Source organism: Osmia lignaria, chromosome 14 (genome assembly GCF_051020975.1).
Source record: "Osmia lignaria lignaria isolate PbOS001 chromosome 14, iyOsmLign1, whole genome shotgun sequence".
Classification (NCBI taxonomy): domain Eukaryota; kingdom Metazoa; phylum Arthropoda; class Insecta; order Hymenoptera; family Megachilidae; genus Osmia; species Osmia lignaria.
The window spans coordinates 7775093-7834943 of NC_135045.1; the positions used below are offsets into that span (position 1 = coordinate 7775093).

General features: G+C 42.2%; 1 protein-coding gene and 2 long non-coding RNA genes across 4 annotated transcripts; 1 reads left to right on the plus strand and 2 right to left on the minus strand.

The window, feature by feature from the left end:
- Positions 1–216: 216 nt before the first annotated feature.
- On the plus strand, positions 217–5365 carry LOC143306048 (uncharacterized). Its single transcript, XR_013063382.1, has 3 exons — positions 217–456; positions 1125–4479; positions 4939–5365. It is a non-coding gene; the product is annotated as an uncharacterized LOC143306048 (long non-coding RNA).
- A 15336-nt stretch (positions 5366–20701) lies between these two features.
- On the minus strand, positions 20702–29894 carry Dfd (homeotic protein deformed). The gene is made up of 2 exons (XM_034327127.2): positions 27971–29894; positions 20702–23575 (listed from the first exon to the last, which is right to left on the minus strand). The coding sequence occupies exons 1-2, from the start codon at positions 28908–28910 to the stop codon at positions 22893–22895; spliced, it is 1623 nt and encodes a 540-aa protein (XP_034183018.1). The 5' UTR covers positions 28911–29894; the 3' UTR covers positions 20702–22892.
- A 15204-nt stretch (positions 29895–45098) lies between these two features.
- LOC117605603 (uncharacterized) lies at positions 45099–57900 on the minus strand. 2 transcript variants are annotated; one of them, XR_013063387.1, is made up of 9 exons: positions 57139–57900; positions 53227–53690; positions 52925–53018; positions 52760–52799; positions 52648–52696; positions 51355–51504; positions 50905–51115; positions 50141–50211; positions 45099–46511 (listed from the first exon to the last, which is right to left on the minus strand). It is a non-coding gene; the product is annotated as an uncharacterized LOC117605603 (long non-coding RNA). The 2 variants fall into 2 exon arrangements; XR_004581751.2 differs by lacking the exon at positions 45099–46511 and adding an exon at positions 46528–48977 and having other exon boundaries at positions 57139–57899.
- Positions 57901–59851: the final 1951 nt, after the last annotated feature.

A 59851-nucleotide genomic window follows, 5' to 3' on the forward strand; every position in this document is an offset into this window, starting at 1 on the left:
CTTAAGGGAAGGGAAGCCACGGTTGACTCTTTTATGGCTTGGCTGAGCCAAGATTCGAAAGGCCATCGAGTTACGAATGCGAATCGATGTATGGAAAAAGGAAATCGACCGACGATCGAGATTATTATTCAAGACCCGATGCCCGGACGTTCCTTCCTCCAGAAGCATTCCACGATACGATGCGCAGGTGATGCCAGTCGAAGACAGCGCCTCTTCGAAGCCGCGCGTGTTCCTCAAACGTCGGAGAAAATGTACAAAGATCGGCGGAAATCGTGCGATTCGCATATTCGTCTAAGCGATCGTCTATCAAATTCCAAGAGGAAATTTCAAGATCGTCGACTGAAAGCGTCATCGATGTCCAGGAAAATTTTGTATAATACATTTTCTTGAAGAAGATGGTGAGGAGATGAAGAAGATGGTGAGGAGATGAAGAGATGGGAAGATACTTAATGAAAGGTAAATTTTGTTTGCTTTTAATGATATTGGTTAGTGGATGTGTAAATTAATTAGAAATCGAAGGAGAATAATTGCTTTCCTCTTACACGTGTATTGGAAAATAAACAAAGAAAAGTTTAATTATTTTGTTGTAATAATATAATAAGGATATTTTAAGTTTTATTTTTTAACCAGGTTGTAAATTCTTTTCCAACTTATATTCCAACATTTTCATTTAACGAAACATCGCCGCTTGCTCATCAGCTCCGTCGAAATTACGTTCCATGCTGATGACTTTCTGTGAATTAATCAATAAATATGCAGCCGGCGTGTTAACACCACGGACATGGGTTGCTCGTAAAATACATGGATGTCTGAAAATACAGGCACGCATCCATTGTAGTTTCTTCGTGTATGCGTGTGTTCGTTCCACGAATTTTTTATCGGTCATAAACTGATCATAATTTCAGCGGAGCCGCATTAATGTATAATACATCAACCGTGCAGTCGCTTCCTTCGGTCGTTCGCGGAAATATGGCGGTGGAAAATTTCATAGTAACTTCTTTTTACTGTATTTTGGGCTAGATTGTTTGTAGCTGAATGGAAAGTTAATAATAATAAGAAAAATTTTATCAGAGTTCTAAAATAAAAAAAAATTCCAGCGAATGCAATGCATTCTAATTTTTCAGATTGGAAGATTTGCCTTGGAAATTTACGGAAACGTTCGTAAGAAGACAGAGACAAAGGCTACATCGTCGTCACGGTGTCTCGGAAGTGACGACACGTGGGCAAACTCGGTGAAGACGTATTGCACGTGAGTAGAGGACGACAGGCAGAATGTCGGTTGAGTGGCGTATGATACGAGGATGATGTTACGTCGGTGTGAACGACGCGTCGGCGATTTATTGAGTTAAGTTGTCTCGCGTCTTATCATCCTTCCTGTTTCCGGCTGGTTGCTTCTCCTTCATTTTCTCAACCGGGGAAAATTTTCAATAATTAACACCGTTAGTTGAATTTTCATTTCACGATACTTCATTTCAAGAACTGATTTTTTACATTATAAAATTTACATTCAAATTAGGAACACCATTTCGAAGTTTTTCTCTTTGCTAGAACTTTTAGCTTTCATACATAATCTAGATTTGTGTTTAGGAGACACGTTTGGACCGCAAAGGGTCCGGATGTGAAGCTGTGCTACCTGGAAAGTTAACTCCTCGCTGGACCATTTATTTTCAAGCACACGTGCTCATTCAGACTGTTTAATTTTACTAAATAACGTGTTTCAGCTTTCCGAGTTAAACAGATGAGTTTCAAAATGACGAAGTAATTAGTTAAATGACGAGTCCTATTAGAATCATCGTATTTAACCATCTGATCTACTTTAATCGAATCTCAAATTCCTCCTTGTTTCAGTTCGTCTTTTTTTTTTAACAGAATACCACTCGACTACGTGACCGTTTCCATTTCTCCCATGTTTCTTTATTTTTCCCAGTCCAGGCAAGCGGTTTCAACAAAGATACAGCCGGTTTCACCGCCACCCTCTCATCACTCTCTCTCTCTCTATCCCCGTAGCCACGTTTTCTCTCCATTCTTCCTTTCCCTCCGCGTTGGTGTCAGGCTCTCCTCCGCGGCTTCAGGAGCGGAGAGACGATCAATACGTCGCTCGAGAACGGAGAAGGAACGAAGGGCTACGTCATTGGGAGACTTTACTGGCCGAACAAGGATAGAATAGGAGGTTCAGGGGGGTTGGTGGTAGAAGGGTGTACGGGTGGCGACACGAGCCACAGAGGGGTGGCTGAGGGAAAACGAAGCTTTTCCAGGCGATTCCTCGAGGAGAGTCTGGCCCCGTGCAGATATGCCCGGCTATAAGCGCGAAAAGATGATCAGACGAAGGGTGGCTCCTGCCTCTTACCCTCTCCTCTAACCAGACGACAGGCATTCCACCCCGAGACTGCACGATTCTTGCCGAGCTGACACAATGTCAGGGCTGTAACCGCGGACGATAATGTCCCAACCGAGAGTATTTTTGATTCTTGACGAAGATGAAATTCCCCGTCGTCGTTATTGATTGCTTCATTCGGCATTCTCTTTAACCTTCGGAACTTCTTTGGTACGATAATTCGCGACATTTTCAAGTTGACTTCATGGATTTATTGTTACTCCTTACTACATGTAAAGAAGGTTAATGTTTGGATTAGGGTATGGCTATTGAAGACGGGACAGGGTTGTAGATAAAGTTTGTTTGACAGACAAGTGGTCAGAGTAAAGGATGTCGCGAACGTCATTGAAATGATGAATTCGTTCCGGGCTCGGACAAATTTCATTCCTTCTCGTACGCAAGATACTCGTGCATGGATCGTTATAATATTCGTTGATAATTTAATAATGAACGATTCGATGATGAATTACTTGTTGTTGCAATTACCCTATCGTTTTTGTACCATTTGATTTGATACGCTAATAAACTGTGACAGGTGATAAGTGGTAAATTAACGAACTCTCAATTATTCGAATATCCATATAAATAAAGTTTTATTGTACTTTCATATACAGACAGTATTATCTTTCAACAGCATCCGTTGAAGCTACAATTCATTCAACACACGTCCAAAGAAGAAATGGGCTCGCACGAGGACGCGTGCGTTAAACGCAGGCGGAATAATGCGATATCAATACTCATTTCGCAGGCTCATCTCGGTGGCCCGTGCGCGGCTAGATACGATCCTGTGTGGTGGCATCTCCGTCTAGGGAGTGGGGGTAGGGTGCGCGCGGTCCAATCATCGCAGAATCCGGGGGATGCCCCTGGCTTCGGCCGGGTAGCCGTGGGAGAGACGCCCCACGACTCGACGATTCGCTCGCGCTTCTCGCCGAATGCCTTCTCTGCTCGAGGCCAAAAAGGACAGTCTGCCGGTGGGTTTCGTTTCGAAGGGCGTTGGCCCGTGTTTTCCATGCTTCCGTGTCTTCTGTCTCCTCGGTTCACGGTGATAATTCGAAGCGACTGGACGCGAGTCGCGCGCGAATCGCGCTGCTAGTGGCTCCGTGTGGTGAAGCAGTGAGGGGACCCTGTCCAGCAGCGTGAAACCACGTCTCCACGCCTCGAGAAACATATACGCGCATGCATGCATTACACGTACGCGATCATACACGAGGAAGCATGTGCACGCGTGTCTTCAACGCTCGTTACATCGTGCTTGTGAGTTTATGCATGATTTTCTGTCGCTGATCACAGTGATCCTTCATTTTCTTAAGTAACTACACGTTGATAGCGGTATTTCAGTTGCCTCTCGTTGAAATCGCTTCGGAGAACACCCTATGCACGTGCATGCACTCGTGCACAGATATATACACGCTTAGAATTGTGCTGCTTCATCTGGTTTCACTTTTCTAATCATATTCTCAGCATGTCGATACTTTGACCCCGATTCCGCGGACGTATCGCGCGCGCGCGCGCGCACGCACGCCATCATCGCCAGTGGAATTTCGTGAAATCGAGTAGTTTCCGTTTAGAGCTGTGCACTTTCTTAACGGCTTATCCGGTTGCGTTTGCATGCAGTCAATTTGCCCCGCCTGTTGCTCGCACTACCAATGGACGGCGAGTGGCTAACCCAGAAGTCGAGGACTTTTTACGGAATTTGTCAATTATCCATCTCACCTAAGTCCTACTTTCACATTCATCACTTTAGGAAAAGTCCTTACTGCTTTTCTACAGTTAGCCAACGATCACGCCAGACTACATGTAATTTGCTTTTCAGTTTTCCTTGATTAACATCTTTTTCTTGTTTTTAGTTTACAAGGACTGTTCAGCACCTAGATATCTGTGTTGAACAATATATCTTGTCATTTAATTGCTTTTTTCTGTATTCATTTAGCTCTGTGCACTCTGCTCGGTGTCGTAAGTTTGGTACTACTGAAGTTGATTGAAGAGGATACACGACCAATGGCCCTCTATCACAGTACACGCCAATCATCGACGTTTTTGCGAACGTACGACACGATTCAATTAGCAATGGATCCATTTTCATTGGGCGAAGACTTAGGATCCATGTGCGTAAATCACAGAAATGTAATCGTATCGTGCACGGTACATCGTATTAATTCACAACTTCCTTTAAACGTATTCCGGATGTGCATGCGAGGTCACGTCCGGTTTTAGTGGTGGTTTTCCGGCGTCACGTACAGTTCACCGGCCTGAACGAAATCTCTAATCCTCGCTGGCTTTATATGGTCACATGCTCGTTATTCATACGTGTCACTGCTCGCTCGATCACTTTGCAATCGCCATACAGTAATTAATTAACGATTAATACCGTTTCTATCGCCTCTATCGGTTCCATTGCTCATGCAACATTTATATTCGGAAATAATCTCTCCCATGATATCGAGTGACGTTTAATGATCGAATGAGTTGCACGATTGAAACAGCATGATTGATTTGGATAAATTGTAACCTTATCTAAATTATTGGTTCGAACGAGATTGAAAATGTTTGCTTCTGTGTTGCAGATATCGTTCTCGAGGAAACAGACTCCAACGAAGGGTTGCATTAGATAGGCACACTCGTGATCTACCCTGTAGATCCGGGCTTTTGTAGCATTGTAAATATCAGAAGCTCGTCTCTACAGGTATCTTACGGATGACATGCCACGCGACTCTAGATTGCAATGCATGTCGGTGCACTCGTTGCAATTATTATGGTGTACCCAGGCTTTTCAAACAATCCCACAGGATATCGTTATTTTAATTTTAGATCCAAGTCATTGGTCACAGTGTATCTACAAGCAATAAATAAAATATTCGAACAGCGAATCCAGCGATGGTTTTCTGGTGTATCAGACTTATAAATTGTAATAGGATGGTTGTAATGTCCATAGGCTTCTAGTTGTTATTTATTAAACATTATATTTTAGATGAAAATATACTACAGTCAATATCTATTTATCTTGTATAGTATGATATAATAAAAACCTAAATGTATGTTATATTTTATAATATAGATACCTGTAACAAAGTATATTAGACCTGTCTCATTTATTCTACTCTCATAAAATGTGTAAGTAAAAGTAAGTAAAAGTCAAGGATGCAGATATAGATGGAAATTCATCTATTTTTAGCGAGTGGTATGCTAATTTTTCTATTATTCCTCATAATATAAGTCTTTTAAGGTCGTGTAAACAAATGGCGTTTAGTTCTGTCCTTTTTTAACCCTATCGGAGAATCTGCGAACTGTTTCGTCATCTTTCTCCATTGGTATAGAGGAAACCTGTAAATCGCTACATTAGGAATACAGATCCCGATATTATCGATCTCGTTCCACCAAAAATTTATAATGGAAAACTGTAAAAACACAATTTTCTTAATTTTATAATGGTAACAACTTATACAGATCTAAATTTTGTTACGTTTTGCAACATGCAATTAAATATTGCAAATATTTTTCGGTACTAAGGAGACACCGATAGATGGCATCGCAGTTTACAAATAGCACCGCCCTTAGAGGATAAACATCAGAATTGGAAAAACAGTGTTTAAAGTTTTCCAGTTCTGAATCTTACTGCTCTACTCCATCTAAATAAATCAATGCCCCTATTATCGTTAGACGCATCATTAGATCATTCAATAAAATCATCAGTACCTTCACAATCATGTCATATTGGTTCACTCTAGACTCTAGAGTCTAGAGTGAAGCTCTAGGTTCCTCAGGAGCTACGATTCTCAACCTTTAAAGCGTTTCATTTAAAAACGCCTGCGATCATTTACGGCACCCAAATTAGCCGACCTACTTTCCATCGTTTCACCATTATCCTTGTAACAGCAGCTTATCGCGATTCCGAGTACCCGTGTCTCATTTCCAAAGCACACCTCCTCCTGGTAGGGTGACGGCAAACGCGTTCACGGTCGTCCTGGAAAAAAAAAAGAATACGAAACACGTTCGAGAAAAGCGACACGATAAGCGGATCCAAGCGTATGAAAGCCAGGGCGCGTTTGATGGTGCGATAGCATGGTGGTACCCGGGGCGACGAGGTATTATATTATTGATCGTCCCTCCTCGAGCTCTGTCCCCATCAGCTGTCGTGATCCCTGGCGTTCTCCTGGTACTACCGAGTTGCACGTTAACCTTTGTACTGACGAAGGAAAAAACGTTTACAAAGTTGTACGTATATCTACCATGAAGCATAGCCTTGCAGGATTAGGTTCTTAATAGTGTTCAATTCAAATGAGCTATTTAACAAGCGTATCATTATTCTGCACTTAAAGTATGTAATTAACTTTTTAATTTTGTGGAATACTAGGACTTGTGAGAAAGTAGGTATCATGGATGATCCCTCTGGAGGTGAATGTAGGAAACACTGTCATGTTAGAAAGTTAGTATCAAACATCAAATTGTAACTTATCTTTTCTTCTACGTATGTCAAGTTAAAATGATAGAGTATTTATTTATGATCAAAGGTTCAGTCAAATTCTTTCGTCCCACGCATTCTTATCAAATTCTTCACGACGGTGTTCCTAGTACAAGATGGGCGGAAGGTAGGTAATAACGTCAGGCATTAATCGAGTGATAATGACCGACAGATGAAGAAATATCGTTCTCCAATGACGCGTCACTGGTTCAAGACGAATCCTCGCCATTATGACGTGTCAGCATCCGGGCTAATCCATGATAACCATTTGTTTGAAATCCAGCAGCTCCTCGGAGCGAAAGGGGTGGAAGGAGACAGAGGGAAAGAGAAGAGCCGCACAAATCTTCCTTTCGTGGACAAGTTGAAGAGTCTCTTCAAGTACCACCTCCAGCCCCTCGTTCCGCTCCTTTGCTCGTCTTCCTCCGCTTGGTCTGCCAGCCTGTGAACGTAATATCCTGCCTCACCCGTAGCCTCTGGATGCCTCGAACCTTCTAACACGAATCTCTTCGTGTCTCCTTCCCTCGAGTCAGCCTCCAAGAGGAGCAGAGTTCCGTCCCGCTGTTCTCCCTTTGCTACTCTCTCTCTCTCTCTTCCTAGCTGCTCTTCACGGTGTCACTAATACCGCGAGGATTAATGTTACGCGGCGGGGCTTATGGCCACTATTAATTTCATCGAGAGAACAATATCTTATGTGCCGAGGTATCGGGTACACGACCGGCTCTGTACCTGGCACACTTCCTGACGATCTAATGCGCGGTTAGCCGGAAAAGAGATCTTATCTTCGTGTCGGGAACTTTGAAACGCGGCTCCATAGCGTGCTTTCAAGAGGCGAGTTCGAATCTTTCTTCGTCTACTTTCGTGGCGCGCCCCTTCGAAGAAGACTTTGTCATCGTTAATTGTATCGAAAACTTGACTTCGGTATTTCTGAAGTGGATGCTCGACGCTGGCGTTGTTTCTGCATCACAAAAGGATCGCGCTGCATTGTTTGCGTTCATTATGGTGGTTCCGGAAAGTTTCAGAGGAGCTGCAGCGCTGCGGGCACGCAAAGTTTCCTGGGAAAGGTAAGTAAGAATTTCAAGTATTCTTTGTTTCGAAAGGGGGGAAAACAATTCTGGTAAAGGAAATAACTTGTTCCTTTTGATATTTCGAGAGCATCATAGTTCCTGGTAAGTGTAATACAAAGGTTATTACGTTGAACGATAACATCCGAGAATAGTTGACGGGTTTGACTGACGAGCTCTCAGACGTCGCTGCAGGAGCACGCCATTTGCGGAGGCTCGGCTGATATTTATCTGCAAGTAATTAGAAGTTGGCTTCGAATCACGCACACCGTTTTCGCTACTCTTCCACGCCAACTTTCGCCCCGTTATGCTGTCGATAATAATTGTACGTTTCCCGTCCATTGTCCTTCTTGCACCTTTCTCTTCGGCAATCTCTGACCCTTATTTCCTGAAATTCAAAGTTCCAATTTATCTTCAGATTAATTTTAACTAATTTAACAGAGAAATACTAAAACTTTAGATGGAGAATCTTGAGGATAAAATTAAAGTTTAGAATATTTTCGTCATTCTTCTCAAAGATGTCCATCGCAGATGGGTGTTGGTCGATGGAAAACTCTAGCAGACACGAATCTCGTTAATAGAGTGCGACACGACTTCTTCCATTAACTTTCTAGTCCCGTCACGGCAATTTGCATAGTACCTGCACGTGCGAATAAATCCTTTCGTGCCTGGAACACGACGTTGTTTCGCAGTGACTTATTTATGATCATCCCGCTGCCGGGTACTGGCTAAAGGGTTAACATCGAAACAATACCACGGTCGACGTTGTTTTGATGCGGTCAGAACCGAGAAGGATCGGTGAAAGGATCCAGAAACCCCTTCTGACGTGTGCCAATTTCCCGTAGGGAAATGTCGATGGGAAATCCTCGTCTTGTCTCTAGACCGGTGGCACTTTCTCTTTGGAAACAAATTGACGATCAACGAAACGACTTTCTTGTTCGACGAGTGACATCGTAACGTCGAGAAATTTTCTCTTTCTTTTTATCTTATGCATATTAATTTTGGTAGATTGTTTTTTTCGTTTAAGTAATATAAATGATGTACCAGCTTGGTGGTTTTATGTTATTGATAAATTATAACCGAATAAAGATTGATATCAACAACTTGGAAATCATATTACTTTATTTCAACCCAAATAAAAAATTACAATCACAAAAGTGTCCCCCTATCAATCCATATCCTCCAATGGTGACCATTCTGGCCACCATCGAAACAAGGCTTCTCATATAGAAACAGCCGTTTCCGATTAGCACTATCATCGCCGTGAGGCTGCTCGAGGTTCGGGTTTTTAGTAGGAACGATAACGGTAACCGTGGCCGTTGGTTGGAACAAGCCGTGTAGGTAGCGTGGCTTGGGTGTTCATGATCCGAAGCGCGGCAGCATCCTGGTCCTCCCTTTAGTAGTCTCATACCACTAGCGTATACCCTTACTATGGTACCCCTGGCGGCGCGGTGCTAGCCGTGACACGAGAATGTGATTAATGATCGCAACGAAGAGCTATGCACCGTACACCGCTCTCTCTCTCTTCCTCCCTTTCCCGAGGGCAGCTAGTTCGCCTTCCCGCTACGAGCGTAGTCGATGGATCCTCTCTTCCATGGACGGCCACCACGTTTTCTCTTCTCTTCTACTATCGTTCTCTCTTTCGGCAACCCCTGCTGCTGTTGCTGACGTAGCCGCTGCCGCCGTCGCTGTCGCTGCAACCAGGATGCTCTTCTCTGCAATCTGACCGTCTGCCAGCTTTCTTTCGCATTGCGATCATTACATAGGCACGCTGATAGTTTTGAGAATCATAGTTAATATAAAGAGATTTGCACTTTGTCTTTTTTTTAATTTAGAAGAATTTAAAATGGGAACGTTTAAACTTTGTTCGCGCGCCACATACATTTATTGAAGCTTTCGACAGATGGCGTTGCAAGATGTAACGTGATACTTTCTTCATTTTTGAGGATTTTCTAATCCCGCAGCATTGTGTATCTATTCATATACTTTCCACTTTTTTCATGTACTTTCATTTTTATTTTATTTGGACATGAAGTAGGTTAAATTTCCTTTTGGAAGCCAATAAGCTACCTTTCATAGGAGAGCAAGGTACGAGAAGATTTTTGGAGAAGATGCTGTTCAAAAGTTAATTTCCTTTCTGTCAGTTTGGGTGACGGTGGTTGGAGCTTCGTTGAGGAATTTTATAGAGTGCTTTTTATCATTCTTCGTTGATTTTCCTCCTTTTCTTTCCGTTTATAGTACGGAATCGACGATAGAGTTTTGTCTGTCGCGTTAAATGAACCTGTCCGCGGCAGGAGTCGCTGGAAATTAAGAAGTCGCAGGAGCAGAGGAAGAAATCAGTCACTGCCTGTTCCAAGTACGATGACTTTGACTCCATCCACTCTTGCTTGCCCCTTATCTAAATCACTTATCGATATCTTCGCGATCCCACTTTCCTTCAATATCCGATCCACGTCGATCTTAATAATCGTAGGTTTTTTATTCGAATCGAAGGGGCTTCTAGCCTGTCCCATCAAAATTCCCACCACGTTTATTTTTCAACTTAACGTATCTGCGCTTCCGACATAATATTATATTTCATTTTTCAATAAAATTAAACACTTTTCTTTGAATTTTCTGGCAAAAAGCTTCAAGGAGAATTAAGTTCCACCATAGGCGAACTCACATCCATTGATGTCAATTTTAAAAACCTTTGTTCCTAAAACCCAGACGAGACTATTATTGACACTGGCGTCGTTTTGGCGTCGCTCTAACTTTACCAAAATAATTCATCGAGCGATGGTTCGACAGGATGGCCAGGGTCCAAACATCGAAGACGAACCGAAACAGACAGACTCAGCGAGTACTCCCCGCGGAAATCAAAGAGGGGTCGGTAGCGTTTCGCTGAAATTTCCGGCGTATTGTTGGCGTTCGGCGTTCGTGAATGATCCGTAGCCACCATCAACCCCTTCTGTGATGGAGGAGAGACGAGAAGAGAGCTAGTAGCTGATGTGATATGGGGACGGTGACGCGTCCCTGGCGACGCCACGACGCTGACAGAGTTACGCCACCCTCTTAGCTCCCTCCCTCCATTGACTCTATTTCCGCGTTTTCTCTGACACGCCCAGGATTAAAAGCTTCGTCTGTTTCTGCGAACTTGCGATTTACCCTGGATTACTCGACGTCGCGTGATAGTCGCCTCGAGTGCAACCGATCACGGACCATGATGAAGAGACTACTATGTATTGTGAGAAAGTACAGAGAATGGGAAGAGTTATACTAATAAAAATTAAAACATTGAGCCATAAACAGTATATTTGTCTTCTTTCGTTAGGAATTACTTAGTAGTTGATCCTCAAAAGTGTTTCGTTAAAAATGAACATTGTTTTTTTGGATTATTCATGCACACCCGTTTTCTTGGCGATTCTTGTCGTCCATGTTGGCAATACCAGTACCGCCGGCAGCGATGGCTGGCGGGCTGTTCTTAGACCAAGGGGATGAAATACTTGATGATATTAAACATGAATAATGTAACGGCTTGGGGGCGAGGAATAGCGGCTGCGATAAGGCTTTCTAAAATACAACATACGCAAAATCACAACGTAACAGCTGTCGGACGTGTACCACGCGAATCTGAATAAAAAAAATATGGAAACTGGTCACATACAGGGCACGTACGTAAAGATATTTTAGCATTTTAATGTATCTTCTACATTTTTGATTTCTGATAATTTATGACTGATATTTAATTTACCATCCCTTTCATTTACTATTATATCTCTCACTATGGACCTTGGTTCATTATTTCCAGTTATTTATTATTTTATCTCTCTCCGTGGGCCTCAAAAGGATCACTCTTCCTATTATTTATTATCCTATTTCACTTTATAAGCAATGGCCCACTTTTCCCAGGTTTTTGATATTTCATCTTTTTGCAAGCCACGCAGGACCCACTTTTGTACCCCTGAATCACTTGTAGGTTTACATTGCATTCCTTGCATCCCTTGTATTCATTTGCATCCCTTCTATTTCTTTTACTAGAGGCATCCCTTGCATCTGCTGCATTCCTTGGATCCGTTTTAAATAAATTCCGCATGAAAAAGCGCCCTCTGGCGGGAAAAATTTGTACTAAAGAACGAATAAATTTTGCGCCACCTGGCGGCCAAAATTTGAACTAAATTTTGCAGTAATTTTTTAGTTCAAATTTTTCCCGCTAGAGGGCGCTCTTTTTCGCGCAAAATTTAGTTCAAATTTTGGCCGCAAGGGGGTGCAAAATTTATTTGTTCTTTAGTATAAATTTTTGTCGCTAGGGGGCGCAAAATTTATTCGTCCTTTAGTACAAATTTTTCCCGCTAGGGGGCGCTATTTTTCGTGCCGAATTTAGTTCAAATTTTGGCCGCTAGGGGGCGCAAAATTTATTCGTTCTCAAGTACACATTTCACCCGCTAGAGGGCGCTTTTTTCATGCAAAAATTAATTTAGATGGATGCAACGGATGCAAAGGATGCGAGGAATGCAAAGGATGCCAGGGATACAGGGAGTGCAAGGGGTGCAATGGACACAAAGTATGTAAGGGATACAATGAATGGAAGGGATGCATGTTTAATTATTATTGTTATTATTTATTTAAATGCCATGTATTATAGTTTAATATTTTTATAAGTTTTATGCGCAAAAGGACTGCATATTTTTGTTAATCAATTGTCTTTTATACGATATTGAGAAGTAATTACTGTATTTTAATTATAAATAAAGTTTGATTTTCATGCATATTATGGTTTCAATTTATTAATAATCAAACAGTTATTGAATGGTATACAAATATATAACTGAGAAACGAAGTTCATTAGATCGGGTAAGTTGCTTTTTTCAAATGATTTATTTAGTAAAGCGTATAAAATGAATACAAGTTTGTCAAACAATGATTTTAATAATTTACAGGTCTTGTGCTGATTTTGACTTATTTCTAAAAGAACAGAATCAAAGGGAATGAAAATGATGTCTTGTCAGTTGTCAGTGCGATGTGTGGTAGAAGACTGGCAGAAAGGACTGATGAAGCAGGAACGATTGTCATACCAAATGTGCTCTGTGCACGTAGACCTGGGGTGTCTGGGACCCCAAAATTATGATCCTTCGAAAACAAAAGCATGTTCAGTCTTTTTGAATCTGCAGACACTTTTGGAGCGAAGTTTATTGACAGGAATAACGATGGCCGAGTAAATTGGTCGAAACAAGAGGGCACTGGAAGCGGGGAAAAAAATCAGTGCCGGATGACTCGACAGTTTCTGAGCGAGCCGGAATGACTAAGTGTGAATTCAATTAAGGGTTTGTTTTAAGCATCTATCAGGGCTTGTTTACAGGTTGGCTCATTATTTACGTAACGAGATGAAATTGACAATTTCGCGTTGGCTAATTACTGTTTTTGCCTGTGACAACTGAATCGATTCTAATTGAACTCGACAACTTTATTTATCATAATTTACAATAATTATAAAATATCAAATTTCTAGTTTTAATGATACCTTTGTCGGAGCGTCGAATGTCTTAAAGGAACTGACTGTTTCAGCGACTTGTCCATTTCTTCCCAAGTGTGCTGCGGGCCGAATTAATGGTACCATTTCTACAGAAAGTCTGGACGAACGAATTGGATTTCCCATGCGAGGATCACGTTTCTCACGAGCCCTTTTGACCGGGCTCGAGGACCGACCCTTCGATACAATTAAAAGAAGGGTCCGCCCTGAACTATTTGGTCCAGCCTACAGCAACATCCTGCCGCACTCCCTGGCTAGGATTGGATGGAGAAAGGTCCTTTGACATTGGTCCATGGCCAGGAACGAATTCCAGGACCATATTCTAGAGCCATTATTAACACCCTGCTGTTTTCCGGAGACCGCTTCGTTTTTTTGTTTTTTTTTCATGGCTATACAATGTAAAAGAATAGTTTCTTCTTTGAAAAAATAAAGTTAACACGTTTGATGCTATGGAACATTGAAGATTTAATTATTACCTTGTACCATTATTTGATGGAATATTTATGATATGGTTCGAGGAAATTGTCGGGTATCATTTTGCTATTGAATGAGAACGTGTGAAAATTTCGTAACACGATTGAGACATTTTTTAACGCTCGCTTCAAAACTGTGGAGAATCGTAGCTCGTGTCCACGACGCGAACGCTTTGTGCACGAGAAGGGCTGTCACAATGAGACGAGAGGATGGCAGGATGGAAAAAAAGAGAGCAGCTGTGAAGAGAGGCTTGAAATGGCGATTCTATGCGCGTCACAAGTTCCTCGGCTATGATCCATCCTGTCTGTTCGTTCGATTTTTCTGTTATTGCCGATGGATTATGTTTTTGTCGAGTGCGATCAAAGGGTGGCTTTAATTCGATCGTTTAAAAATCGTCATGGCTCGTTAGTGATCTATAATCGAGCCAAGTGTTGTGGATGAAGTTCGATTAAAGCGATGTTGCTTAATTCATTACACCGTACAATGCAATAATAGGTACTAAAGAAAGGAGGGAAATTAATGTTTTCAGCATTCGCACAAAAACGAAACAGTTCTTAGGCGAGAAGATTAGTATTGATTCCCTCTGTTCATTCGGGAAACGGTCCAACAGAATTACAGGATTAATTACGCGCGGAGGGTGTTGATACCCAATTCGGTGACCGTTGAAGGGGGATACTCGTTGTGGACTAAGGGTGTTACACCGTTGGTCACTTCTCGTCGTCTTCCCGAAGGCCGTTGATAAGACGTGTCATCAAACGGCATACAAAACCGTTTATCTTCCATTGGACACCGCGTAACAGCTTGAAACGATAAATTCAATCGCGTTTCGTTCTGGTTGGTTTTATTTTCACACCATGATCCCCGAAAAATCAACATTTCCTCACCGATGCAAGATAAAAGCGTAGTGGCTCCTCGTGGCGTGGCGTGAAACATGAAAGTCACGTTGTGTCGGTCGTAAACACTGGCTGGTGTAAAATGAAAATAATAAACGAGAGCAGACATGGTGTCGATTAATTGGCTTCCTGACTTCGGCGCAAGGTTCACCGAAGGGTGTCCAGTTTAACATTTGTAATTTCAATTTTAAATTCCAAATTTCCATCTGTTAGCAAGGGTGATCCTCTACCTTTCAGTCATTCCAAGGCGATAAACCCTTATGAATTATTAAACATATCAAAAATTAATTTTTTGACACGTAACTTCGGTTAAACTCAGAATTTTCTTATTTAGATCATATAAAATTAAAGACTTTCTTAGAAAATAGAATTTCTAAGCTCCCCATGGATAAAATTGACCCTGCGTGCCGAAAACGAGTTTCTACGCAAGGAATCCTGATCCCTACTCACTGCCAAGTAGAAGACTCATTGCTATTCCGCGAGTAACTCATGCGGGGCATTATGGGTAGTCGCAGTCGGGGCTCTACTAAATTGAAAACAAGATCCGTCACGTTTTCAGGCAAGCAAAAAGAATTTTAATGAATTATAAGGAGCAGGTATGAAGGAGGATTGACAGGCGATCCTGGTGAAATTAAAGGAGCTGCCCACTGACCAGGCTGCCCGCCATTGTGTGGTTGTTTCTTTTTTTCTCTTTTATTCTGCCAGGGCACCGCTGCGACGAAAAGGGGTGCTTTTCGATTTTTCACGATAAATTGGTTTTCCTTTGTTGCTCGATAGGAAACAATCTTTCTTTAATACAAGAACGTCGTGTTTTCGATATTCATTCGTTATGATCCATCCATCCACTTTGCTTTATTCTTCCCTCATTTTTCATACATCCTGTTCAGCTTAGTGTCTTACGTTGGTTTTTAATTAAATCGTTTTAACGTAAGTTGCAAAATGTTCTACCTACACTGTGTCATTAAAACGGATGTAACAAATTTACTTTGTTCTTAGTGAAAGGATCAGAAACAGAGATATAAAGTTCCAAAACGTTGAGTGTGAAGGAAACCCCTGGACCACAGACGTAACTCTATGAAAGTGGGTATATTCGCGTCGAAAGGGTCGTGCAGTAGGAGAAAAAGGAATTTAATGAATTATAAAGGCTCTAGACGAAGAATGGAGAGGAAAGGGGGTGGAATGAGGTAGAGGAAGGGGATTGGCAGTCGATCCAGCCGGAATTAAAACGGCTGCCCGTCGTCGGCACCGTGGTGCCGATCCGTCCTGGGGGTTTTCTTGCGCCCCAGCTTCGGTTCAACGTATAGAGGAGGGTCCAGGAAAGAGTTCGGAAAGGCAGAAGAAAAAGGAGCTTCGAGACTCGACGTAGGAAGAGAAGGCGAAGTAGAGAAGGAGGGGGAGGGGGAGGAGGTCGAGGCGATGGTACTAGGGGACTTGATGAGAACGGCTGGTGGGGGAGGGTTTCCGAAACAGCTCGCCGCTATCTCGACTGATCCGATCAAGATTAATGAACGTGCGGCTTGCGAGTGGAAGCCTTTGCGCCGCCCAGGCTGCTCATCTTTCTCTGTTCCTCAGCCACCGACTATGTGGCGCTATTACTCTCGCACCAATTCTTTTTCTTAGCCCGCTCTTGGTCCGCTGATCCACGCAGGGGCAGCGTCTAGCGACAGGTACCGTCGACGAGTTCTCGTAATAGCGCGGTTCGCGGTGGCTGATGGTGCCCCTCTGACTTCTTCGCCAGCTTACCGCTGAATATGGGTTTATACCTCTCTATAAGTGGTTCCAGCTTGGCTCCGCATGTTGATAATTAGAGAGGAAGGTACTTTCTTAAATTTGACGAGACCTACCCATTTGAGAAGGGAGGAACTTGGGAAGGAGGAAGGTCTGGTATTGCTATTCATTTTGATCATCTTTACGGAATGCTAAGGAGGTGGCAAGGATGACGACTTACCACCTGGAAATTGTAGAAATCTTATCGCGAAGCGTCGCTGTTAAAACAAAGGCTTTCAGGAAGACCCTTTCTTAAGGAGGTAGTTTTAAACGGGTTCGATGTGGTTGCACAGTAGCGATCGGGGACACGCGCTGTTGATGCAGCGAGCGAGCGAGCCGGAAAGTTAACACGGGCGGTCGCGTCGATCCTCGGAATTAATTAAAACCATCGGAGCGAGGGGGACGTGTATTTTTATCTGCCCCGCCGGTTTTGGTGACACATCTATCTCGAGAAGTAGCTGGACGCGTAAAAAAGAGAGAAGTTCCGCTACTGCTGTCGGTGCTACTGCTACTCCCTTATCTACCCTGCCAATCCCAATACGTCCACTTGCAACTTTCCTCCTATTGACTACTTGCGCGTCCGTCCCAGCGCGATCCACGGACCGAGGCTACCTCTTCGTCGATCAGAAACACTTCGAACAAATAGTCCCTCGGATATCATTACGATGCTCGTTATGTTACTTATTTGCATTACGAATCTGACACGAATGATCGAGGACATGGTGATTTTTCTGATCGTACAGACCTGCGTCGTATGCCTCTCCTTCTTTCGTTCCCAACTGACTCTTCATCATTAACTTTCCACAACGTTCGTTATGAAATCTGTTTTAACTTATCTTTGGATTTTCAAATTCAGTTTCATAGTTGATTTTCTAATTACCAAAACTTACTCCTAATAAGACAATCATTATATTCCTGTTTGAAACCATCTCTAACACCATCATTTTTCTCATTTTTCCTTCGTGACATCGAGCAGAACTCGTGTTTGCCGGGCTATTAGCATCGCGAACGGATCGAACACGCTGACGAGGTGTCCGCGATGTCTGCGGGCTTGAATCTAATTTCACCGGCTCCCCCGTCGACGACACGGGGCTCCTGTTATCTTTAGTTACAGCCTAATGTGTATTTGAGACGCGAAACTGCCTCTGGGGGATGTCAGTCAGTCGGAGCGTAGCGAGCGTAAAGTGACGCGATGAGCGAGCACAGGCAGGGTGAAGAGGGATGGCGCGAGAGGGAACGAGATGCTTTGTAATTACGGGGCCTGATAAATGGAGTCGTGACTCGTTAATCCCTTCCAATTACACATAATGGGGGGATCGCACGAATATCCACGCTTCTTCACGTCATTTTTGCTATTCTCCAATTCCGGCCGAGTCGCGATCGGTTCACGGATGTTGGACAGGTGTTTCCTGGAGGCAGCTGCTTTTTTACACTATAAAAGAATCGAAATTTCACGCTGAATTTCGGGGAACGTTGTAATTTGTCCTTTAAAATCACTCATTACGTACTAAAATTAACCTACTCCAATTTCCTTAATAGCATCATGTTTTGAAAATGAAAATGTTATCCAAAGTGACCATCTTAACTAGACAGAAATATTTCTCGAACGCAAAATACTTTCCGGAATACGTTTATCAGATCTACCTGAGGATTCGTGACCCTATTTTCGTGCGACGGCGTTCCACCTACACACCACGTTCCACATTCGTTGCACCAAGACAAATGATCGGTACGCGGGCCCGGTCATTTCGCTCGCATCCGCTTGGCAATCGCGCCCAATCTACAAGCTGTACACTGGACGGTGTACAGTGGGTGGTCAGTGAATTGCTCGTATAGCAAACTTCGGCGACAAACAACGTTGAAATTCGCGCCTCTTCCTTCCCTCCCCGTTTGCTTCTTTGCCCAAGATTTAACAGCTTTCTGACCACACACTTCGCGTTGCACAACGAACCGCGATCTTACTGATAAATGATTCCGAGGGAAACTGTCAGCGTTGCACTACTTAAGGCGATTGCAGTTTCAGGTTCGCGAACGGATGTACTTGCATCGTTCGAGTGTCAATCGATTATCCTTATCGCGAACTGGTATCGTTGAAAAATGTTGCGGCATTATTTTCGTTAAAGAAAATTATTTCACCACTTGAAGGCGACGTAAGGTTCAGCAATAACGCGATAAGCCGTTTCATATTTAGTTCTATTAAGATTGTTTTGCTTCGGGGTGGCCAGCCGCCCAGCCTATTTACCTTAATTCATGTCTAACACAATCTATATCCGAGAGTGGCTTGTAAGGGTATTCAGCACCGGAAGACAACGTAGGCCGGTTGGTGCCGTCCATGGATAGCGGAACAGTGTATAGATCTTGCAATTAGCTGCTCTTGTGCTGTTCCTTCCTTCTTGTCCGTCGAGGACCTCGATGTTAATTGTGTCATTTCGCAATAAAATCCTACTATACCACATTTTTCCTAATAAAATCATAATTTCGAACTAATAGAATCTCTTGAATTTATGAAAATATAATTATCTGTGAAACAGCGCCTTGGGGTGATTGTCTGATCAGACGTAAGTAGAATAAGATGAACTTCATCGATTTTATACGGCGCTTCATTTTCTAAACTTCAGACTACTATTTTAGGTAGAAGATTCTTCCCTTAAATTTTCCAAAAATTGAAGCAACCCTAACCTTCATCCTTAGTCAAAGAGAACCCTCATTGCACTTTAGTATATCAATTCTAATTTAAAAGACTAGTACAGTAGCTGCTCGATAATTTTCTGCCACATAATTCCTTCTCTACTCAATACGTTAAAATATCGCGTACCGCGTGGATAACAACGTTCGTTTCAGAAAATACGAACCGAAAGCACAAGAGGAACCAGGCATGTCTGACTTTCGATCCTAGCTGGTAGCAGATTATCTCGGGCTGTTGGCCGGACTGCTGGTTGCATGGGCGGAGGCAGTGTCGTGCAGACGGCCCCTCATTCGCTTTCCGGGTGCCACCCTTCTTTTCGAGGCTGCTGCGGCATATCCCCAGGCTAGGCTGCGGCAATCACGCACGTGCTCGCGCATGCGCCAGTACGGCAACACTACACGCATGGGCGCGTACACACGAATAATATAGGGGGATCTGTGAGGGCCGCGTAGGCGGCGAATGAATGCCAGCTGCCGGGCAACCCTTCTCGCATTAATACTGCAATACTGCATTCGCTCTATGCTTGTAAACTATATGGCAACTATGATATTGTTACACACCGTGGATGAGGGGAGGAGTCGATGACGAATCGATATCCATGAGGTCGTTCGGGGATCAAGTTCAGTTGATACCAGGTGGGGTAGTTTCGATGTATTCCCTAATTGGGTTCAAAGTTTTTGGGATAATTGTACTTTGAAAATTAACATACTGATTGCCATGATGGTTATCAATGACCACTAACTCGCACTTGCAAGAATTAAAATATATTTCGAGTATAACTTCCATTTTGTAATTACTTCATAAATTTAGATGGAAAATTTATTTTTTTTCCTTTTTCATTTTTAACTGCATTAAGTTATTAGGAACTAATATGACGACAAATGTTCCGTGTCTGCTATGTTTATCGGTATGATTCATAGGCAACGTTATCTTACTTTATTCCTTTCGTACATTTTCCAGCAATAGGTGTATTCCGTTTCGAAGGGAAATGATTTATTATGCGGACTGCATAACCGGTAAATATATGCACACAACTTTACAGAGGTAATATGGATGAGATACTGTCAACGCCGTCAACTAACAAGTTTACCTCGACTCCGCTGGTTATCGTTTGTTTCCTGCGCGAATGATGTATCGCGCGAAAAAACCGATAAAAATGCGCTAGATAATGAATCCATAATAAGTGAAATATTCATTTTTCATTTCTACCGCGATAACAAAGAGGATAAGAAATAAGTAGAAAATATACGACTCGAAAAAGCCATACTGTTTGTTTGTAAATGACTGGTTAAATTACGAGATGGAAAGTTATATTACGTTAAATGATCCGTGCTGTTTAACTAATGAAAATTGGTTAATTAAGAGAAGGAATTCTATTTTTACAAATATTATCGAGAATATTTTTAAGAAAAGGGGATATTGCTTGTTCAGGAAACACGGCGTTATTGTAAATTACGAAACATTTATTTATTGATTTATTTACTTCACGATTGTATTTGATCGATCTCTACGATCAATATAAACATAAGCATCGTAGTGTGCCCAAATACGTTCTTATCGTACATGTTATATACATTATCGATAAAGAATATCAAGGAATATAATGTCACACTTAATAGAATGTTCTCGTAACTCGTGCACTTTCTTACTTAAATCCACTAATTACACTAGATCGCAATTTTTCACCTCCACTTTTGTCTCCATCTATTTCGTAATTGAACGTCTCGCTTAAGGTTTCTTACATACCTCTACAATCCTATATTTAATCTGATAAAACATTGTTTTGGTATATCGTCACAGCGACTCTGTGCATTTAATCGTTTGATTGGCTACTCGTCTTTATAGTACAACTTCCGGTATCCAGGCGTACTACCCTTTACATCTAACTCGTTATTGGTCGTTCGTTTATACTTTCTCGAGAAAAATAGACAACATCTCGCAGTATTATTTACAACGTACACGTGACACCAGCGAACGCGATGCATTTCTACACCCCTTTTTCTCAATCGAAATCAAACTTTTGCAAAATTTTTGAGAAACTTAAAAGGACCTCCTTGCGCCATGTCTGACCAAAGTAGGAAGCTTCCACTTCGTCTGAGACAATGAATCTACAATCCTAAATCGAAAATTCCGAATTTTTAAACGAATTCTGCGAATTTTCTATTACTTTGAAAACACGATTGAATATTTATCGAAGCTACTGCAAAACGTTCGCCATTATGGTTTCCCCCATTGTCCTTTTCCCTGCGTTTCCTCGCAAAATTGTTCGCGACGGAACGCAAACATCACTGTACATTTCTTTTACAACGAATATTTTCTATTACGAAGGAACAACGAATCGAATAACTCGCTGTTGCTTACGAGAATTTCGGGAACGCCTACCGATGAACTGGTTCGCGATAGTCTTTATCGAATACTTAACGACTCTAAGACCGCACACTTACGTGATAACATACGAAATACGACGCACTTTAATCACATAGCAAATAAGACTTTCTTTACACGACTATATACATACGCGCGTATACAGCTATATATACAGTTTAACGTGTCGTGAAATATTTCTTTGTTTCACGACTCCGTTTCGGACTGGGAAACGTTTCGATTACAGGTGCTGATTACTTATCGGATCACAGCTTTCGACGAACGAAAGGTCGTGGTTACACTTGGAACACTAAAATTTCAGGGACTGTTCTACTTTCGACTGTTCTGAAGCCTGATCGCGTGTAAATAAAATATTTCAGTTATTTCGTCGTTAAAATAATGATCGGTTATGATTGGCGAACACTATGGAAATAGGTAGGCAAGATTTGAAAAAGTTTGAGGCAAGAAATTTTAGATTGCAACGTACCAGTCAGCAGTGTTTCATGGAACAACAGTTCTTCTCTCACTATCAGCGCTGTTCACATAGTAACGAGCAGTAATTCACTCCTTTCCACACTATTCCATATGTTTTTCCATCTACAGCAATTACTGGCCAAGTCTTCCAGCTCTAAACAGGCTTATTCTCACTTGATGACGCTATAGAATCATCCTCCACTCTTCACCTCAAGTAGGTCCTCGTTGCTTCAACGACTCGGATGCTACCAAGAAAGTATCAGCAACACGAGAAACAGGTAACCAGTACTGTCAGACATCATTTGTTTCACCAGGTCATCGCGATGACTCGACTGTACTTGAAAGAAGAATCAGAGGATGGCGTGAAACTTCATCCTCGTCCTATCCTTTATTCACTCAGGTCACCATTACGGTGAGGACTATTACAATCAAGTTCCAGAGATGATGTTCCTTGAAGTATGAATCGGTTGTAAAGTTTCAGCGCCAGTAACATAACCATCCAGTAGCACGTAACGGAGAAGATAGAATTGCTACTTCCGGCTAGCACGCTTTTGGACCGACGTACCATTCATCAAGTAATGGTTCAATCCCATTGGATCTAAAGCTGACGCATCGTGCCAGAGTCCTCCCCGTTTAAGTCTCTATTTCCATACGTTTCGTATAGCCTCGAAATTCGATATCACGAAACAGCATCGACTCTGTTCGTCAATAGGCAACAACGTTCAGGTCAGCGGAAGCGAAACTCGCGTCCCTGCAGCCCCCCGTTACGTATCCTTGATCAGCTCGTGAATTCCACGGTCGACTGATAGAGTGAGGTTGCCAGGACGGATGTTACAGTGCCGTCAGGCCGTAATCAGACTTTATCGGTGGTGGCGGAATGGGTGCGGAGACCTGTGACAGTCCAGTGGGACTGGTCGCAGGGGCGAGAGGACTGATACTTCCGGAGCCTATGTGTCCCAACGGCCCTCCCGTCGGACCGTCCATTATGCCGCTCACATGGTGATGACTCAGCTGCGCCTGAAGATGGGCCAAGGGATGCGGGTGACCTTGGAAACTCGGGTGGACCACGTTCGTATGCGGAAGAGCCGAGTTCACCACGTGCACGTCGGCCATGTCCAAACCTACGCTCGAATCGAGGCTGCTCTCGATGCCGCTCGACGGCGAATTGTTGTTGTTCTTCCTCTGGCTGTTGTTATTGCCGGTGGTCAGCTTGCTTCTGGTCCCTTGTGCCTTCGATGGTTTCGCCGCGGGTGCCGCCTGTCCATTCGCGTTCTTCCGACGCACGTTCTTCGTGTTGGGCAGCTTGTTGTCCTTCTTCCACTTCATCCGACGGTTCTGGAACCAGATCTTTATCTGCCGCTCGGACAACACCAGGGTATGGGCGATCTCGATCCGTCGCCGTCTCGTCAGGTACCTATTGTAATGGAACTCCTTCTCCAGTTCGAGGATCTGATGCCTCGTGTATGCGGTCCTCTGTCGCTTCGGCTCCATCCCCGGCTGGTAGGAGCCGTTCGCTGCAACAACCAAACAGAAATCGGTGTGCGTTAGTCGAACGGATGAAACGTGGATCGGGATCGAGTCGGTTCTACTGTGCAGCAGAACGTGATTGACCGTGTTAACGATCGCAACCGGGGACGCCATTGGCGACCGTGGCGCCGTCTTTCATGGCGTCGCACCGCGCGCTTACTCAATTACGCTGGATCGTCGCGTTTAGAGACACAATGACATTTTCATTGCGTAAAGGAATGTGAATAACCTCGGCTCATTTGACACTGAGAAGTGTATGATATAAAGATTGTCTTGGGAGTGAACCTAACAAATTTCTGAGGACATCTTCACTCTGGGTTCCGATGGAAAGTTTCACTATCCAGCCTTCATTTGATTAATCAGACCAGAATAATGAAATCTTACTGCACTATTAATAGAATCATCTTCATACTGTATTATGAAATGTATGAATACTTCTAGCTTTTAATAAAGATCTTTTCTGTAACACCAGAATACCGTGTAATTATTTTGACCTTGCATGTTTCTATGAAGAAGACTGCGCAGGTATCTGCATTTACCTAGACGTGTACACGTCAATAACATGGCATAATTTTCTGCTTAGTATGCGCGAATCGTTCTGTTCGCTCATGTTTCCATAGGCAATGCTTGTATATAGAAATCTAGGTGTCTTACAAACCCCGTGAACGAGCTTTTGAATACAGTTAGCTGGTTTCTTGTGAATCTCGTCAACGTTGTCGACGATGTGTCTTAAGAAACTTTTTCACGCACATGTTTGCTAAAATAAAAAAATGTACCCTTTTTGCTCTCATCTAACGCAAAAGATCAAAAGAAAACATCAAGCGATTGATAAAGTTCAATTTGAACTTGTCTAGACAGGGCTTGCAATATGTTACTTGGAACATTTGGACTTTGCTACATTAATTTTAAAATTACGAGCAACCAGATGCGAAACAGTTGCTTCAGGCAGTCTAAATGAACGCAGCAAATCGAAAGTATAAATATCCAACAATTAATAATCATATTATCTGCCTATCGAGTTTATAAGCAGCGACGACCATGCTCGACGAAATACAAGTTTTACCATCGTGACATGCGTCATTATTTTAAGGCTTACACCATTGTCAATGCTCTCGGAGTAATCGCGGACGGTTCTATGTGTCTCCATCAACGAGCAGCAACTGCAGAACGGCTGATCGGTGATCGTAACAGATAAAGTGGTATGACGCGTACAACCAACATCGCTCTCCTCAAGAAACGCAATAAACAACCGGCTCTACATTTCACAATCGTCAGGCCAATGTTCCAAGGCTGATCTGTTGTTCGAGTAGCCGTCGGTTGTCGAACTTGAACCGGGATTACGGGCAAGCATCTTTCACTGATCGAATGCTTGAGAAAATGAGGATGTTGAATCTAGACAGCTTACATTCTATTCACTTAGTAGATATAAATTCTACATTCTATCGAGAACAAAAGAAATTGATTTTCAAACAACAGAGTACTCTGACTAGACTATTCCTTTAGATATTGTTTTAAAAACCGAGGCACCTATTTTTTAAAACTGTAATTATTTTTGCACCGATCTGATACTTTTACAAATTCCATCAAATATTTTTTCGATACTATCCCATTCGCCATTTGCATTTCGCATTTCTCCATTCATCCCTCGAAGCTTCCTGTCGTGGTTTCACTATTCAAAAGTCTAAGGAGATTCGTATCTCGGAGTGGCCATCGTATCCAGCTCCGCACTACTACCACTTCATCTTACGACGAAGGTGACACACGAAGAGGAGATTCGTGCATCGATCGGAGTATCGTATCGAGCAACGTCAATCCTCGCGTGGCACTCTAGAAGCGTTCCTTGGTGGTCCAAGTGACTCGATAGTGGAAACGTTGGGAGCGAGCTCACTTTAGAATCTGTGCAGGCACATTCCATTCCAAAGCTGACCGACGGTCTCGGGAAGCCCCTCCTAGCAGCAACGTCCGGTGACCAAGGCTTCGACATCCAGAGGGAGAGAGATTGCAGTCTCCGACAGGCCGTCGGACATGCATACCAGAGTTTAGAGGCACTGAACGTTCAACTGACATCAAGTTAGGTGATAGACCAATGATTTTTAGGGAAAATTGAAGATACAAGACACCTCGAAAGAGATAGTATAATATAAGAAGTAACAGAGATGAAAGAAGATCATCACTGATATGTCAGTGGACAAGAAATTAATAGCTAAATTAATGATTTTTGAAAAAATAATAACAGTTTTTAAATGACTTCACTGGAGAACCTAAAAGCTTCTTAACCCTATAGTTACTGAAATTGGTTGCACGCCCATAAGACACCCATGGCAACAAAAAGGTTTAAAAGAAAGTGAAGATTTTAGCAGAACGAACATTATGCTAGTTATAAAGTAGTTGATGAATACCTTTCTTCCCAGAAAAAAGAAACCAGAAGATACACATTATTTATAATGAGGACACTGAAAGACTTTAATTTTCGAACGAATATCTTTCATGTAACATTAGGAAAATGATATTTAAAAAAAAATGAAGGAAAAAAAGGTTGTAACATTAGATTAGAATTGTTTGCCTCTGTGACTTGCCATTCAATATTAGAAGCTTGTTTTTTGCAAACAACGAGACACGCTTCATTGATCGTCGATATTTTTTTGTTACCTGGAAATATGAATTATGATATTCGGCTTTGCGACGATAGTATCCCGGTAGACCGGTCTGAAAAGAGAAATAGTTGCAAGCTGGAATGAACAGCAGTTTCCCCAGTCAAAACCGAATAGAAATTTGAAGCTGCAAAGGCAGCCCAATTCTGTAGGATATTACGTTGCAAAAATTTCCTTTGAAGATTCATAATCCTTCTGCGAAACGCCTGCCGACGTTGTGAAGGGAATGCTGTGTAGCTTAGCCCACGCCATTCTTATTGCCGCGTTTTCAACCAATATTATCCTTGGCTTGTGTGTACGCTTAATTACTTACTCGTCGATTGACGCGTAAAATTATTGGTTATCTATATCGACTAGGCATAGATCTTGTTAGCAATTTTATACATAATTAAATCGATATGGATGTAAATTACCCTATAATTATTTCAGGTATTTTATGATGGCGTGAAAACTCATATGTAACATGTAAATTTCGAATTTACTGCGCCTGTAAGTGTTAACACTGACACCTATGTAGTATCTCGTTGTATTTTAATAAGCACCTTGGGCACGAATAAAGTTATAGATAAAATCAGTGCAAAAATCTATGATATCAAGCCTCTTTGAACATCAACTGAGTAATCCTTCAACGTTTTAGTGATAGTGATAATAATCGTGAATAGTAAAGACTGGAGAAGACTGCAATGTAAGGTTGAAACATTGTAAGAAGAACGATGTGTACATAAAATATCTACCGCCTTATTAATAAGTTCCGTACGCATATAAATGGCATAAGTTGTGTTAGGATATGATCCTAACCTTAATTACTTAAAGATCTAAGAAACTGATGTATCACAATAACCACCTTCTGATTAATATTGACAAATGTAGTAAAGATGAGAAAAATCTAATTGTGTAAAACAGATCCTCAAGCAATTGCTCGAACGAGGTTAGATGCTTTCATGAAAACGCATCGTTTGAAGCCTAAGGGGAACAGCTATAGTACTTCAGAAGATCACTAAGTGTGTTTAGAAGATCATTCGCACTCTTAATATGAAGATAAATTCCCGGCAATTTGTCCCTGTTCGGTACGCCTTCGGTGTTGTCTTTGAAGTTCCCTGTTTCCACACCAGACATTCGTTACAAGATGAATAATAGGCGACACTAGGCGTAACAGAATTGATGTGGTAAAGGGCAGAGCTTCTAAAATCTCACGCAGGTGATTGGAAGGTGCAACGATAAATTGCAGCTCATCAGTCTTCCTATGCACGGCAACGTGTCGCCTTGCGGACACAATATATTCGTTCCACAGATACACCTTGCAACAATGCGTTTGAACTATTGTTACACACCCTGTGGTGTGGTGTAACGCCATTTTGGTAATCTATTTGCTGTGGGGAGTTTAGAGCTGGGGATCACGAGTGCATCTGATGATCCACAAAATAGAACATTTGATCGCGGACAGAAGATTACAGAAAAACTTAAGGACAATACACATATGGAGTTTTATCTAATTAGAAGATCTTTCAGAACCTATAATTACTGAACGACTATGTTCCGTCGGATGGAGACTCTTAACATTATAACCTTCAGCAAGTTAATTATTCTTGAATATTGTAGTACAATCATTTTAATGGATCCTAGATCAAATGAATGTCAGAATTCAACAACGACCAAGACATCCAATTACCAAGTTCCTCTTTTCCACCAAGCTACTCGATCAGAAAAAGGACGCTAAAAGTTTGAACTCACCGACACCGGCAACGTGAATCTTCTTCATCCACGGATAAATCACACGGTCTCCATTTTCCTCGTCCTCTTCCTCATCCTCCATCATACCAGGGGATCCGTCCATCATCTGATCGTCCTCCATGTCATCCTGATCGGATCCGTCGTCCACGTGATGCTGTTGCTGCGACTGCTGCTGACTTTGCTGCTGCTGTTGCTGTTGCTGTTGCGTGTTCTGTATATGCTGCGACTGCTGAGTGGTCGTCGGTTGCTGTTGAAGATCCGGCGAGTTGTCGCGATGCATCTGGCCCGTGTTCGTTGGACTGCACGCGTTGCTATCATGCGGCGGCTGCTGCTGACTCGGCTGCTGATGATGCTGAAGATTGTCCGGCGGCTGCACGTGATTCTGCATAATGCCAGGTGACAGCGGAGTCGAACCGAGGACAGTGGACGCGGTCACAGGTGGTTGCTGCTGTTGTTGCGGTTGTTGCTGATTCTGCATCGAGGATGGACACGTGAGAGGCGGTTGCTGTGCCTCCGGGGGCATAGCCAACGCACCCACCGCATGATGATGAGGATGCAAACTGGCATGGTGCACGGCGTGCACTTGGTGATGAGGATGATGAGGTCCATAGTAGCCACCGTAACTGGCATAGCCGCCATTCAACTGAACCGCGGACGACGCACCGTACGGGGTAGACGCAGCCTGGTGATGATGCTGATGGTAACCATACTGCAGTTGATGAGACTGAGGATGATTCAGGTGATGACCGCCTCCGCTGCCGGGGAAGAAATCCGTCCCGGTGGACGGTATGTAATTGCTTTGGCTGTACTCTTCGCTAGGAGGAAACTTAGGATCCACCATCACCGATGTCGCGGCCAAATGGTGACTGCCCGCCGCTTGTTGATGTTGATGATGATGATATCCACCGCCGGCGGATGGATTCATCAGGAACGAACTCATTTTCGCGACGATCCTTTGCTTTTCAACACTGTTCCCAGTTACGATATCAATTAAAGTAACACGATCTCCAAACTGTCAACAGTCACTGTTCCTTTATAGAGCAGTTCGTCTCTCTAACGCTGTTCCAGAATTAGTTCATAGAGTCTCATAGTTCCATGTTGATATTCATTGTCGGAGCCGTATACACTGCACTGCACTGTGGCCCGTGGCCGACATCCTTCTCTGTTCGCCGGAACAGGGTGAGTTTTTCGTACGGAGGGGAAAGGGTACGTCGAGGGTACGCAGAAGGCGGAAAAGGGAGAAAGACAGGGGGAGAGAAAACGAGCGAAAAGAGCAAGACCACGGAGAGTAGCAGACTCCCGGTGGACAGCTGCTTATCCTCTCCTCTCCTTCCGCCACTTTTGCGATCTTCCACGAAGCTTCGCGACCTCGTTCACTCCTTCCCGCCCACCGAAGCCCAATTACCATACCACGTGACCGCGGCGCCGACCAATCAGAGCCGCTCCGAGTCCGCGACCATGATGGATAGCACGGCACGCATGCAACACGTGAGTGGCGCCACGAGAACCACTGCGGCAGGTGCACCAACTTCTTTCTACAGGCCTCCCGCAGATACGCTCACCAATCTATGTACCCGCTTCTTTTCGAATCCCAGTCTCTCCTAATTCTCTTCTAATAGGGCACTGCACATTTTTAGCCTGACGACAATTCTCGTAACCACCGAACAATATTTCAAGTACATTCACAGCTTCAAAAAAATGTTCGATCCGATGCTCCTGCAAAGTTGACGCTGCCAAAAAACGAAATAGTTTGGTCACCAAACGCGTGTTCGATTCGACTGTTCGCACTGCACACTGGTTCGTCGATGCGACTTGTCCCGACGAACGGAATCGCGTCGACCGGCCAAACTGTCAGAGAGCCATGAAAGTGAGCTCGTCCTGCCTCGGCAGAAACTCGTCTGGCAACTCTGTCCTGTTTCCAACTCCCTCCAGGTTCGACGAGGCCGGCTGGCTGGCTTCGAGCCGATGCGGAGAGCCGGGGAACCCCCTCTCTGTTGCTCTCCCGCCAGTCAACCCCACTCCGTGGAAGCACGAGACCAACCCCTGCCACGGAAACCGTGGATCCTGTGCCCTTATGGGGCCATACTTGAGGGTACCTAGAACCGTATAGTCACTCCTACGGATCTCCTTAACCCGCCTCCATCCTTCTGAAATCCATCTTACAGCAGCGTGGTCAATGCTCACCGAAACGACGCGGACGTTATTGAGATCGAACGTCCTCGAGGGGGTAATTGATATTGCCATACTAATTGGAGGGATGTCGCGGCATGACTTTGCGTTTATGCTAGCCAAATTGGAATATATAAGTCAAGTTACCGAACACTTCGGAGCTCACCCTCCTCTCAAATATTCAAATGACCAAGAACGTCCATTTTCTATCTCTTGGTCCCATAAACGTAATGTTCGTGGAACGAGGATCGTTATAAATAAATGAGATGAATGGGAAATGGAAGGCACAGAGGCCGGCTGGCTAATCATAGCAACAACTTTCCATTGAAATGAACTCATCCTACTCTGGAACGTTCGCAATGGCTAAGAACTCCTACTTTCTATCACTTGGTTCCACAGACGTTGCTTGCATTCGCGTTTAGATACACTTGTTATGTAAGATTGCTCGATGCGGTTCGAAATGAAAGTAATGGCACGCTGGTTCTTCAACCGCGTCTTTATATTAGTGCTCTACAAGTGTCTCGCTGCACTCGGTCAAGTACGTCTACTCGCGATCAGCTGCGCGGAGCGTAGCATATAAAGCGCCGAGTCATTATACAAAGAGCACACTCACGGTGTTTTGCCCTGCCACGACAATGGTGAGCCAAGTCGACAAACGGCACGACCAATCCGTATTTCACTTTTGAACAGCAGCACGCTGTTGGTGTCTGCGAACTGTGTTTCCTGTTTCTTCGAGCCCTTAAATTAAGAACAAAGCCTCGTCCACCATGGTGGAGCGAATAATCATGCGCTATTAAGTATTCTGCAACGTCATTGTGAAAACTTAGAACTTGGTGGGTGAAGAGCGAGCTCCATCATTAATATTCGAATCGTCCAAGCAGTATTGCCAGTTGGGTGCAAGAATGACAGCAAAAGGTGACAATACATCCGACGTTGGATCCAGAAGAACAGCGGCAAGCAACTGGACAGGAAGAAGTGGCAATTCAGGGACCGTCACTCGAACTTTTTCGACCGGGTTTTTCGTTAAGCAAGACACGACCGCGGCTTATTTCTATTTTTCTTAGGACCACTTCATGCCGTTCCTCGTTGAAGCAAAGGAAACGCTCGCGTCGAGTGGAATCTGCGAGGGGGTTGAAGGGGCTTGCGGATGACGCGGACGAGAGCAAAGAGGGTAGCACGGACGTTGTCTCCTCGTTTTGCGACTCGACCTCTCCATCTCTATCACCCTGCACTGCTCGCGAACTTCTCTCTCGCTTTTTCTTTCTATCCCTGTGGCAACGTCTTCTACCAATGTTTCTTTCTTCGTCTTTCTGCGGAGCTTTCCGCTCCTGTTTCTGCCCAAGTCTTCGCCGCCGCTCTTCTCTTCCGGACGAAACACGATCAATCACTTTTCCCGGTGAGCCAGCATGACACCCTCCTTTTACACCCACAGCCACCCCTGCAGGAGCCGGGAGACCCGTAGTTCGTCAGCGACGATTCCCTCTCGTTTCTTCCACCCACACCCCCTTCCTTTCTTCTTTTTTTCTCTCCCTCTTGTCGCTACCGAACCGATGCGATCTCCCGGATCACGATTATCGCGAGATCGCCCATGAGAGCTTGCAGGGACCCGCCACGTGTTCCATCCAGCTTCTGGGGACCTCGAGTGGACCGGTGACGCTGGCAATCGAGGGTGAAACTTTTGCGATTGTTGTTTGGGATCTGTATGAGTTGTGTGGATTTACTGGAGTGAAACATGGCCGTCCTTACGGTCCAGTGTCTTTAGAGGATAATGTATTGTTCAGAGTTCGGACAGAATGATGTGCTGGCCTTAATTATATGATACTTGTGTTATGGATGTTGTCACTAGAAGTTCTTTTGTCTTGAAAGAAGACAAGCTTTTCGAAAATTGTACAAAAATTGAAAGACATAATAAAAAGAGAAGACGTTTCTTAATATTCGCGTCCGATTTTATCAGTCACGTAGTAAAAGAATCCTTTTCGTCTGAACGATTTCCGGTGAAAACCCGTTTGGTTGCAGTTGCCCGACAAAGTTCGCAGAGTCGAGGAGTCGCACGACTTGGAACACCGAGTTCCGTCGTGATAATGATAAATGAGAAGGCGGTAGTTTACGATTTAATATCAATCCCGTCCGAGCGGCTGCTTATTATCGGCCATTAGTAAAGTTTTAATAACGCAATACGCCGCTTGGCCCGGGGGTGGGACCGTCACGATTTATCATTTTCATCGCTTTATTACCGTGCCGCGCTTTACTTATGGATATTTCGTTGTGCGATCCGAACCTTTTTCGATAATTTTCATTTTCCCGCCATTTCCATTATAGTCCTGAATCCTTTCTAACGGAGGTTAAACAACATTCAAAGGAGTTTTTAAAACGCTCGAAGCTTCGGGGACCGATCGATCTACCTAATATTCTAAATATTTACACGATCAGTCTAGGAGATTCGACGCGGTTCGAGTTTCCGAACTTATAAGCGATCCTCGTCTATTTTCGCACGAGTTCCGCGTTGAAGCGTTGGCAGCGGATCGGTCCAGGTCTCGGGAGATTCTATTTCGCTGCTGAGTCACGATCCCGCGTTTGTCAACGTGAAAAGGGGAACCGTGTCCTCCTGGGGACATCCCTGCGCGTACCTCTGAACCCTTAGGTATCGAGGTCGACCTTCGAAAGGATCGCTGTCGCTCTTTGATCCTCCGTTCTCCTTCCGTTGAAAGGGGGGAAAATACTCGATTCACACAGTAGAACGTGTTACAATGTTCGCATGTGTTGAACTGTATTCGAAGAAAGTGCTCTTCTAATGTATGTATACTGTTTCATATCGACGAAACCAGTTAAGTAAGTAATTGAATAGAAATGAATAGGATCGTAAATGGAACATTAACATGTTACGTGCCGCGTGTAATTGAAAGTTTAAGCGTATTGTGAATAAATACGTTAATAGAGAGGGTAAGCTGGGGTAGTCGATGGAAGATGAGGGTAGGGTGTCACGGCACAAACGATATCCCTTCAAAAAGAAGCAACGATGTAACATCCGATGAGCGTTGAAAACCAACAAACACGAAATGAAACCCTAGAAATCGAGAGGGCTCGTTGAAAGACGCGATGTAACGTTTCTAACAAGAAAACACGTGTTTTTACCAGCACGTACAAAGCAGCCCGCGATGACAGCGCGAGGAACGAGCAGACACGTCCTCAAACCCTCGTTGATCCTCGGTCGAGTGAAAGTCACCAGCTGTTCGATCAACGGCAGTAGTCCTTATCCGCGAGGAAAATAAAAAAGAAGTTTGCGCGGTAATTATCGGTATACGAAGATCGTAAGAATGTTAACGCGACCCTTGACCGTTGACCAACGGCCAATTACCACCTGACAACGCGACGTGAAAGCAATTTGCGTGCACCGAGCTGACTGTTCCGGCGACTCGCTCAAAGAAGCAGAACCGGGCGAGAAAAAGCGCGTTTATAGCGGCTTGCGTCGTCACTCGGACGTGGAAGAATGGCCGAGTGAGTCGTAAAAGTGATTCATCACCTTTCGCGGAGTGGTTAGCGACGATCCTCCTTCTCGTGCTCGTGACATCCTTCCTCGTGCAACACTGGAAGCTGCTCGCGTTACCTAAGTTCCGATCTGTTACCATTTCACGGGGAGAGGAGTTCAGGTGACAGAGGATGATGCATAAGGAATCAGTACTCGATATCCTGGAAAAGAATTGAAATACAATTCCAGCAACCATCGCTAGTTAGCCAGCCCTCGAGGAGCAAAGAATTAAAGCAGTCGACCACGTTTAAACGGCTGCTAGGAAACCCTTTGCGAAGGGAGAACCGTGTAAACGTCCCTTGGACGCTGATTACCGCTCGGAGCAGAAGAAAGAAGGAGGTAACTGGGTTAAGGTCAGCCAGTATCCGTGACCTCGGCAATTACCATTTCACGCCGTTTCGCCCTCGTCTTCTGGAAGACACTTTGCATGCGGCGAAAACGTTGCCACATTGTTCGAAAAGGGCCCCTCGCGTCGACCTACAAACGTTTTCGTGGTTAATTGCTTTCGAACGACCTTACGGAAGTTTAAATCTTCGCCTCTGGCTCTTCAAGGATCTCTACGCGATCTTCACGCTGCGAAGGAGGCGAAGATAATGCAAGTATGGGGGATGATAATATTCTGCATCGTATTATGCTAATAGGAATTTCTAACACAGAGACACACGAGAATAGAGAAAAAGTCGCGTGCACGAGGAGGGAAAAAGTAAATTGTCCTGGTAGCAGAGGCTGTTGGAAAACTCGTTGTTGTTCCAGGTGGTAAGTGCAAAGGGATGTCCTGGAGGCACGCAGGTTCAGAACGCGGGACAGAGAGGAATAGGAAGAAAAGAGCTGGCAAGATTAATGGATTCACATTGTCGGCATTTTTTCAAGCGTTTTAGGACCACTTTTGAGACCAGGAGAGCGTCTCATTTTTCAAAAAGTCCGTACCCGGGACCCGGGGATAGAAAATCGCAATCGATTCGGCCCGCGCTAATGGTTCCGAATTAAAGCGTGCTCCTCTCGCGCGGACAACTTACACGCGTATCGTCTGACAAATCTCGTAGGCCGTGTTATGTAAGAATGGGTATCGATAGATGCCTCCTGGTAAATACCTTCGAGTTCGAGACACACATGGGAAGGTTCGTGCAATGCACATTGTTCGATTGAATAGCGTGACGTTTTAACATTTCAGTGCAAAGGACGAAGGATTCTAAATAGGACTTCGTATGTTTGCTTCGAGCTTAGGATAATCTTCAGGTTTACACCTTTAACAAATAGATTGTTACTTTAAATTATGGAACATTAGGTGCTCGAGAAGATTTCCACGAAAAGGAAATACCTGAAATTTCGAATCACTCCCTGAGGAACACAACAAGCAACGAAATATTTCGCAAAAGCGAAACGGCATAAGAAAAAAGAAAAAGAAACCGGCGGGTTTACAAGCCACAAGGGACCAACAGGCGTCCATTCGCCTGTCGACGAGCACGAGTCGGCCAATTTGTGGTATTTATTGGTAATTTGAAGATTTACAGCAATCAGAGAACGGTATTGCAGGCAAGGACAAGCGTGGAGAGAAGGTGGGAAACACGAGGAAGGCGGAACGGTAAGAAGTTGGCGCCTTGGGACCTTCGGATCCTCCTTCTACCGAAGATAGAAGTTACAGCAGCTGATGAGCCGTAACCGATGAACGCACAATAACCCTCCGTAAGCAGTACCGCTATCTTTCATTCCGTCTTTCGTAGTCGCGGTAGGTGCGCGATCTTTATCTTGCACCGAGGCTCCGATCATGCAACGGAAGTACGTACCCGAGCGGATGCAGGGGACATGGTATCACATCGATCAATGAATACACTTTCTTCGGCAAGATATCATTTTGAAAGTAATATTAATAAATCTTTGTAAAATTTTATTGTGCTGTTGAAAATAATTTTTTAATAAAATATTTTTAAAAAAACTATTAAATTCTATCATTTGAATCGATCAAAAATGAAGGAAACACCTTTCAATGTAATCACCTTCATGCACCCTATAGAATAAATTATTCCTTGGATCATGAGAAGAACTTTTTCTATTGATATATTTTCCAAGAAACCTGACAAACGAAGAAGAAGTTTGGAACTATCTGAGGAAAGGATCGTCCAGAAGACGTCGAAATTTCTTTGACCCATTTTACCCTTTGGTTCGTGGCTGTCTGCGGAACTTACCACCCGCCGTACGTCTTCTCGCACGAATACTTTCCTCTGTAGAGAAAAAATTCGATTCGCCGGGTAATAAATCAAACGTTGCAACCCTTTGGGTCAGCACGAGCCTCGGGCCATCGAAGCCAGGTCGTGTTCCACGATCTGCCTACCGTAGGTACTGTTGCCGAGTATACCGCTGGCTACCGATCATGCCACAATGAGGTCTCGTTCCGGTTGATTATAATTCTCGTTATTTACGAGCTATAAATTATTCAAATTTCGAAGCTATGCTGGAAGAAAGTCCATTTGCCTATCTCTTTGACTTCAACCCTTTCTCTACCAGCTTGTGCTTTCCTTTATCCTTCTGAGAGGGAGGTTCGTTTATCTGACTTATAGATCTGACTGCCGTGAACGAACCTTGATTGCTTTTCGTCAAAGTTACGGTGATTGCATAAATAAATTTTTCAGAAGATAATTTCCCCGATTTTCGTGCAAACTTTTCGTCGAAAACCAACTACGATCCGTCTACTTTTTCCAGAAAGCCCGACAGGACTTTTTAAAGTTACCACGGGAAAGTTTGATGAGTCTATCGAACGCTATTATTCCAAACCCCTTCCTGTCGCCCTTCTTCAGCGTTCTTTAATCATTCAAAGTGAATCAATCACTTATCCAAAGGCTTCGAGTTACCCTCCGTTCCCAGAAAACTTCGTTTTCTCGATGTTGAACGACGTTATCGAACGAGAACCATTTCTGAAGGATTCTTCTTCCTTTCTTTTTTGTGACAGTTATGAAAATAGACGGTCAAATGTATAATAAAAAGGGTAGAAACAAGCAAGGACTTTCGTTATGTATTTCGGTTTGTGTTGTCATGTCCAGCGATGGTCCGAATAATTTTTTGCAAATATAATACGAATCTCGTGGAGATGAACGGCGAGCTGACACGCTGACGAATGATTTTCTAACAGTTCCAAAAGGCTGACCCCGATTCGTACTACAAAGAGCTTTGAAAAGGGCTGAAGTAAGAAATTCGGAGCCATCGTTCTTTCGAGGACAGGAGAAAAGAAGCACTCACCACCGCGTACGTCACTGTGTATAGTTCCAAACTAGAGGGATTATGGTTGAATGTTCTGAATATTAACCCCTTGGCATACAAATTTCCATTATAGTACATTAGTTTGCCAACTAATTTTGTAGAAGAATCGAGAAAATGATATTGAAAAGTAGGAGGATATATTGAATCTTATCCAAGATTGGTTACAAGATCCATCCTGTATTTAATCAAAGTCTGAACTGTTTCGTTGGAAGTCCGCTTAATCCTCGTTTGCAAATTCTGTTCGAGGCAATATCGCATCGGGGCAAAGAAGCTCGTATAAATGCGCATTTTATTAAAAGGGTCCATGCCACGTGAATAAGGGTTTCGTCAGGACGTGTATTCCCTTTCGACCCCTTCGACAACTCAGCTTCGTGCACCCCACGTTCGCGTTGCCTTTGTCTCTCCCACTCGGTGTTTCAGTCGATTCCGTTCGAAAGGGAACCAATCAGCGATCCCTCGAAACCCACTTGCACCCTGCAACCCGCAGCCACGCCTGCCAATATAGGGTAGGTACCCTCGTCAGATCGACCCTTTTTACCCGCCTTCCTTTCTTCTTCTCTCCTCTCCTGCTCACTGGACCCGATTCATTTCGCAAAATGGATTCTTCTCCAGTTGTTTCCATCGGTCCCGTGGGCACTTTGATTTCCACCGAATCTTTGATAACTTTTCTGACCTATTTTCCAGCTTTCGATTCAGCACCCTTTCCGTGGAAAATTGGATTTTATAAAATTGGATTTTAACGCTTCAACTGTTATAATGAAAATGGCTGTATACATATAGCGAGATACGTTGTAAAAATTAAATATAAATCAAAATGAGTAATTGGAACGTGGTAATTGGTAGTGGCATCTTTTCTCCGGAGACAAATTTTTATGAATGAAAGTTTTTATATTATTTTGTATCCTCTTAATGGATGAGAGGAAGAGGTACAATTCATCATCGGCGCAGTTATAGGTTGCTAAACATTCGAACAGGCTTGCAGAACGTACCGTTATGATTAATATCAAACCGTGTTGCATGATGGCGTTCCCTGATACCGAGTATTCATTGATATTTTATTATTAACCTCGTACACTTTGAACTATATGCTCCTATATTGAGAAACACGATTTTGAAGTTCCGAACTTTTGAAGCACAATTTTAATTACATTCAAAGTGTAAGGTCCAAATGAGGCTTCCAGAGGTTTAAGAAAAATTGAGAATGTTTTTGAAAAAATGGAGGTTCGAAATAAGGGGTGCAATCGGAAGGTCGAAGAATCGGTTGATTTTATCGGAACGCGAGGACAAACGAACGTGACGATAGGTGAGGACCGCGTGAATGTCTACCGCGCGGTCGATGGAGGTACCAGATGAAACGTACGAGTTATAATAATCCGTGATAGCAACGGTGGCGATGTCGAGGAGCGGAGGAGCGGTGGTGCTGTCACAAAGGCATGCGCCACCCACCTCGACCTGGACGCTTACATCGTTAATCAACTGCACCGGGACCCTTAACTTTCCAGGCACCGATCCACAGGTATGGCTTCGCCTCCGCCGAACCCGACAGCGTTGCGCGAACGTCCCTTCAAATAGACCAACGAGACTCCGTTGTCTTGAAATCTCGTCTCTTTCGTCGACGGACATTCTGGCTGCCTTCTATACCTTAAGTTTCATAAGTGGAGCTATCTTGGCAATGTGTTACTTCAAAGATAACAATTAAAAAATATCATCTGCAAGGTCGATAGAGATTTTTCAAGAGAAAAATGTATTAAGTTAATAATAGTGACATTAATGGGGACAATAAAGGTCACGATCACGAAACAAATAATGCATTATTCATTCACCGGACTATCATGCATTTCATCTCTTATCGTTTGCTACAACATTAATAGTTCATACAGTGCTATTCTTTCTAACATTACGTGACTCTCTGACCAGCATTTGCAGCAATAAAACACGTCAGCTCGAAATAGCTCGAATAATAATAAATTCATCATCTATCTGATCGTGAGGCATACAGCAGTATCAATAAAAAAGAAGAAGAAGCTTAGAAAATCCAGAGAAAAGCATCCCCGGAAAAATGGCGGTGTATTGGTTCCACGACAACCCTGAAGGGGACAACGCGACATGTCGTGCGAGGAGAAAGTTCTCGAATCTATTATTAGCATCTGGAAAAGCCTTCCATGAGGACACGGAGAAAGAAATCGGCGACCCTAGTTGCCGATGCGCGGTGTCGAGGGTTGAACGAAAGGAAAGTAAAGGAAAAAGGGGGTTGAAGCGGGGTCGAGGAGGACAAGGGTTTCCTTTTCTATCGCTGGCACCCCTCTATGATATTTCCGAATAGCCTGCGTCTTCGTACGTGGCGGGACACGATGGGTGCCGCGTAGGGTGGCAGGAGATTGGGGGATCAGCGAGTGGGGTAGAAACCACCCCTCCTATTCTACCTATCCTCCTTTCTTTCTCGTTGGAAAGCTTCGAGGTTGGCGTTGCCGAACGAACCGAACGAACCACCGTTGGGAGAGACTGGGAGGAGGTGGAGGAGGGAGAGACGGGGAGAGACCGTGCCGGCGATGCTGCTAGTCAAACCAAAACTCGGCATGATTAATGATCGCGAGAGGCAGAGCGCTGCTTCAAACAACAAACTTTTCCCAAGGAACGCCGAAGAATATAAGAAAAAATATATAAGAAAGAGGGAACTCTCTTTCTTCGCATCCACCCTTCAGACCAACTAATACCCTCCTAGAGCTCTCTTTTCCTTTCCCTCTTCTATTTCTCCTCGCCTCTACCTACGATGTCCGCCGCCGCTCTGACAGCCTTTCATTTCTTTCCTTCGTTCTTTATTTCTTTCCCCCGACTCTGCGCCATCCCTCCCTTTCTTTCTCCTTTCCTTGTCCTATCGTTCGCCACCACGCTCGCGATCTACGTGTACGCTCGAAATAATGCCAAGAGCCAGAGTAACTTCAAATTTCTTCGTCCTATCAAGAGAACTTCGCACCTCTTTGAAATAGAAAACGAAGGAAGTGGATGAAGAGAAATTCTTCGAGCCTTGAAAAGTGAAGATCGTTGAAAAACTGACGATACTCGTGTCGATTATTGAGACATGCAGAATTTTATAAGAAGCTAATTGGTAGTATTGTATCGTTCGAGTAATGCAACTGTAACTGACAAGAAGATTGAAGCGTTATGGAAAGCAAAGGCAGCTTGATTTTCTACGGGCAGAAGAAATGCGAAATAAAGAGTGGCTGGAACTCTAGTTTCGCGTTCGTTGATCATAAATCGTGGAAACGTTCTTGTAATCTTAGCGTGTAAGATATCATACGAGGAGAGCTGAAAGTTTTGAAATGTAATATGTCATTTTCAATATTAAAAGATTAGCCCATCGTGAAGTGTGATAACGCGTCTTCTCTGAGTTCTAGACATCTTCTTCTTTTTTCTAAAATTGATAATTTCAAAGTTAGGTAATCTCTATCGAAATAGATAAGAACCTTAATCATTTTCAGTCACCAAAGTAGCTTGTAGCACGCGTGTTGGCGCACCTGGCGATAAAATTGGATCGGCCAAGTTGGCAGCGTGCGAAGGCAAGCAACGAAGGAGCGTTGATCGTCCGGCTGTTCGGTGGCCGATCAGTGGATCCGTTCGAGTCTAGACTTCAGGATGAATCTGCTGGGTCATCCTTGGTCGGCTGGACGTGCAGCGTGTATAACAGTAACTTTCTCTCTCTCTTTCTCTTTTGTAATCCCCCTGGCGAGGCCGGTTCTTCCGTATTTACGTACGGTCGACCACGTGCACGAACACCGGTCGAATAATAAACACTTATTAGCTGGCTACCATTTGCGGCCGATTCACCTGATGAGCAGCATTCTCAAACGATATCCGGCATTGTGCCGCGAATCAATTGGCGGCTCGCTGGACCTCTCAAGTACAGCCCTTTCGTCGTGTCGGTTCGTCGCCTTCAACATCCTTCGACTCGAGGATGAACAGAGTTGACGAAAGAAGGCGGGACGAATAAGTGTAAATTACGTGTTTGTAACGGTGTAGAATAGTCGGCTTCAATTTATGCATCCTTTCCTGGTAGACATTCCTTTGCTTGCTTCTTAATACAAATTTATTTATTTATTTATTTATTTATTTATTAAATAAATGTAAATTTACTATTTGTACAATTGAATTTGTAGCTGTAAAATTCTTTATATCTGGTCATTTTTAAAAATATTTTCAATTCATTCACAATTGATAAAAATTCACTGTGTATAATATTATTTCATTTATAATGATGTTAAGAGGAAATGGTCCCAGATGCAACCTTTGAATATACGATAGACGATGTTCTTTCAGGAAGAGTGAAATCTAGCACATGATACTTTTCACCTGGTCTTCAGGATTTCCTGGTCGATCTTTCTTACGGATACATCGTGCAAACACGATCTCTGACTTAGCCTTCGCCCTGCTGAAATGGCAGGGTATTAATCGCTTTGCGTCGGTACCATTTCGAGTCGATTCACCTGATGAGCCTCATTCTTGCCTGATAATCGCAACGAACCGACGAGATACGTGCGAAATCTCTTCGCCGTTCGCTGACTCTTCGGCCGTCGGATACTTTGCTTGCGGAATATACCGAAGAAGTTGGTTTCGAGTTGCGTGGACGCGCGCGCACGCCTCACGATGACTAATGACGGGCATCGTAAGTCACTCACAAATTGAATTAAACGCGACGGTAAAACCGTGACGCGGCGCAAACAATCAGCGGCTATTCATTGTCAACGAGCGCCGAACTTGGAACATTGTCTTCCATGGAAATCAGGTGCGACGACTATTTTCTCTAAGTTTTTTGGACGAGATCTGTGGTCGCATTCTGTCAACTGATATCGCGACATATTTTTTAATATTTGTAAAAGGATGGCAATAAAGAATCTGAAGGAATCCATTTCTAATTCATACGTTTGGTTTTAAAGTATCGAGTACTCAGTTTAAACTGAAATGTATGGCTACTTAAATGTTTGACTTGCAACATGAAACGTACAAGGGCTATCGAGTGTTTCTCCCAAAGGAACGCAGGAAAGCAACCGAATCTATTTTTTCGCCGGACGTACACGGCTTGTTCCCGTACAAGCACGATGTTACGCTGCCTCTTCTCGATCGATCATATATTAGAAGGTACGAAGTGTTTCAGTACACCTACAATGCCGCGAAGACGGGACGATCCATCGTCAATGAACGTCGGAATTACACGGCTAAATGAGATTCTAGCGGCGGTATCAAAGTGGCAGCAGGTGGTCAGGGCCACGGCCATTTTTCCCCGCAGGATACGGTTTGCTGGCCGGCCGTCCTACGAGTTCACTATCTTTCTTCTCTGCGCGTTGCTAAATCGTGAAACGATCGACGAGAACCAACGAACATCTCCGCCTTTTCTATTTTGACCTCTGGTTCACTCGTTCTTTCCTTATGAAATTTCGTTTTGATCGTCTCCCGACGTCTGATTAATTCTTTACCAGACCACTGAACTGTCGCCTGCTGGTGAGGCAGGCACACAAAATGGCACCCAGTCGAAGAAGCGTCTTTATGGTTTCTAAAGGGATTTCACATCCTTCTAAGAAGTTTGACGCCATTTTACATAAAATTCTAGTCCCTCCGGATGATCGCTAATTATCTTCCCACGTGACTCACTAGCGGTACACTTCTAAAAGCCAGTGGGCTGGGCATATCTGGTTCCAGCTGCCTAGAAATGGTCACGTAAGACGCTGGAACCATCTTGGCTATTCCATCGTCTTCTATTTTTTCCTTCGGCTCGCCTGGAACCGGCAATTAATTATATTTCCGAGCATTTTTCTGACCTCTGCTTGATGGGTTTCACAGAGGAAAAGAATGAAACGCTTGAGAGCATCGCGGCGCGTTAATGCACGCGCGTTAACGTATTTATTTATTTATTCGTTTCCGCTGGTATCCGTTTCATTGCTACGGTTCCAGCTTATCTGCGAAAAGCGATGTTCGATTGATTTTCAGATAACGACAATTAAAATCACAATTATACTGAAATTAATACCCGTGTTAAGCGTTTGTTATAAGTTGCAACGGGGTTGATTTTGACAGGGACAAGGATCTAGAGCAAGAAATCACGAGACGATGGCAAGTAATTGTTCATAAATCAGAAGAATTTCATTAGCAGCGCCGTGGCATGCAGGAGCGCATTAAATATTTATGCACTCGTTAGGGAATCCAGTGGATTTCCTGAGTGGCTCCTCCAATTCTCATTAATCGTGCACCCGAGATCCTCGCTGTACAACCGATGACATTATTCCTCCTGAGTTTCAGCAAATGTTTCAGCGTTACAAAAACGAGTCGAACGAGCTAGTGACTAATGCGCAAACGAACCGAGCGAAGAGATTTATTGGGAAATTTACCACTCGTGACTAAACAACATTCCAGCGGGCTACGAGCTCCATTACCAACTCGCCAAAGAGACATATTTCTCTTTTAAAGCTGCAGATATCTGCCAGGACATACCTTACCGATGTTTAAATCGTTCGGGGTGTATCAATCAAAATCTATGGAAAAAAGAAATTTTCAAACACGAAGTCTGCTAAGCTTCCATCGTTATTAAATTCCCCAGCCTGATTCTCAGCGTAAATTGAATGAAAAATATAAAATAAATTCATTCTAGAGCCTCGAAACTTACAAATAATCTATTTGCAAATTAGCATCTCATATGGAAGCAACAGGAGCAATAACGAAACTGCATGCGCTCAACTACCGTTCCCCTGTTCTGGCTAGAAAAAAATCGCGAACCGCCATTAACCCGACGGGTATCCACGTCACCGATACCCATCGCTATTAACAGACTTATCAATATTAATATTAAGCAGCTTATTAATATTAACGACCGCGAGACGGGCGAATCGTCGAACCGTTGGAACACGGGAGAATTTATCGAGAAATTGCATCCCCCCGGTGGAACAAGACAGTCTTGGACAGAACGAAATAGATAGGCTCCTCTATGGGGGCAAGCCAGTCATCATTAATATTATAGCACAGCGGCGCTCATCGCGTCAGATCTATGCCGACCTCTTTCTGTCCACGTCCGATACGCGAGATCCATGCGGTGTCCGAAGGCCAGACACATCAAAAGCCACCTTCCTCTACGTTTCTCTACCGATCTCTCTTCTTGCTGAACGTACCACCATCGCTGTGGCTCTATGTCAGGGACGGGTATCGCTATGATACACTGTGATACAAACAAACCAGGACGACGAAAGTTTTTAGTTTAAAAATTTCAGTCACCATTACATAAGTCATGACTTACCTGGCATCATCTTCCGACGATTAAAACGACATTTCGTATCGATATCCTGATTTGTTTATCTTCCAATGCATCACGTTACTTGAAGAACCTGCCCCGATGTCCGTCCCTGCTATATATCCTACCAGCATTACTGCACTCGTCGTATCTTCTTGATCCGAGGCTTGAATTGATGACTATCTGTCCAAGTGAAAACGAGAGATATCCTCGCATCCGGCCCGAACCACTGGACCAGCCGTCGTCCGCTTGTCCTCTGCAAGGCTGGTGCATAATAATTATGAATTACGGAATATAATTAAGAATGAGCCAACCAGGGACCGGTTCGGTGACGCGTCCCGAGCGAACTGGACCTCCTCCCGGGCTGAGCCTCCGACAGCCGTTGCTTTATTTATTAAACGACCTCTTCTAGTGCTGAAAAGATTAGAAGTGTTGGTGATACGCTTCGTTTTGCTCGCAAGACACTTGCACGCAAGCGTTGGGTGTCGATTGATGAAGTTTTCTTGAAACGAAAAAGTGGGGAATATTCTTGGCATGGGGATGAGTTGTTGTAGTTATTTTTATGTTAAATAAGTTTTTCAACTATATATTGTAGATAGTTGTTGAGTTCTAACAAAATTTACTTCAATTTCCAATCGAAAGTGTTCATCAAACCCTTCGTTCTCCAAAATCTCTGATTTTTAAAATTACAAAACAATGACCAGTTTAGATTTCCATATAAATTCTAAAACATAGTTCTACAGATACAGTTTCGTACTCATCCTTCAAATAAAATCCACCTCAAAGATGAAATAAAAAAAATAAGAACCACGAAGAAGGACGACCACTTCAGTGAGAAAAGAAAGAAGCTTCCATCAAAGGAAAACATCTCGGACAGAGCGTTGTGATTCGAATGACAGCTGATCTGGAATTAGAATGACTGGTATCGGACGTGTCTTTGCATAGTTCAACTCCTCCCTCTCCTTTCGGAGGCTGTTGGCGTGTGGCGACGTTTCGAGGATCGTCGGGGGATCCTTGGTGATCGAGGAGGTGCCATCAGTCACCGGCCACGAATCCGACGGGGGTTGCGCTGTTCGCGCGAACGCTCCGTTTAGTTAACCCCATTCGCCTGCTCCGTTAACCGCACGACGTGACGACGCCTAAGCGTCTTGGTAACCGGTGCACCTCGAAAACGATTCCTCCGATGGTTGCTTAGCCTTACATCCTCTTTGTGACGATTTCATTATTGGTATTCGGCGAGTTTGTGTCATTTTTTCACCGAAATGACCATCGTATGTACATACGTAATTGTTATAATCAACACGGGCTGTGAATGACGACTACAAACGGCAGCGATGACGAAAAAGTTAATAGCAGGGGAATGCATGAATGAAGCAAACTGGAACGATTAGCCACGAATAAAATCTTTGAACCGTGTTATTTTTAATTCAAGGTACAATCTTGCCGGCTAATGAGTGGCTAGTGTAAAGCTGGAATGTTAATCAGCCAGAATTCATCAATCATTTCTACAAAGAAAATGTAGAACGATGTGATTTACGAAAAGTAATCAGATATGTGTGCGAGTTATAACAAGAAAACGAATAGATATAAATCATAATCAGGTTGTTGTAAGAAGTCGCCGTTAAATAGCATTTCTATCCGTATTTTCTTTATTCTTTTCCTCTTTATTCTTCGACCGATAGAAGTTAACGAAGCTTTCAACATTTTTAATTTTGTCTTCTATCTGGAAGATTACAGATGTAGATTTCTTGACTCAATCGATGCAAGAAATAAACTCATCATTCTTTCATTTCATCGCCTGAAGAATTTCTATACGCACCCTAAGATCGATTCCCCACTTACTACGACTGAGACAATGCGAATCGAAATACCTCGGAAAACAAGAACAACAATATGCAAGGTATCGCGAGATTCTTGAGCATGACAGGAAATGAGTGACAAGTATGCAACTGGAGTAAGGCGCAGGACGGTGCAGTATGGAAAGTAGCAAAGCTATTCCTGTGGTTGCTGTTTCCTCTTGGCAGTTACCGACGCCAGTGTGCTCGCCAACCAGCACCCTCTCCCTTGTGTCAGGCATATCATTAATCTTGCTATGTTTTCTCGCGCACTTGGATGTGGATTTAGACTCGAGACTCCGCGAGGATCTCTGGAAACGTAGGTAAACGCGTCCACCGCGACCCCAGAACCGTTTGTCTTCATTCGACGACGCCGATTGAACCTGGCTGCTGCCCTCTCTTCTGCCAACTTCCGCCGGATACGCCAACTTCTTCGTGGCTCGAACTCGGTTTGCAGTTTCTTCTCAACGTCTAATCTTCTTGCGATCCCTGAAAAAAGAAAAACGTAGAGATATTGGATCGAATATTGGATCGAATAGGGGGTTGATTCAGGGCATTTTATACAAGTTCGTTAAAATGTTATCATTTATTTGTGATTTTATCTAATTCGTTTAATTTCAAATCAAATCTAATTCGTTTAACTTCAAACCCTACCCCTTACATAAGTATTGCAACAACTTCGCACCTCTTTCATGTACAGAACCCGAAGCAAAACATACAATTATGCTATTATTCAATGCATAAACACTTTGAACTACACTGCTTGAAATGTCAGTCATTTCATAGTTACTTTCTTGCAAAGAACGTCTCTTACCTAAGATTAAATCTCTGATCGTTCCGTAATTGGGGCAATTACACAAGGTATTACACAATCATTACTTTAAAGCAGAATTGATTCTATACAGTACAATATTTCCTATTTTAAATTGCAGTTACTATCGTTAAATTACATTTACCATTCCTTCAATAATCAGTTAACGTAATAGGAATAAATTCATATTAAATTTAATTGGTTTGCAACCCTTGTTTGATATTTCCAACCCAAACCTTGTCTAACTCTCAATTACCTACTCAAGCCACTTCGAGACTTGACTGAAAGCAGAACACGATTACACCGTTCTTGTAAATCGAGCTTAATGGAGAAACTCGTGCCACGAACGTCCGGTTATGTGTTTTTACCGTTTACCTGACACCGTTGGCTCGCGACTATTTTTTTGCGATTTCGTGTAAATGATGACGTTTTGATGGCAACGATGTTTACAGGTAAGTTAATGACTCGGCTGCATGGCTGACTCTAATGAAGGAATTCATGTCGGACGTCAGGAAAGGTGCCCACTTGTACTCGACTGCACGAGCACATCATGGTTAAGGACACTTTGATGGTGTTTACGTATTAACTAATGATCCTCTTTAACTTGTGAATTCTTTGATGAAAGAGTGACTTAGGTTAGGTTCGAGTTAAGGAAGATCCTTTCGAATCAAATTTTTTATTAATATGGATAATTTTCATATTAAAACGAGTCTAGTGAAAATTTCAATTAGAACTCATGAAAATTCTTGAACAATTACTAAAAGAACTTCAATTGTATTTTTGGTACAAACTGCTCGAATCAGAATAAAATGATCGAATCAATGTTTCCTCGTTAATCACGACGATACGTGCGTCATGGTACGCTTCATCGGTTTCCAATTAATTTCTTTTTTTGCACTCTGCTCTGAATTGTAGATTTTCCACTAGGAACTCTGTTTTTTCTTTCAATCCTTTCATTGATCAGCTAATCCGTGTCGTGATTACAAGCTGCGATTAGATACTCACACGTCACCAAGGGCTAATGAGTTGCGTTGATCATCATCAGTGATAAGGCTGTTCTGCGATAAGTGAGCAAATAAAATATGCTTCAATTAAGCGACAATTGCACTTCAGTAGCACTGTAATCATCTTGAGTTTTAATGATCAAGGATCGTAAATTATACTAACGGCTTGTATAATAAAATGCATACGAACTATCTTGTAGATTGTAGTAAAAGATAATTTCTTTGTGAAAGAGGTAAATGATAGAGAAATAAGCAACTTCAGTTATCGTGTTATTTGAAAAGAGGTCAATCATTGAGTATAAAAGGATTGTCGAGGATCGAAGTGTTCTATTCAGTTCTCAGGTATGTTCCTATCAACTTGGGTTAATTCAATCATCAATTTAATTAAATTAACAGTATTCTATTCTAATTTATATTAGCCGTGGATGGACAGTCATTTATTTCTATGTGTTATTGTTACATGGCAAAATTATCTCTTAATTCAAAATTCATTTTTGCAAGTAAATAAAAATTGCTAAAATAAACCAAAAATATAGGGGTGTCATACACCCACCACACCACCCATCTCATTTTTATTCATCACATTAATGCAAAGTTAAACACTGACAAGCTTAGATTTTTAATCTTTCATTCCATGGAAAAATTCTGTATTTCAAAACAATATTTACGAAGGAGGTTTCACGTCTGCCTTTATAAAAGCGTGCAATCATGTAAAACGTTCTTTTTCCGATTGGAATCATTATGAAATACACTGGCTTTTTTTCCTTTTTCTTTTTCTCTCTGTTCGATTGGCGCACGCGCGAGAAATGGGCAGGCTACTTGAACGGTAATTACGGCCGTGTATGCACTTCATTAGCACTTACCAGCCGTTGCGTAACGAGCGGCGTGTCATTTTAATGTGAACACGATCAAAGATTAATGAACGCGTAGCGGCTGTTACAGAGGGATTCAAGAAAACGCAGCAAAGCCACGCTCAGCATCTTCTGATCGACCGTGAATAAGAGGATAAGGTGTCGAATTAAAAAAGATGAGACATCTATCTAACCGTTCGCTTATTCTTCCATCACGAATCGTCGTCCTTTCTCGTCATCTTGGAAAATACAATCCGCTTATGCTTCTCTTCGTGGATTCTTCAAGATACTACTTACATATTAATTTTTTTTTAATGAAATTCCAAATGGAAGACTGCGGATTACAAATATCAAATTAATTAAATTTTGAGGTGCTTTGTGTTTTTGGGTTGAGGATTTTTAAGGGTCTTCGTATATAATGGAAATGAAAAATTTGCAAATTTAGGATTTAAAATTAATGGAACACGCTTAATTGATACGCTTAATAACTAATTTAAACTTAACGAACATTTACAATTAAAGGATTATTAGTTTACAATTTACGAATTTTGAAGCTATCTGTACAGGCTGCACCAGGAATGTGCAATCTAATGCAGCGTGTGTAATACGTGCAATAGATTGTCGATAGATGATTATTATCCTTTTAGAAATTCTGTACATCTTATCTACTTTAACATACAAATCAATATAAAATGAAGATGATTGAAGAAATAGGGGTTGAAGACACTTGCAAGACCCAAATTGATCACTATAGTCCATCCAACGAGACAATTTCGCAAATGCATATAAATTCACGTGCTCGAAACAGGCTCGACTCACTGTATACAGACCTCGACCGAAGCGTTAGAAGAACTGGAAACAATTGTGCGTCGGCCCTGCGTCGAGCGCGCGAATTTGTAAACATATACTGACTCGTCTCATTGGACGGACTATAGACACGTAGCCAATTAATTTGAACCTATACTAACAGAAATTCATTGCAAGTATCGTGTCATTTACTTTGCACTATGATTAATGAATTTTTTAACGACCTTCAATATCCTTACCACCATCTTTCTCCCTTGACCCCATTCAACTATCATTTTTTAAATTTCTTACAATGTAAATGTTCGATTTTCCTAAGATACCGTTTCTATCTGTATCTTCATCTTCTCTTTTGTTTGACGATAGAACAGGTATTGAAACGCCAGTACAATTGTTGAAGATTATCGCGATATCATTGAAAAATGTTATGGGAAACGTTAGCACATAGTTTAGAGACCACACCGTAGCTCTGTATGCACCACACAAACCTCTCTAGAACCGAATTTGTCGCCTCTTATCAAACAAATTCGGATCTACAGGGTAGATGTAGAGCATTAACTGGGCCTTCTCCTATCGGCACGTTGATTTTACAACGCATAACATTTCAGAGAATTTTCAGTTGTCTATGATTTTGAATAACATACGTGCCTCATTTAACTTCTTCGTTGGCCCAGTATGCTATTGACGGTGTCCAACCTTCTCGTCATCATTTGGTCCACCTAAAAATATCCTCTAATTAGTATCTTATTATTTATATTTTAATTAAAGCTTAATGATTTTGAAAACGAAAATTCATAATTTTGGTATTTGATTGATGCCACAATTATAAGGTAGTCCCGAATTTAATAGAAACACTTCGAGCATCCTTATTCCCGTTCCAAGAAGTAGAATGTTTCTCAAAGGATCCGATAAACAGTTAAAATTGCCGCTCTCGCTAGCCCAGATCGAGAGTAGCCGAAGTGCAGAGTCATTTGAAAATAGAACGATTGTGTCGAGTCATTGCCTCGACGAACAGGGTTGCATCTATTTCTGCAAAGTGTGCCACGAAACGAATCCCATTAGTTGAGTAAAGAAATTTACCTCGAATTTCACTGGATGAGTATAAGTAAAATTTGGAAATTAAGAATTAGATGCTTAAACCATTTCAACAAATGATGCAAAAATCATTTATTCTTAAACGATTTCAGAAATTGAATTATCTAAAAATTCCATCCTCTTACGATTATCAAAATTAATATAAAATACCCTAAAGTTTCTTCTAAAACATCAATAATACCAAAAGTCATCAAGATTCGTTGGTTGGAGTTGGTGATTTTGATACACTGTTAAAGATAAATCCTGTTATGTCACTTGGCACACTTCCAGGACGTATATCGTGTCTGGTTATCTTAGCGACAATAATCATATTACACCTGCACTATCGATAGTGATTGATGCTCGTCCCTGGGATCGAAAGCACCTGAGCGTTAACGGCTCACGGATGACACAGCTGAATGTAGCAAGGTCGTGTTCTTCTTCATCCTCTTTCTCCTCTTATTCCGTAGCGGTACAGCTTCTTTTATTTGAGCGTGTCGATGTACCTTGCATTTCCAGGTTACTTGGTCATCGGCGTTCCTTGTTTATCTGAAATCATCGATAGTCATGGATCATTTCGTAATCTTAAAAGTAAACACAATTAAAACCTCTTTTATTCGATCTAATTAGGGGAAATAATTTATGAATATCCAATATTTTACTATGAATTTCGTGATTACCTGAAGCGTCAGAGAACATCGGAAAGGGCCATTTGTCAGATTAAGTTTGTCTGTTTATATTGAAAGTTTGAAGAGGGAGGAACACTGTGGACTGTCAAAATATTTTACCTCGGATTATTTTGTTCAGGGAATTGAAACAGATAGGACAACGATAGGCTCCCAAATTCCTCGAGCTTCGAGTAGTGGGTTAATCCTCTTAGAATCCTCTCCTTCCGCTTGCCAATCCGGGATTAACTTGAATTAGGCGGGTACTGGTTTCTACAATCAAAACAAATCAATGTTAGTATCTTATTTAGATATCGATATTGTTAATCCCCTTGCGTGTTCAATAAAATAAAATTCAGTATAACATATCGAAGAATGTGAAAGGGTTGAAAACGTAAGGGGTAATTCATGTTCCAAGGGAGGAAATAAATCGAGTAATTTGAGATTGAAAATTAACAAGCTGTCGAAAATTTGTCAGAAACCTTAATCCTTCGAAACGTGACTTCGAGAATGACATTCGAAACGAATTCTCAAGGGTGCATATTTGCGAGCAGGTAGTCATTGATTTGTATCCTTGAAGAGCCAGTAACCTCCCTCTTGGGACCAATAAACCAACATGAATTACCACTATGAATGTTAAAACCCTCTCTAGATATGCAGAAGAAAATTTTCCACCCCATTCTAATTTTAGTAGAAGCACCGTTGTATATTTCGTACAGCCACCGCTCGAAAGTTAATACTTTCAGCACGAATGGTGCTATGGTACTGCTTTAATTAACATTTTACAATCCCCTCATATTGCAGTCATGAAAAATTTGTCACTGAGTTTTCACTCGGTCCTTAAAATGAAGGAAGATTTTACAAACGACGCATCACTAGTTTCCATAGAAAAATATCTCCCACCACGAAGCATCCCGCGTGCAGAGGGCGTGCTAATCCTAGAATCCTTGGGTTCCGATAGGTGGAGCGAGGTCGGTGGTTGCTCGAGTTTCTCAACGTCTCCTATCGACCCGATTTCACCCTCTGCTCGCCGTAACTGCCTACGCGTCTGCACCCCGACGCTATTATCCTCGTTCCCTTATTCGCATAATTTTCCGTATTAGAACTGTTGCTCCCGAAACCATCGAAACTTTTCTCGGTCGAAGCAGAACTAAGTTTGGTTACGGAATAATGGAACTTCCACGAACGATGATATACTCGCCGTCGCTAATTCCCTGGAAAATGTTGCTCGTTGCACTGAAACGGAGGGTATGATAAAATAATTTGTGTATTTATGGGAACGGGTGCTGAAACTTCTTCGAGCTGATAATCGGATTTTGAAAAATCATTTTCTTAAATAGAAAATGATGAAAAACTTACATACCCTTAATACAACGGTGCTTCAATGAAAATTTTGAAAACTTTGATTTAATATACCTGAATTTTCCATATTTCCAGTTTTCCACGGGTGAGATTAAATTTGTATCTGAAATCAAACTATGTTAGATGGAATTTGATCTTACAGTTTTGTTTTTTATTAATTACATACCAATTATTTATTTCAGCACTCTTTCTGTCACGTTGATTACCTGAAAACAAACGTTTCTCTTAAATTGTGAAGCTACTGATAAGCAAATGGATCGGATGTAAGCAAGCAACTGAGAATTGGCTTCATTTGGAGTGTCATAATGTGCACAAATGAAATATAGTGTACCGTGTAAGCGACGATAAGAGCAGCCGAGTCAGCATCAATCAACCCCTTCGTCGCGAAAGTCCCTCTTTGAACAATCGACATCCGCACTCTATCCCTGTTGAAAAGCAAATCGATCGTGAAATAATTATTTAGCATGTATAAAATTTCAGAAAATAAAATACGATTAAAAATGATTTCAATGTTTTATCATTTTAAATAACACACACCATCAAATCCACCAAATTCACAAGTATTCCAATACACTTTCTTTCAATTCAAAAATAAAAGAAAAATTAAATCACCACCATAACAATGCTACACACCTCCAAAAGTCTCAGACATCATCACCCTCGTGCATTCCAAGCGTGTAAATCACAATCCCCGAAAAAGCTCCAAAAAGACAAAGCTGTCGATGCTGCAACCACCGTGGAAGTCACTTTCGTACAAATCCCAGCCGATAGTTATAGGTTTGTCTCGAAATCGGGAAGAGATAAGACCCGGGTGTTAGTCGAATCTTCCCGAGGAACACAAAGAGGAACACACACCGGCTGGTCCGATGGCTGAACGGGACGTCATGGCTGAACCGACGAATAAACCAATAAACGGCGCAACCATCTGCTTGCCAGCCGGCACATCTCTGTCCTCTCCCCGTCTCCTCGGTTTCACGGCCTTCTGTCCTCTCCATTCTTCTTCTTCCCTCCTGTTGTTTCTATCTTTCTCTCTCCTGTTTCCCCTCGGCACCACCATCTTCGCCAACATCACTAGCAGCACACCATTTTATGCGATCCTGAAATGAAATCCACGCGAGGGCTCAGCATCCGTGGGGAACTCCCGTTGCTTTTATTCCACGACAATGAGTCCCATCCACCCAACGTTCATTGGCTTTCCCTTTCTTTCTATCCCCTTTACCGAAATTCCACATTTTCCTCGAGCTAGATAGAATTTCCACCGATAAGGGTGAAAACCTTTCGCTACTGACTCGATCGCCCCGAAGGAGAGGGAACCGTGTGGGGTGGCCAAGGTGAAATCGAGAGGGTGACTCACGTAACGGTTGACGATGAACGGAAAAGGGATTTTCGTTGCCTCGAAGATATGGAATGGAGGGTTGGCGATGAGTTTTTCATGTTGAGAAGATAGGGGTGCCCTTTTTCAAAATTGTAAATCGAAAAGTGAGCACGAAAGAAGAAAGTTTTGTGTTCGAGAAGAGGAAGAGAGTGCAATTTTGAGAATTTGAAAGTTCCTAGCAAACTGGCCAGTGAATCGAAGGTCGATTGACCGCCATTATTCTTTGCCTATTAGCTCCAAAGGTCCACGATACCTGCTTCGAAGGCAGGCGAGGAAAAAGTTGAACAATAGTATACACCGAGCATCCCTGCTATATTGCCGTAATAAAACTACTCTGGTGCTGTGTCCGTAAAACCGGACGTGCAATTCCGAGAAGATTTTTAGCGGCCCCGTTAACTTTGCATTTTCAACGGGAAGAGCAACGTGGAGGCTCGTTGTCTCTAACTGCCTCTAATCGCCAGTTGCCGACCATCTTAATCGTTTGCAAGAAATGATAAAACATCAGGAACCAAAGACCGAACTAAACATCAAGTACCATTATAGAAAATTTAATAATTTCTCCGCTGAAAGTAAAAAAATATACAATTTTTGTATTTTGGAAATTGTAGAAATTCTTGCATTAGAATTAAATGTATTAATTAACGGTGTTTGCAGTATCATCGCGGGACTTCATTAGATTATCTTAAAAGGACCAATTAAATTTTTTTCCGAGTGTGGTTAAAAAAAACAGTTTCAACACTGGTGTGGTCGAATTAGCGTGTAGTTTATAACATCATACTGCATCGGTATCAGTGGTGGGAAACGACTTGTGCCCATATGGCAAACTATAAAAGAGCAACGAGACCTCGTTGCGTCTCCCATGGTCGAATTGCGGCGCGTGACGTCACTTCTCGCGGAAACGTGTTAATTTACGATCGCGACACTCTAATTTCTTGATATCAAGCGCCGTGAAATTGCGCGGAAACAACGGGAATTCACCATCGGGAGTAGCGGAATAAAATCTATTTCACTCGCTGTCAACGAAATTCCATTTCGATTTCACTCTCCTGATTAAATTAAAATTTCACTGTGCTCCAATTTTTCTGAATATCGCAGTTAAATGGTCGGATGAAGGAAAAGGTTTTATAAAATTTCTTAGTATTTAGATACTTATGGTTTGTGAATAGAGTTATGGCATATCGAAAGGGCAAATATTCAACAAGTAAACGTGCTGATAGGTTGTGAATGATGCGTTTAATATCTAAAAATCGCGGTCTGTGTATTGTGTGGACAACATCGATCATCGGAAGCTTCGTCGCGTCATGCCCGGCTCTTGTTCGTTCGGGTGTCGATTCAACAGACCTGTCGGTGTGTTTTAACTAATAACAAGTTTGCGAGACACTTAACATGATGTAGTGCACCAGCATGGAAAATAAAATGACAATATTTGCAGGGATAACGCTACTGTTTGTACACAGGTACTTTCAATTTTTTTAAACATCTTACATCACAAAATTCTAAGTCTAATAAATAAATATTCATAACGCTAAAGAGATTACATTTGGAACAAATTTCAAAGATAACTTAAATCATAAAATGGTAGATTTCGAAATTTCTCTTGTTACAGTCAGAAAGCTACAATATAAATTAAATTCAACCATGAAGAAATAATGATCAAGTTTGCCAATAAATTAAGAAACTTTACCAGAGGGAACTATAAATGAAAATCAAGGATTAATCGAGCCAGGACGAAGTTGAAGCATCGAGTGGGACGTACCAGCAAGTTTAGGGATCGAAAGACTAGACGTGGAATGTGGGCCGAGTGAGTCCTTGATTGGAGTTATAGCCGGTTTGCCCTCGTGCACACACGTTCACTGAATATTGTCGTCTTCCTGAACGGATTCGAAAGCAACTTGCTAAATGGATCCACGTAGAACGTGACCAAGTCGTAACGGAAGTATACTTCAAAGAACACAACAGTGAACTTCAATGAGGAACCATCTCAGATAAGGTTCTGTTACAGAGGAAATATTGAGCTCCTGGAATTTTAATGAATGTACAGATAACCTTAAACCTTACATGTGGAAAAAAATCTTAAATACATTTGCAATGAATGGAGCGAGGGAATGTAGCATCAGAGGAAGAGATAAGAAGATAGAGCTCAGTGTTTATTCCTGTTTGATTCTTTTTTATCAAAACATTAAATTTATACTGCAGTGAATTAACAATGGTGATCATGTGAGCCCCAATGCAACGAAGAACTTGAAGTGGGTGTTCTTGTGTAGATATCCAGATACCTGGGTACCTAGTTCCATATATTTCTATTAGAAATTTTTTATGTCCTGCATTCTTCGGATATTTTCATCTAGACTTAGGTTTCCAAAATCAAAATTTATGTAGCAAATTTTAAATATTAAAACCTAAATGGGTACCCAGATTGTCCGCACAAGTACGTTAATAGAATGTTATCGTTTACCGAGTTGAAAGGAATATCACATCTGAAGAAAGTCGATCGATTTGGACAAGGATGTCCCTTTGGTTACTTTTTGTGAAATGAAGCGAAAGCAAAGTGTGCCGACGAAGGGCACCGTGCAAATCGATCGACGTCCCGCCAGATTCCGAGACGTTGGCCGAAACGGACGAAAAATCCACCACCGTCGGCGCCACTGGGAAACTTCTTATGACCCGCTCCAAAACAGAATCCTAATCACCAACCTGTCCACGATCTAATGACGTCGGTTTTGCTTCGCTCGAATCACCAGGTTATTCCACTTTTGCAAGAACATGCAATTTCGAGCCTAATGTCAGTTGGATTTGATATGGTGGACGTTAAATCGTGGACAATTTTGAGGTATGGAATGCGGTTTTGATGCGTAAAGCTTGTAAAAATGTTGAGGTGTATCTAATTTGCGTGAAATTTGATCAAACACTAATTTATAATAAGAAAGATGTCAAGTGGTCATTAATTTACTTTCGTAATTAATAAATTATGACCTTAAATTGTAATTGGAACTTGTAATACGAGAAAGAGGAATTTACTGGGTCACCATTGTTGCTTTGGAAAATGGACAAATAATGAAATATAAAAATCTACATGAATTTAAATTTTACGAAGTAGTCGTGAAATAAATGAGTTAAAACTATCAATAAGAAATCACCACGAATAAGTCTACGCCATTGCAAATACTCACTGTAGCGAAAGATATCAGTTGTTCGCAAATATTTGGGGGTGCATCGACGGAACGTTGCTAGACATCCCCGACAAAGCTTTCACCACCCCCTTGATACAAGATGGTAGCAATGGATTCCCGGCGAGTCTGCGCTTTGAGGGTTGAAAACGCATGCATTGACACCAACGCAGATAATTCAACCCCCATATCTCGGAACCTTTCTACGACTTAATAAACGTAACATACTTGGTAACATTAAGAAACTTAACATAATGATCGTACATCGTCACAATCTCCAAATAGAAAAGTCCTTTCCAAATATCACTTTTCACTCTGAATTAAAACGAAACAATTTTTTTACAACCCCGTCACCCATTTTGCGTTTGAATTAATACACAAAGGTACAAGATACTCCACTTGTCAAATCTTTTGTATCAATCACTTGGTTCAATTTTTAAAACAAATCACTGGGATGTTAAAATAATTCAAAATTTAATAAAGATGTTTGAAACAGCACAATGGAGATCGAACACAGTGTTTTTGGAAAATCCAACGGGTCACGCACAAGCGCCATGGGACGATGGATGTTCGAGTCTGCGTGGTAGAAGATGGGAACACAGTAGATCGACGCTGGGCGTCGCCATCGAGGGGTTGAAACTAGGGTGGTTGGTATTTCGATGGTTGGAGAGGGGTGAATCGTTGGCGCGTACAGCGGAGCGGACAGTGGCGTGTCCGTTCGGCTCCACGGAGTCGTGCAGACTGTTCCATGGTCCGGCCTCGTCCCTCCTCGGGCCAAGAACAGTCATTAACATAAATTGTCTTCGGTGACAGTTATTTCCACTACTCTTCGCTCCACTCTACCGAAATAATATTAGGCTGCCGCTAAAGTTCTATCCTCTGGTAGGATAGAAACTTCATTTTTGAAAGTGACTTTTAATTGAAATTAATGTACCTTAAATTGAATTTTGCACTAATTTAGATCTAAAAGAAGGATACAAATTTTATCAATTGATGCAAATATCAATTTTTTAATTTTTATAAGCACTTATAATCAATGCTGCAAAATTATAATGAACAGAAATATGGTTAACAATAATGAAATATCAAAGACCATGTTGAAATAAGAGAAACTATTACTTGATGAAGCGTAGCATTTATTTTAATGCCATCTGCATTCTGATCAATTGCAGCACCCAGATTGCGGCATGTTAGTACGTACTATTTATATTCCGCATTCCTTGTACATACCAGTAATTTGTCCATGATATTGACCATGACCTTGAGTCTGTCGACGTATTCGGATAGACAGCCTTCAGAGATTGCATAGTCACGAATAGTATTCCAGTCATTGATCATGGACGCGAGATATTCCGTCCTGATAACCGATATGCCTTGGGTCTTTTGGGCACACAGATGTTGAACTCGTTGATTTTCTTTTCTATCATGACGATTTCTAACTTAATTAATACATTTTCATTAAAAATTTCACATCTGAAACTTCTATATAGTTCTTCATTTCATATAGTATTCAGGACTTAAAGTAAAATAAGTGGTGAAGACAGATTTATAGTCTTGAAAATTTACATTAATATGAATATGATTAAGATTTCATAATTAAAAAGAAAAAAATTTAATTTAGGGATGATTTTTTAAAAACTACTGTTACTAGCTGTAGAGCATTTGCGATTTTATCAACTGAAGATACTATAGGGATTGACTTTTTCTGTAAGGAAATTACTGATAGAAGATATATTTTCCCAATTTGTAGAAATAAAACTTTCAACATCTACTGTTACTAGCTATAGAGCATTTGCGATTTTATCAACTAAAGATAGTATAGGGATTGACTTTTTCTGTAAGGAAATTACTGGCAGAAGATATATTCAATTTGTGGAAACATAACATAAAAGTCATAAACTGTAGTATCGACGTTTGCATCACGAAACGGTTTCCACCCCTAACAGTAGATGGATGATTTAAACGGATCAAATCTGTACGGTATGTAGCGCGAAGTTTTCAATTGTTCGCTTTTTAAAATTTGAATATTAAAGCTTAATAATTATACCAAGGTAAAATTATCAATTTTGCTCATTTCTAATACATTAGAAATGCCTGTATATTTTATTACTTTCGTAAATATTAAAATTATAGTTTGACTTTATGTTATCCATATAATTTACTTAAAGTTTCATCTTGACCAATTATTCTTAAACTGTAATTAAAAATATTTCATTTAATTCAGTGAATCTTGGTTACTCATCTAATATTCCTACGCCAATGTGGCACGTCCAGGTGGTCGTAGGTCACCCGTAGCCGACTCCACCCTTCGTGTGGTAGGCTTAACCAGAAAGACCCACCTATCGTCCGCATCAACCCCCACTTCCTCTTGACATAATTTGATTCATGATGGCTGTACAACGACTACGACGCCATCTTATAGCATACTCTAGAAATCGTTGAAAACCTGCATCGCTGGATATTGTAGACTGTAGATCTTGAAGAAACAGACATCTACCATTGGTTACAATGCACCTGTCAGATTGGTTGCCATTGTTTTATCGTAGATGGCAGAATTTTCGTTTCTACAAGATTAAAAGCTTTTGAAAATAAACTCAAATTTTCTTACTGGAATTTACTTTATCAAATTTTATTTTAGTGCAAAAATATTTGAAGAATCTGCAATAATTTATATAATTTATTCTGAATTTTAGAGCCAAAATTAAAATTTTTTCTT

Bases quoted from the DNA above. Each gene is read 5' to 3' on its own strand.
- Dfd (XM_034327127.2), bottom strand. From the start codon at position 28,910: ATGAGTTCGTTCCTGATGAATCCATCCGCCGGCGGTGGATATCATCAT. The intron at 23,576-27,970 runs GTGAGTTCAAAC...TGGTTGTTGCAG, and splicing joins GATTCACGTTGCCGGTGTCG to CGAACGGCTCCTACCAGCCG.